We start from the raw sequence: 72,089 nt of genomic DNA, 5'->3' as shown, positions 1-72,089 counted from the left end.
TTCAGCTTACACCCACTACCTCAAGTTAAAAACTAATGCAAATCCACAATATCAACTGAAAAAGTAAAGGTTCAGCTAAATAAATCTTTACTCCTTGCCGAGGGTCTGTGTACCCCCGGGATTAGTCGGGACGCTGTTCTCAGACACCCGATGCCAATCAAAAAATAAAATAAATCTTTACTTTTGCTATTGGCTTAATTCCAGTGTACCTTCTTTGTCTGGTTGAAGTGACATATCTTCACATGGCACATATAAATAGGGTAAGGCCTACATAAAAATACGAATAGTTTAGCAGAGTAAACTAATATACTTTTATAGAAAGAAAACTTGCAACACCTTTTTCATATGAAAAGATAGTAACTTTTGCTAAATTTGCTTTACAAATAATGCATCATCTGTTCTTTCATAAATATCTTTTTACACATAAATTAGAAATATGTGCAAATATAAAAATTTCTTAATGCAAGTATAAAAAATTCTTAACACTATCTTTTAATCATGCTAAAGAACACAAAGGAAGAGGATTTCATATATCTATTGGTTTTTTCCAATGTGTAATTGGGAAGATAACAAAATGAAAGAGGTACATAGTTGGGCTTTACATTCAGACCCACCAAACTTTTCTCTTCAAATCAAGTGGGACTGGAACAGCAAGTTGAGTTTAAAGAAGAAAATCTATATCCTCATTTTCTCTCCACTTTCTCCACAGAACCAAAAAGAGCAAAAAAATCCTTCTAATTTGTCTGCTTTTCTCCACATAACGAAGTTACTAGTGCATGATATTCCAGGAATCTCTTCATAACTACACATAACCTTTGATATGCCAAATTTAAGTATTACATAGGAGCTGATCAGACAACCAATCCATGTTTTTTAGTACAATGACCATGAAACTGGAAAATTCACCATACAAATAAAATATAGCAACAATCTTACTCGATGAACATGCAAACATGTCTTCTGACCAGCAGGTGTAGATCCATATATTCTTATAATAGGAACCTCATTCACTTTCCCACCTTCAACAACTCAAGAATCCAATTAGAAAAGGGAATAATTTATAATGTAGACAGAAAGAAACAAACAAGTCTTACAAAAAAGTTAAAAATCATACAAAATCACATATCTTCACATTCTGCATTCCACGTCACTTATATAGATTCTTTAATATTCATTTTCTACGAATAGCATTTTTCCCTTACAGGATCACAAATCCAATATTTGATTTCCGGCAAATGAAAACTTACAAATTAACTAAATAATTGCTTCGTTTTCACCCAAGAAAACCACAAGCTCTACACAATGCAAGCATTTCGCTAAGTTGAATCAATCTTGAAACTCATCAAACTCAGCTACCACGACGTCCACAGTACATAAACAAACCCTCAACCACCGTTTGGTTGCCATGAAGTGAAGCGAACAAAACAATACTGATTTCAATATCATCTTCTACGCAGCCAAATTGTCATGTAAGTCAAAATTTTCCCCCGTCTGGTCCCAGATGATCATATAAGTGAGAATTCTATTCCAAAAATCCTTTATTTTTCCTCTTTCGCTTAACGGAAACCAAACGGATTTCAATACCATCTTCTACGTAGTTAAATTTTCATATAAGCCTCAATTTTCGCCCGTCTAGTCCCAGATGATCAAAAATTGAGAATTCGATTCCAAAAATCCTTTATTTTCCTCCACATTCTCGGAAACCAAACTGACAATAAGAAAAAAATGATCAAGACAGCTTCTTTTTGGGTTCAGTTAGTACCTTGGAAGCTACTGTAACATATATCGAGGCCTGGGATTGGCGGGGCCATGTAGTAGTCGATGGAGACGATCCTTACGCTGAAGACGTTCGGTTCCGACTGCGAATCCGCCATCGGTCTTCTTCGACTTTACATGAAATCTTTTCCAGGGAATGGAAATTAGGGGTTTTTGAGTGGCATGAGAGGGCGGTTAAGAAAACTTGGGTGCCACGCTATTGCAGTTTGGTTTGGTTAGCAAGACACTTTTTCATATCATTTTATTATTATAATTTTTTTACATAATATAATAAATAATTTATTTTTTAAATATTAAAAAAATAATAATAATTTTTTTTAATTTTAATTCATTTCATCTTAACTCATTATTCAAACTAAACTAACTTATACCCAATTTAGTTACACGATATAGATAAGATGTTTTCATTTCATCTATATCATACATTAATTTTTCCTATCCAAACACATTATATTTCATTTCTAAATTTTAAAAACATCAATTTCAATAAACAGTAATAAATAATGAATACTGATAGTGAACATTGCAAAACTAAATGAATAGTGAAAAACTGACATTGAACAGTATACTTTTTGACTCTCTAATCAATAGTGGGACCCACACATTTTTCAAATCTTAAAAATTAAAAACTATTTCATCTTATCTCACTATCCAAACGAGCTGTGTTACGGAGCAACTACTATTCACGACTGATCCGTAGCACACCTTACGTGTCCCTTACACGTTTAGTTGGATTTGGTTTTAGATGGGACCCACTTGCCTTCTTTTCCCGTTCTTTTTTTATTTCTTTGTTCTTTGTCCCTTAGGAGCATCCCTATTGGGTTCCCTAAAACCACTTTTTCCTTATAATTTAAGGAAAAATTTAGGAAATACTCTCAAAACCTCATTCTATCCGAATCCCTATTTTAAGAAAAATGTTTAGGGAATGAATAGTGGTTCCCCATATTCATTAAATCACTATTTGGGGAACCGTTATTCATTCTTTAAATCACTTTTATCAATATTTTATTCATTTCAATTAAATTAATTTTTCTTTCAATCATCTATATTTTCTTTCATATTCATATTTGTTATAGTTTTAAATAATACTTTTAAAATAATTTAAATAACTATGAAAATATAAAAAAATATTAAAAAAAATTTAAATTTTTATTTAAAATATTCACTAGAGTAATAGTTTAAAACATAAAAAAAAAATATTGAGTAGTTATATTTGTAAATGAAAGAGAAAAAAATAATAAAAAAAAATAGAGAAATATTATTTTAATAAAATAGGGAATGGATAGGAAATGAAATGTAGAAAGTTTTTAAAAAATGAGTAAAATTTAGGAAAGAATTTTAAGAAATGTATTTTTTAATTAAATTATAAGAAATTTTATGGAAAACCAATGTGAATGCTCTTGCGTTTACCAACAGAGAATCTCGTAAATTCGTAATTCAAATAAACATAAATGGAAAAAAAACCCATTTTAGTTCTCAAATTCATGGAAGCCGAAGCTCAGATATCTACCACAACCTAACTACCAAAAACTCGCACCTCAACCATCACCAAATAATAGCTAGTTGTGCCGCGCTAGCATCTAAAAATATTTTTCTCTATCTGCAACTTCGGTTTTTTGTGGGTGCAGAAAATATTGGCGTTGAAGAAGGCATACGTGGCTGCTGTCATTTTTTTTTTTTTAAACAAAACACACGTCCCTGAGCTTCGCAAACCAGAGAGAGAGACACGGAAGTATCAGAGCAGTAATTCATCTTCCTTCCAAAGCCAAAATAATGAAAAAACAAACACATTGAGTCAGAGAGAGAGTGTAGGCAGAGAACTAGACCCAAGTTGAAGAAGCTTCATCAAGGAGATTCAAGCATAGCTTGCTTTCCAAGCTAACAGCTCGAAAAGTTCTCTCTTTTTGATGTTGGTGTTCCGCCATTAATAAAAGTGTTAGAATGCACAGCGGAAAAGTACCTCAAGCTCAGCTTAAAGAATTGTTCCATAAATTTTTCCAGATTGATAAACTCCAAGCGTTTCTTTTTAGTGGCGAAAGTGTACTACGTAGTATGGAACTAGAGTAACACTTACAAATCCACAGCCTAAGTATTTTATCAAGAGAGAACAAAAAGAGAGAGAGTCTTTTTTCTATTTTTTTTTTAGATGGGTGCCAAAAAACACAATTGAGGAGGACTATATATATAGTCCTCCTATGCACGGCTGGCCTTATAGGCCAGCCTTCAATTGCCTTGTGTAACGGCAATAACGCATGGCTTTAAGCCATGCGTTACATACGTTACAAGTAACGCATGGCTTAAAGCCATGCATGACCAGCAGGAGGGGTCAGCCCCACGTGGGCGCCCCTCCATCTAACTTCAACTTCAAAGCCTCCCACATGCTTTGGGCAGTGTCATAGATCTCGAACTCACACATTAGATCATTGTGCATGCTGCTTAACATTATTATGCGCGCGCACCGACTAGGTTGCGTGGGTTAACCATGAGGTTTGACTCATATAAGATGCGCTCTGACCACACGATGAAGCAGCATCTTAGGGCTATGTCAACCATGATCCGCGAACTTAAGTCGGCAGGAAACAACCTGACTGATGAACAGCAAGTCCAGGCAGTGATAAGATCACTGCCGAATTCTTGGGAGAATATGAGCCAGAACCTGACGCATAACGAGAATATCAAAGACTTTGATAATGTCTCGCGTCACATGGAATTGGAGGCTGAGCACCTAGAGGCTGCCAAGCCCAATCACACGGCCTATGTGGCTGATTCTGGTTCGCGTAAGGCATCAAGGCCTAAGCGCAAGAAGTCTAAGAATGGAGTAGCTGCTGGACAAATTAAGAAGGTGTCAGAACTTCTCAGCGCAGCAAGAGGGGCAAGCGCGGGAAGAACAAGTCGAAATTAGAGTGCTTCAATTGTGAAAAGAATGGCCACTTCGCTCGTGACTGCACTGAGCCGAAGAAGGTACACTCTGACTTTTCTCGCATTGTTTTTGTAACTAGCCATGTGATGGTTGCTCACTCCTATCCTGTGTGGACTGTTGATTCAGGAGCGACCGAACACATAGCGCGAGATAGAATTTGATTTGTTGAGTATCGCCGGATTCCAGCTAGGAGTCGTGATATCAAGGTGGGGAATGGAGCTAGCGTTGAGGTACTGGGACTTGGTACCTACAAGCTGGACTTGCGGGGTGGCCGCACTCTTTTCCTTCACAATGTGCTATACGCTCCCGAGATCCGACGAAACTTACTTTCTGTAGTCACTCTATTAAGATTTGGTTTTTGTATTGTATTTGAAAACAATTATGTTTTCTTTTATTTGGGCCATGTGTTTTATGGCAATGCTTTTCTACAAGACGGTTTTATGATATTGAATTTAGATTATTCAAATATAAATGAGTCAATTGCTTTTCTTTCTACATCTGATAATTTGGATTCATATAAATGGCATGCTAGGCTTGGCCATATAGGGCAAGATAGAATGACTAGGTTAGCTAGAGAAGGTCTTATAGGCAATCTCGCTAAGGTCATCTTACCCACATGTGAACATTGTCTAATGGGAAAAGCTAAGAGAAAACCGTTTGGAAAAGCCACAAGGGCATCTTTTCCACTGCAATTAGTCCACTCAGACATCTGTGGTCTAATGAGTGTGAGGGCAAGATACGGAGTTGTCTACTTCATCACATTTATAGATGATTTCTCACGTTACGGTCATGTCTACTTAATCTCCCATAAGTCTGAAGCATTGGAATGCTTTAGGCGATATCTAAGAATGGTTGAGAATCAGTTAGACAAGAGTTTAAAAGCTCTAAGAACTGACCGAGAACGAGAATATCTCTCTGAGCAATTTAAAAGACTCTGTGATGAAAAAGGAATCAAAAGACAGTTGACGATGCCGAATACGCCCCAGCAAAATGGCGTGGCGGAAAGGAGAAATCGAACACTGCTTGAGATGGTTAGGTCAATGATGGCGCAAGCAAACCTACCAATTTCTTTTTGGGGGGATGCACTTTTGACTGCTGCCTACATTCTTAACCGAGTGCCCTCCAAATCAGTAACTTCCACCCCATATGAACTATGGACCGGCGAGAAACCCAATTTAAGTAACTTGCGGCCATGGGGTTCAACAGGTTTTGTTCACAATCTTTCTCATAAGTATAGGAAGTTAGGCCCTAGAGGGAAGAAGTGTATCTTTATAAGGTACTCAGAACACTCTAAAGGGTATGTATTAATAGGTGAACAATCTGATGGAAGTGTGACTGAGATTGAGTCACGAGATATGGATTTCATTGAAAATGAGTTTCCAAGTAGAGGTGAGGTTGATAGGAGTTTAGAACTTCATGAGATTGTAGAACAAGAAGAAAGTGCTCCAAGGAATTTAGTTGAGAATGAGGAAGAAATTCTTCAAGCTCCTACAAATTATTTGAATCCGAGTGGGAGCACATCACTTGTCAATCAATCACAACAACCTCAGCCGCATAGAAGCACACGTGAAAGTATTCCCGGTCGTCGTTTTGAGATTGAAGGGGAAGCTTTTATGGTAGCTCCGCATGATGATGACGAGCCTATGACAATTTATGAGGCTCTCTCATCTTCTACAAAAGATGAGTGGATGAAAACTCTTAATGATGAGATTGAGTCTATGAAGATTAACCAGGTCTGGGATCTGGTTGATCTACCAATAGGATGTAAGACTATTGGGAACAAATGGGTTCTTAAGGTCAAACGCAAGTCGGATGGATCAATAGATAAGTACAAAGCTCGCTTAGTGGCGAAAGGATATACCTAACAGGAAGGTATAGACTATGAGGAGACTTTTTCACCAGTGGTGAGGTTTGCCTCAATTCGCCTGATTCTAGCTATAGTAGCAAACATGGATTTGGAACTCTACCAGATGGACGTTAAGACAACATTTCTCAATGGAGAACTAGATGATGAGATCTATATGGATCAACCAACTGGTTTTGTGGTCAAAGGTCAAGAGCGCAAAGTGTGCAAGCTCAAACGATCTATATATGGCCTAAAGCAATCATCTAGACAATGGTACCTCAGATTCCATCGAGCCATTCTCTCGAATGGGTTTACGATGATCACAGATGATCATTGTGCTTATGTCAAAAGGTCTAAGAAGAGTTTCATTATGTTGTCATTGTATGTTGACGACATACTACTAGCTGGAAATAATAAATGGTTGATAGTCGCCACAAAAGAGTGGTTATCCTTCAATTTTGAGATGAAGGATATGGGAGAAGCAGAATACATTTTGGGAGTTAAGATCTACAGAGATCGCTCAAAGAGACTTTTGTGTTTGTCTCAACAGACTTACATAAAGAAAGTCCTTGAGCGCTTCTTAATGAATGGATGTAAACCCATTGACACCCCTGTTGGAAGGAGCGAGAACTTGTCTAAAGTGATGTGTCCTAAGACTCAAAAAGAAAAGGAAAAGATGGCTCGTGTCCCTTATGCTAATGCTGTGGGTAGTCTGATGTATGCAATGATGTGTACTCGACCTGACATATGCTATGCAGTTGGCTTAGTGAGTAGATTCCAATCAAACCCCGGACTAGCTCACTGGAAAGCGGTCAAAAAGATTATGCGATATCTCAAGGGAACTGCGGACTATGTGCTGTGCTATCAGGGTTCAGATTTGCAGCTAGGAGGTTACAGTGATGCCGATTGGGGCAGTGACCTAGATGAGGTCAAATCAACCACTGGGTATGTCTTTCTGCTCAACCAAGGCGCCATTACGTGGAGCAGCAAGAGACAACCCTGTATAGCTTTATCCACCATGGAGGCAGAATACATAGCTTGTTCTGCAGCAGTTCAAGAAGCTGTTTGGTTACGGAGGTTCCTCAAGCATTTAGACATTGACACGGATACTTCAGATCCGGTGACAATATTCTGCGACAGCATGGCAGCTCTCGCATATGCTAAGGACTCAAAGTATCATGGAAGAACCAAACACATAGATATCAAATATCACTACATCAGAGACATGATAGCGCAAAAGGAAGTGGTTCTGAAACATCTTTCTACGAGTCGCATGGTTGCTGATCCCTTAACGAAGCCTATAGCAAGAGATGTCTTCGACGCTCATGTTAGGAATCTAGGACTGCGTAGACTATAAATGTAATTTGTGTTTTAAATGACATAAAGATGTAACATTTCCTTTGAGATATTAATACAATATGATTCAGTTCTTGTCTTTATCGTATTGTTTTTAATACACATACACAAGATATGTCAACAGGCTTAGATCGGCTCACTCACACGAGCAATCGCCTCTAGCGCTTAAGTAGTGAGTAAAGATGAGACATTGTGTCCCTAGGTACTTGTCCAAAGGGATAAGTTGGTTGACACAAAGTTATGTCGCCTTAGTGGGAGCTAAGATGAGGTCCATTGATAGGACTATGCATGGGTTACCCCACCATCCATGTAACCTGTAGTAAGCCAGATGCGAGTTCCTCTTTGACGCCTTGGAGACGTGCAAATTGAGGAATTCGGGTTAGACGCTTAAGGAGCGGCTAGACTGAGATCTGTACGGTGTTGATATAGACATATGCTCTTTGAGAAAGAGAAATCCACCGTAGCATGTGTTTCATACTATATGTGCTTATACGACCATATGAGTAAGTGAGTAAAATGTTTCCCTCTTTCTCACTGTGTGAGTCTCATTTCTTAAAAAATGTCCTTTACTTTTGACTATGTCACGAGATGGAGGTTGTGATGTTTGCTACTTTGGCATGCTGTCTATGGCCATGATTGATACGGTCTAAAGAGGCATTGTTGGGAAAGCAGTTCGACCAAAATTGAGTGATATGAGTGTAAAGGGAAGACTCTTCGATATCGTATCTTCGATAGTGTTTGCTGACGTCATACAAATGACGCTACATCTTGGTAGTGGCTAAAGATTGTGAACACATTGAAATATTTGGAGGTAGTCAAGCATTGTTCTGAGTTTTTTTTTAACTCAAGAGGGTTCGAAAATGCTTGATCTTGATGCGATCGAATAAGTCTAGGACATGACCAGACACTTTAGGGATGTTACTATGCTGGTCTTCTCTGGGAGAGATTTGGTGTATGTACTCCCTCCTTTCTACAGATGTGCTTGGTGGTCGCACGGCCTATTTATTTGTATGAACAAGATTGAGAACATTAGAGAGATGCTGACCTGGGGTCATGCCCACTGTGTGCGAGTGAGAGATATTAGATGGAGGGGCGCCCACATGGGGCTGACCCCGCCTTCTAATAAAAAGCTTTTCACGCCCTTTCCCACAATAAATCGGTCGGTCCTCTCACAGAAAAGCATTCCCCATTCAACCATCTCTCACGGTCCTATAAAGCCCCCCCACATTCACTAGCTTAGTAGCCACTTCTTCCATGGCTGACTTAAAAGGGTTTGAGGGTTTTCATTGTGCTTACTTTGTGTTTGTTGCAGTGTAATAACTCTTGGGTGTTTGCGATTTTGGACTCGATTGATTTTCTGGCTCTACAATCGATCAGGAAACTGCTTGCGCTGGTCGCAGATCTCTTTAGTAGAAATAAGTGGTATTCAAACTGTGCAATCAGAAGATAGGCAGAGGGAGGGTTGATGGCAACCAACGGGGGTGGGGGGCGACGCGGTGGGGGGAGATGAACAAAAGAAGATGGATGGGTAACGGGGAGGGAGGAGAGCTGGGCGACGCGGGGGAGAGGAAGAAAATAATTTCATATGGAAAGTCTGTTGTGAACTGAGAGAGGGGAAAAAATGTGCTGCCGACACGTAAGGTGTGCGATGGATGCTCTAAACAGTGGCTGCTACTAAGATTTTTCTTTTTTATTATCCACACTTATTTCAAATTTAAAAAATTAAAAACTATCTCATTTCATATTACTATTTAAACACATATATTTTTTTTAAAATTATTTCATCTCATCTTAACTTAAAAATTTTATTACTATTTAAAATATTACATCTCATCTCATCTGAATTACGTAACCAAACGGAGTGTTAATACTTTGGTCACCATTGTTTTCGAAAATGCAGTTGTCTTGTGGTTGTAATTTACATATTTTTCCAATCCTATGTGCTCCCATTGGCAAGTTTGGGTTTTGAGCATTGCTATTCTGTCGTTGAGAGTGCACCTCTCTATTTTACCGCTAGTTTAAAGTTTTTTTTTTTCTTTTTTTAATTTTGTATTCATTTTTTTAATCATTTAAAATATTTTTAAAAATATAAAAAATATCAATACACTAATAGTTACTTCCTTAATAATTAAATAAAAAAATTAAAATACATGAGATGTCAAAATGAGGGGCAAATGAATGGGCAAAATAGCATTTTTCCTAGGTTTTATATTGTCCGTATAATAGTATTTATATAAATTATTAAAATAATAAGTATATATATATATAATATATTAAATTAGCTATATAATATATTAAATTAGCTAGATCAATACTTAACTATAATATCTGTGTAAAATTATTGATATGATAAAATATCAAAAGCAATTTGTTTTTTTATGATTGATCTGAGATACATATCAATATCTACAAAAAAAAAAAAAAAAAAAAAAAAGAAGTTTTAAGCACCGTTCATATTTAGAAAGTGTTTCATCTTATCTCATCTCTAATTACAATTTTTTTAAATTTTTACACAAAATATAATAAACAATTCAACTTTTTCAAATCTAAAAAAATAATAATATTAAAAATCTATATTCTAACAATATTTTTTTTTTAATTTTTAACAATTTTTTTTTTAATTTTTATCTTTTATTTAAAATTATCTTATCTCTTCTCTTAATCCAAACCAACCTGATACTTGGTTTTTATTAATTTCTTATATCTGACTTTTGATTATAAGAATATCATAAAATGCTAATAGTAGACAGGTGTTAAGAATTTTATAGGACTGGTTTGAATCTTTGGATATAAGTAGAGGAGGAAATAGTTTATTTGTACTTTAAATGGTATATCCTTATTTTATAATAATAGTGGGAGGGCATGGTTATGTATTTTGATTTTTACGAAAATGTCCTATTTTTGTAGTAAAAAAGAAAGATAGAAGTCATGAATATAATCAAAACAGATGACCCCTAAAGTGTTGGTTTGGAACTTTGAACTTGAGTAATTTAGTCTAATTTTAAGTTGAATCTAACATTTAAATACTCAAGTTTTAAATTATGAAACTCATATCAACTTAAAATCTCTTTACACGTAATACTTATAACGTTTTTTAACTCAATATCTCTTTACACGTGAGACCCATAATATTTTTTAACTTCTTATAAATATATTTAAACTTATTTTAATATTCAAACACATTTAAATTTATCTTAAGTAAGCTATACAAAAACTTACTCCATCATCTTAATTTATTACTATTCATAAAGAATTCAATTTTTTTAACTCAATTTAACAGAACTAAAATAATATGATAAGATGGAAGTAAAAGAAAATTTTATTTCACCGAGAATAGAGAAGGGATGGCATGGTTTTTCAATTTATCTATAATAATACTTCTGAGTTTCTAAAAATCTTACGTGTCAAGAGAGAGAATGGCGTGGATTTACAAAAATAAAACTCCATGCTTACCAAAAATTATAAGAAGTATTAGATAGCATTCAACGCTATCTAAAAAAAAAAAAAAAAAGCATTCAACGTGACAATGGACTTTTAATTGTCACATTTAATTGTTATAATTTTGTCAAATTCTTATATAAAATAAAATAAACAATTCAATTTTTTTAAATCCTAAAATAAAAATAATATTAAAAAAATATATTCTAACAATATTTTATTCAATTTTTATCTCATTTGTAAAACAAACGAAGCCTTACATTGGGGGAGAGAACCTCTGGCATAGATTATTCAAAGATTTTGGCAGCTAATTAATTTTTATTTTTTATTTTAAAAAAAATTCATATAAATCCAAACATCTTTCAATTTCGAAAAAAATTATATTTTTAATTTTCACAAATTTTATTTAATCATCTGCCTAAATTTAAGTAAAAAGTATAAAAAATAAAATAACTTTTCAACTCTCTACCTATCTATCTTCACAAGTTCCAACACAAAACTATTTCAAATAAATTTTTTATTCAAAATTTTTTATTTACTTTCACAAAATCTAAAAGGCAATACATAATAAGAAAAATTCACAAACATTATCAAGATTTATCTTAACCAAACATTAAAACATTCCCCTCTGCTAGGACAGTGTAGAAACTGTTGGTACTTGGTAACTCTTCAGATTGAGACGCTGTTGGGAATGCCCTTGCCAGTTAGTCCTTCTTGACTAGAAGGATAGAGCAAAGTGTATGGCATCTTGACAGGACCAGCACGGTTTTTCAATTTTTTATCCTTGTTCCTCCTTGTTATTCTATCCTCAATTTCTGCCAGCTTCTTTCCAAGTTTTTCAAAGGCTTCCAATGGTTTGTTGTCTGAGGTCCACTCTACAGTGTCTCTTTGCCCAAGATAAATCTCATCAGATGAATGCCTTGACAATACTTCTATAAGGGAAATGCCAAGAACAGTCAGTAGCTGGGAAGTAAATCTTTTCAAGAAAGCTCTATCAGGGTTTGTCTTAAGCTCTTCATAATCAGGAGTGCCTTCCTCAGGCATGAACTGAAGGCTCATTGCTGGGCGGTTTGGAGGGTAGCCTCCAAAAGGGTACTGTCCAAAGTTGATAGCAGCATGGAGGGCTGAAGCTATCCATATGATGGTAGTGCATGTTTCTATTAGCTCTTTGCGTGTCTGCATTTTTGGCCACCAGGGCTCATCTTTCTTGTCGCCGTGACCCTCCTCTCTGAGTTCCTTCCACCAGGACTGCAGTTCAGAGTCATTTTGGACCATTTCATCGGTCTGGTAATAGAAGGAGCAGTACTCTTCAACCCATGCTTCGATTGCTGACCAGATTTCCAACCCATCAACAGCATAAGGGTAATCCTCTATCAGTAGGCGGACACCATGTGGGGAATTCACATCCTTAACTGCCATTCCTCTGAGTATAGAAAAGAAGCATGTTGTTGTGATATGATCATGAGCATTTATAAGTTCAATTTTTCAGTTTAGTTTAGACCATTTCCACAATATTTACCCAGATCCTAGTCCCTTATTTGCTCAATCTTCACCAAAACATTCTTATGTAGTTTAGCTAGGTACCCGTTTTGTTAGTAGTTGTCTCAATGATTAATATGTTGACAATGCGTTTATATTTTTTTTGAGTTACTACTTCTCAAGCCATATGAACCATGAATTTTGCCACAACTTTCTGGACAATAAGATATACCTTTTGATGAGATCAGAAGGGAGAGCTTGCTCAGGAAAAACCCAGTCTTTATAAACTACTGATGACATCTCCATGGTATATTCAGCTGGAAATACCGTGTGCTCCAGGGCACCACCAGCATTGATGAGGACCTGCCGGGCTAATGCATTTACATTCATAGTGTCACGGAAATGTGGATGCAGCAGTTTATGAATTGGGTGAAGCACGCTCAACTGCCTATTGGTTGCTATTATGAATGGTTCCATTGCTGCATGGGTTTGCAACCTGTGATCAAAATGAAAGATATTCAAAACCCATATGAAAGTATGGATTGAAATTATTTAGTGTACTTTCTTTTACAAAATCATACCAGTGGCTGATGAGCTGATGATAGCCAGAGTCATTGACAGCAACATAAGCTTTAGCCAGTTGCCAAATGTAGCTTTGGACACCTTCTTCTGCTGGGGTGTATACTTTGCTAATGGCTCCAAATTGGTCTCCCTCAGGACGAGGCAAGCTTAATTCAATCGCCAATGGCTTCAAAGTCCCATCCTCTTTCAAGAAAAGGAGTGTCCTGCTGGCATAAATCTTTGTGGAAGTCTTGTTTATCCTCCTCAGATATGGCATCAGTGCATCATGGTGATCTAATATGAATAGCTTCTTGTTCTCGATTGCCTGTTTAACAGAATAGATTCTGTTAATATATTAAATGCGGAATAACTACAGACTCTGGTGAAAAAATAATCTAGTAACATTACCTCATATACGGTGAGCCCATTTAAGTACTTTTCTATGTGGTCGTTGGTTATTGTACTGGTTTGATCACCATATGTTTTACTATCCAACTTGCTTGATGGGGGAATTCCTGCAGGTAAATTATAATTGTTTATGCTCAAGGATAAAAAACCATGACCTTGGTTTAGCCATTGAGAAAATAGAGGAAAAGAAACCAAACATCGAAATTCAAAATATGGATTTCAAAACTTCTTCTGATTTTCATCAATTTTCCCTTATGTTGCGTGTTCAATGAGTCAAAGACAATTAATAATGAAAGCTTTAAGTATACTTGGAGAAGACGAATGATGACAGGGTTTACTCCAGCCAGCATTTCTCTAGCAAATTCTTCATCAGTCCTCCAAGCAAACCTATCCTCTGCTCCAATCATTAAAAGAACCAAATTGAAGTGAAAGCAAATAGGATTCAATAAGTCACTGCATTGAGGCAAAGGATACACCCCCCCAATAAAGAAGCAGGAAGCCATTAGTGTCCTTTTCAATCAAAATTTTGGGTGCCTTGCAATGTTACTGATGTATAAAGTACCTTTAATCACTTGAGGCACTGGGAATTTAAGGAGTCCTTCACCATCGGTTCGGAAGATTTCCTTGAGCATCTCTGCAGGGATCTTGTCCCTTATATTCTCAAGCAAACCGTTGGGGAGCTCAATCCCTCCATCATAGAGTTTGAGTATATCTTGTATGCTGTCAAACTCATTGGGGGTGCTGTCAACTAGATCTTCTAGCTCAGGTTTGAGGAACTGAGCTATTCCTTTCAGTGCGTAAGCAAGGAAGTCTGACATCTTCAAGTGACCAAATCTTTCATCTCTTGGGACGTAGATGTTTATGCTCATAAGAAGGTTCAGCCTGCTCTCGGTATTGGGATCTGTTGAGATAATAATAGAAACCTTATAAATAACAACATCAATACCTAACAAAATCTACATCATTCTCTATCAATGAATTGAAATGGCACAAATTCAAAATTTGATTCCTCTTAATAAATCGTTAACAGGATTGATTCCCAAACTATACATGAATGAAGATAACTCTTAAATGACAACATTCTATAGCCTTTTTTTTCCTGCATTGTCCCAACTGCAAAACCACCCTCCCGACACAATTATACTCACACAAAAGAAGAAAGAACAAAAAAAGTCGAGTATTTCCAAGATGTTTTGTGTGTGATTTCTTGCTGCTAAACAAGAAATGACTGAAAAAATTTTAATGTCTAACCTGTCTTTGTTGGTGGTCGGCCAGTTCTTCCCCTGCGAGGATAAGGGTACTCACTAGACCCTCCAAGAACTGGACGCACATATTTTGGACCCTTGTCGGGACTTCCCAAATCATTGTAGTAAGCATAGTCATAGACTCTGTCCCATTCTTGGAGCTCCCCCCTTCCATCTCCTCTCAAGTTCAATAGTTCTTCTTCTCTGTACTTGCGTAGTGGTGCTGGTGTTTCACTTGGAAGATATGTCTACACATATTTTTCATGAGCTTAAACATTAAAGCCGCAATCTCACCTATGCTAACTAAGCAAAAGAAAGCCAGCACAGACTGCTCTTGAATATATAAAACTAGTATCAGACAGATTTTAGTTTGGCTTTTAGGCTATGCATCTCAAGTTTCAACAACATGCTATCTGATTTTCTATTTTTGATGATTCCATACCAATTTAGTTTTTTTGTTTAGATCAGTAGAGTTGCACACATACTATTTAACTAACCACCATGTTTGTAGACATTTATGCTTCTTAATACAAACAATTACCTTGTTAACGAAGAAAATGCGATCTTTCTTGTATTTATCTGCAGGGTAAACCCATGAGTTGCACACAAAGTGGATCTGACCTTGTCCCGGAACATCTTCAAGCGTGACACTTCTAAGGTAGAACTCACTATGATGATTATTTCTTATCAGAAATGCCCCCGGAACCCCAATCTCATTGTCCCAATTAAAGGTAACCTTGAAGGCAGATTCGCCTGCAGTTAAGGGGGTGATTGTGGTAATCCAATCTTCCAAATATGCTGGCTTTCCAAGTTTGCCTTGTAACCTATTTTCTACACAATACATCAAAACTTAATTTAGTGGCATAATCATCAAGAAGCTGATAAATCATCAACTATTGAAATTCATCTAATTTGTTTCCTATTTATTATCTTTTAATTTATGTATTGCAAGAAAAAGAGAAAATCCCAAGGTCCTTTGCTAATGAATAAAATCCACCAAATTGGGCTAAATTTGGCTCCTGCCTGATCAGATGAGATGCAGAATATTCATAACTATCGATAGGATTAGCTTTAACATTTACCACACCATATTAGTCCAGCTCAAACTGGTTAGGTTGACGAAGCTTTCCTAACCAGTTTTCTGAACAGCCGTTTTGTACAACAACTTGCCTTTGACAATAAATATTTTAAGCACTGTCTTTGATGCATTAGAATCGAACCCTTAAATAAAAGTCACTTGCTGCATCTTTCAAGCCTTGGTAGGTCCATAATCACTGTCCTTAACATTCATTAATGATCTGCTCTAGACAAAAGGATATATCTCCTCTAATCCATTGAATGATTCAATTTTCTGACTTGGTCTTCATGTGTCTCATACAATGCTGGCTTACCATGAGAATTAGGTAAGCCTAACAAAAAACAAAAAAAAGCCCTAAACTCAATATAGTCCATATAAAAAAGTGTTATTCTACTTATGAGCTGGTCTAGAAGATATACTCTCTACACCATTAATATATCAAAATTTGATATGCAATAAATTAGATTTTTAAATTTTTCTCGCAAATCAAATCTCATCTTATTAGCATGGAAGACATGTCATCCACATCTGCTTATAAATTGAATTTTTTTATAATATATATATATATATATATATATATTTATAGAGGAAAACAAATAATAAAATCTATGAGAAAAAGCTAGTTGACTGGGAGTTTTGGTCGTTGACTCATGGTTGAGAGTAAAGCACTACAGCCCCTGGGCTTGAATGTCTCCTGTGAAACTCTTGAACATTTATTTCTGTCAATCCCATCCGAGGAAAATAGAAACAGATTATACTGGCTGTGACGATTTGCTCTCACAGCCTCCTTCCCTACAATGAATATTCATTTTTTATTTATTCTTAAGCTCATTTATTTGCTGAGCTCAGTTTTTTACTAATTAACATGCCATGTCTACCATTTCCAAGGCGAATAATTGAAGATAGAAAATACAGAAGAAAAAGAACCATTAAAGCTCGTAAACTAAGTATGAAGACAACGCAAACTCACCTGGGTCAACATTATCAGCACTGATTAGCTGCAGAGAGACCCCTTGGCCCAAAAACTCGTGCACACGATCAAGAACCGATGCATGAAAGTCGTTGAAGTCCAAAACGTTCTTCTTCATCAGCACCACAGTCCCTTTGATCTTTGTTTTCTTGTTCCACCTGTCGTTTTTCGCCACCTCCACGGTGTTGTGCGAGGATTTGGCTCCTTTGGGTGCCGAAACTCCTTGTGGGGTTTGGTCCATGTCGGCTGTTGAGGTGATTTTCAGGCCTCTCGATGGCAATAAATCAGTTCTCATGAATGAAAAACCAAGCTGGTTGCTGATGAAAGATATGGGTCGAACAGTACGACGAGTACTATGCACTAATGTAAAGCGATCCCCACCATTGATTACGGATTCAATGGTTGTGATCGGCCTTACCCCACATGACTTCATAGTTGACAGACTCAGATCTGTGAAGTGAAACATCTCTTGCTTGAATCAAGAGGTAAGCAAATTACAATAATATAGGCAAGACTTGAGGAATTTGCAGAGTTGGTACGAGGAAGGAGAGAGCTAAAGCTCATGATACTTATAGGGATGATTGAATATGCATGGTTTTGACTGATCAAGAACTATGCAGGTTCGCCTGTTCACATTTGCCGTTTCCACGGTGTTTCTTGTTATAAAAAAATATTATCAATTCGAGGAAATCTTGTGGTCCTTGGAATGAAAATTGAATGTGCAGGGTGGAATTGAATAATCAAGAAATAATCAGATTCAACTGTTCACATTTGCCATTTCCATGGTTTGTCTTCTGAAAAAGTGAGAAACTTGGTTGCAATGTTGCTGGTCTTTATTTCTTGGCCAGTAGGTCTTTCTACCATACCTTGCCTGAAATCTATTATACCATTACATGGTTGGATTCCTTAGATCTTGTACGGAATACAAGTATTTTCAAATATTTTAAGACTATTTAATTTATATTTACAAATTATTTCACTTATTTGAGATACTTTTAGCATTCAAACGGAGCTTAAGGCCACAAACTCGTAAGCAAATAAATCTACTTAAATTATTATACGTCTGAATTTGAGGATCTTAAGGGCCTTAAACTATTTTTAGATATTTTCGGACTACTTTGTTACAATTTCATTATATTAATAAATTATTTTATTACTATTTATAGATCAATTGAGATATTCTTAGTATTCAAACGAAGCCTAATTCTCTAGTGAGACGGATAGATATATGAAACGCGTTTTATAATATTTATTATTCTTCCTGTACATTATTTTAAAAAATATTAAATATTCAATAAATGCTGCAAAGTATCCTTCGTATGCATCTCTTCCGCTTACGAGTCTCATCAAATTCTGATAATTTAAATGCGTTACTACTTAGGCCATTCAAAGTTTGAGTGATACACTTTCCTATAACTTTCTTGAACATCTCAGTAGAAGCAGTCCACGATGTGCGCTCAACTTGCCATTAGTCTGAGTACTAGAAAAAGTCGCTGAAAATGCAGAATATATTCCAGAAAAAAGGATATCATGTGTTTGAAAGTTGTTGGCCCTTATCCACCTTTGCTAAAACGCGAATCAGATGAGATGTATGTAATGGGCTTTCTATTTTGGCGGCTAATTCCATTGCTCTCTATGTCAATGAAAGCCAAGCCATGCACTTATCAGTGTCTCATCTGTTTCAACAATTTTCTTGAATTTCAATCCAATCAATTCAATTTTCTAACAAGCAAGTAAAAGATAAAAGGAAAACTTCAATACCCAGTACGAATAATACTGTCTACTCGTATTTAGAATTCATAACAACTCAAGTCTCATGGAAAAAGAAGCAGAATTTTTGAGTGCCGTTTGGGTATATTTGTTAGTGATTTGATATGATGATGTATGCTCCACAACTATAAGTCAATGGAAATGACACAGATTGCATAGTGAACGAGAATGGTAGATATAAAACAGGAATGGACAGAAAGTGCTCAAAACTATGGGCAACTGTAATCCTTACTTTGTACCATATCTTTAGACAGGACATCGTGGTGGGAAACTTTCCTAGAAAGGAGCAAAGAAAGGGCAGAAATTTCTTTTTCAGTAGTGATTGGGGAATGTGATTCACCAACAATTTGACCGTGAGATGTCCCACACTTTCTAGGAGACATGTCAGAGGCTTTATTGTTAAAAGGGTGAGCATATAATTATTCCCTCTTCAAATTATCACTCAATTTGAAATTATTCTCTCAAATTAGCAACTTTTTTGATAATTATTCCCACAAAACTACTACAAATTCGCAATGTCTCCCAAAAAAAATCTCAAATATATAAAATGAAAATACCTCTGGTTAACGTCGTGTTTCGTATGCCTTTGAATCAAGTTTCAGAAACTTGGATCTTCATGTTGTCACTTGCACACTCTAAACAAACACAGAGAATGAGGGCTTTGGTGGTGCTCATACTAAAATTAGTATATCTTCTTAGTAGTTTGTGTATAAGCTTAAGGAATCACAGAAAGCTCTTCATACCTAAAATCGACTTTTGTACTAGGTTTCAGGTGAGAACAACCCTTCCTTGACTTTGAGGGACTTATGTCATTTCTATTGTTCATTTATCAGAATCCTTTAATGCGGCATGGCTTTTGGGGTGGCGTCATTAATGCGGCGTGACTCTCTGACTCACTTTATTTAAAAATATTCTCTATTAAGCCTCTCCATACCTACTGTCAGGAGATTTCGGGTTCTCCATATTTCTCTCCTTCCTACCAGTGTAGATCCCAGAGGGTAGCTTGCCATCTGGGTGGTGTCAGGACGGCGAGTTGCCTATATCCTGACTGTCCACTTTCTCCTCTAGGGAGTTGATTCATGGGCGGGTTATGCCCGTCGACTGAATACCCTTTAGCATAGGGCCGTAGGGCTCGGTTGGGTCCTCATACTAACCTCCCTAGTAGTTCTTTGTGGGTTTACTTCTAGGGCCTATGGGAAAAAAAAAATCCCCTTACACCCCTATTAAAAAATTAAAAAAAAAAAAAAAAAAAGGCATCCAGGAGAGGGGTGGCCCATCACATGTTTCACTGCAGTGCTTGTAACTTGAAATGACTTCCATTGGGCCTTTAAAGTTTGAGACTTCCAATTGTGGGTCAAGCCCTTTGCTTCCGTTTTGGTTGTTCGACTGTTTGTTGTTGGTATTAAGCTTGTATAGAAATGGAAAATGGTCGCATTACAGTTAGGTCTTCAAAGAGTTTCGGTCGATTATTGAAGCGTCACCGTTTTTCCATTTTGTCCATTATACTAGTTATACTGATCTGCTACCCCTAGCTAAAACTACTACTCCCAAACTCTCAAGTTCTTTGCATGGATAATGTTGCGATCACACGATGCTTTTTACATTTCGTAGTGATCATTTTGACAGTCCTTTGGCAACCAAACAAAGGGAGAGAGAGAGAAGAAAAAATAGATATTTAAGCATCGAGCATTAATATTTAGTGTATATATATATATATATACATACATATATTAGAAATACAGATAGTACTGTTAGATATAATATCAACGAGGAAAAAAAAAAGAAAAAAAAAGAAAGAAGAAGAAGAAGCACTCCTGTGAAAACTGTAGTAAACAACCCCGATGCAGAAGCTTTAGATCGAGACACTATTGGGGATTCCCTTGCCGCTAAGTCCACTTTGATCACTAGTGGGATAGAGTAAAGTATATGGCACGTTGACTGCTCCAACCCTGTTTTTCAATTTCTTGTCATTGTTCATCCTTATAATTCTGTCCTCAATATCAGCCAGCTTCTTTCCAAATCTATCAAAGGCTTCCAATGGCTGGGCATCCAATGTCCATTCAGGAGTATCTCTTTGCCCAAGATAGACCTCATCAGTAGAATGCCTTGACAGAAGTTCTATGAGGGCAACACCAATAAGGGTCGGGAGCTGGGCAGTAATTGTTTTCAAGAAAGCCTTGTCGGGGTCTGACTTGAGTTCCTCATACTCAGGAGTGCCTTCTTCAGGCATAAAACGACGGCTTATTGTTGGCCGGTTTGGTAGGTAGCCTGCATAAGGGTACTGTCCAAAGTTGAGTGCTGCATGGAGCGCAGATGCGATCCATATAATGATAGTGCATGTTTCTACAAGCTCTTCACGTGTCTGCATTTTAGGCCACCAGGTCTCATCTTTCTTGTCGCCATGACCCTCCTCTCTCAGTTCCTTCCACCAGGACTGCAGCTCAGAGTCCTTTTGGACCATTTCATCATTCTTGTAATAGAAGGAGCAGTAGTCTTCAACCCATGTTCTGATAGCTGACCAGATTTCCAGCCCATCAACAGCATATGGATAGTCCTCAATCAGAAGGCGCAGACCATGTGGGGAACTTGAATCCTTAATTGCCATTCCTCTGAATGCAACAAAAGGGGAACATGTCATTTGAGATATATAACATCATTACGATAGTTTTCTTTAGGGATTTAGCCCAATTACACAACCAAAACTTGAAGTCCTGAAATTTGGCTAAACCTTTCTTTAAAGGTTTTGCCTTTTGAAGTAAGTTTACCGGTTCTGAAGTATCTTTGAAGTGTTATCCAGTTTCCTTAATTAATAAAGTCACAACATATTTCTGAGTTCTAAGTTAATTCTAATGGCAAATACCTTACGCAGCATGAATGTGTCACTATGTTCTGGAGTGTAACATTTACCTCTTGATGAGATCTGCCGGAAGCGCTTGCTCAGGAAAAATCCAGTTCTTATAAACTACTGATGACACCTCCATGGAATACTTTGCTGGAAAAACAGTTACTTCCAGAATTCCGCCACCATTAATGAGGATCTGCCGGGCAAAAGCATTTATATTCATGGTGTCGCGGAAGTGAGGATGAAGAAGCTTCTGTATTGGGTGAAGCACACTCAGCTGCCTGTTTGTCGCTATCACAAATGGTTCAATTGCAGCATGGGTATTTAACCTGTCATCAATACAAAACGTATTCAAGATGAGTTTGTCATAAGGAATGGATTTATTTGCTATGCTTCTTTGAAGAGGTGTACCAGTGGCTAATGAGCTGATGATATCCAGAGTCATTTACGGCTGCATAAGCTTTTGCCAGTTGCCAAATGGTACTTTCAACACCTTGTTCAGCTGGTGTGTAAACTTTGCTAATGGCACCAAACTGATCTCCCTCAGGATGGGGCAGGCTTAATTCAATTGCTAATGGCCTCAAAGTCCCATCGCTTTTCAAGAAAAGGATTGTCCTGCTGGCATAAGTCTTTGTGGAAGTTGAGTTTATTCGCCTCAGATACGGCATTAAAGCATCATGGTGGTCTAATATGAACAGCTTGTTCTTCTTGATTGCCTATGACGAAGTACATTTCAACCATTATGGTTCACAGTTATAAGAATAGAGCAATGTCATTTAATTGCAACTGTAGTCTACTTTGTCCATAATCATTCTGTGGAATAACTGAATCCAGGAATATACCTCATCTATGCTGAGCCCATCTATGTTATTTTCTATGTGTTCTTTGGTAATTTTACTGGTCTGATCACCATATACTTCACGATCAAGCTTGCTTGTGGGAGGGAATTCCTGCATTAGCTTAGAATTAATATCAGAGTAAAAAGAAAAGAAAAGCAAATTTGTCTCTACATGAATCCCTTGGGAACATTTGCAATGCAATTAATCATAGAAGCTGGAGATTACTTGAAGACTACGAATGATGACAGGGTTTACTCCGGCCAGCATCTCTCTCGCAAATTCTTCATCAGTTCTCCATGCAGACCTATCCTCTGCTCCAAATCATTGAAACACAACTATTAATTCGAAGAAAACGGTATTTGGAGGGACATGTATCCTAAAGTACTTGAATTTGTCATTAGACTATCCTGTCACGTGAAAATGGCTATTCCTTGGAAAAAGATAGGATACCTTTAATCACTTGGGGCATTGGATATTTGAGGAGTCCTTCACCATCAGTTGGGAAAATTTCCTTTAGCATCTCCGCGGGGATGTTGTCCCTAATATTCTTAAGTACATTGTCAGGCAGCTTAATTCCTCCTTCATACAGGTTCAGCACGTCTTGGAAGCTGTCAAACTCTTTTGGAGTGCTGTCAAATAGAGATTCCAGCTCAGGTTTAAGGACTTGAGCTACGGATTTCAGTGCATAAGCAAGGAAGTCTGACATCTTCAAGTGACCAAAACGTTCATCTCTTGGAACATATATATTTAAGCTCATAAGAAGCTTCAGTCTGCTCTCGGTTTTAGGATCTGTTAAGATTGTTACATAAAAATCTTAAACATAAAAATGATAATAGAAATAGACACCCAAATTATTCCAAGATCTTCAGTTAAAAAAAATGGGATTTGCTTATATTGTTGCATTAGATTCTTCAAAAACAAAAATGATACGGTAATAGACACCCAAATTGTTCCTAGTTTTTTAAATAAAAAAAATAGAGTATGATTTACAGCTAAAAATCCTTTATGAGTCTAATTCATAATTATTTTCACCATCATTTAATGATGCTTCAAAAGGCAATAGCATTGTTTGTTGTATGAATCATGCCCTTCCCCTGCCTAAAATGAAAGATATTAGATTCATTCTTTTTCAACGCTAATAACTTAACTAATTCTAAGTAGAAGAAATGCCTGTGAGTTGAATTGAAATGCCTAACCTGTCTTGGTTGGTGGTCGCCCAGTTCTCCCCCTACGAGGGTAAGGGTACTCGGCAGACCCTCCCAGAACTGGACGGGCATATTCAGGGTCCTCATCTGGATTCCCCAGATCATTGTAGTAAGCATAGTCATAGACCCTGTCCCACTCCTGAAGCTCTCCTGTTCCATCTCCTCTCAAGTTCACTAGTTCTTCCTCTCTGTACTTTAGCAGTGGCCCTGGTGTTTCACTTGGAAGATATGTCTGCAGAAAGGAATTGCACCGAGATACAGTTCATAACTAAACAAGGTTACATGTCTTATATTATTTCATCTTCTGTGGTTTTAATTGAACTTTGGAAAGTTTTGAACCGAAGACTGCATAATAATTCATTACCTTGTTGGAGAAGAAAACACGGTCTTTTTTGTATTGTTCTTCAGGGTAAACCCAGGAGTTGCAGACAAAGTGGATCCGACCTTGGCCTGGAACATCTTCAAGTGTAAGGCTTTTCAGGTAGAACTCACTGTGATGATTGTTTCTTATTAAGAATGCTCCTAGAGTTCCTATGTCCTCGTCCCAGTCAAAGGTAACTTTGAATGCAGACTCGCCCGCTACTAAGGGTGTGAATGTGCTTATCCAGTGCTTCAAGTATGCTGGCTTTCCAAGTTTCCCTCGCAACCCATTCTCTATAATAACACATCAAATTCAATAAGTGGATCCACAGAGATTAAGAAGCCAATAAATCTCCAATTAATTAGTTTTGCCATTTGCAAAGATTTCATTTTTCCAGCAGAGGACTTTTTATGCAGGCCACATAATGGTTATTGTCTCTTGGAATTACTTTTAGCTGAGTTCAAGCTTGATAAGTCCGAGAAGCTTTTCCATATATAGTTAGAAAGGTAATCTCATGAATGAAATTGGAGTGTATTAGAATAATGGTTGAGCAGTCAAATATATCTTTTCTTATACAGAAACTTTAAGAAGAAATGATATTGCAGATTTTTTTGTACTTCAATTAAATTTCTAGACACTGATATTAGTTGCTTTCAGAAAAGGACGGTCATAAGAGCTAAAGAGGCCATGATGTCGATTAACCATATTAAGAATTTTTCTCCCATATGGTAGCTACCTTAAATCACTCAGAAGTGATTGTGGCATCAAAATTAGTGCCATTTATAATGAACCATTAAACTCTGATCTTCTTGTGATAACTTCTTCAGCATCTTAGAGATCAAAATATGTGTGAAATGAAATCACAGCTTACCCCAAAAGTTTAAGCTGATGAGAGGTAAATTTAATCATTTATATTTATTTTAACTATATGGTTTTTTGGTAAATTTCACTGTGTTGTTCTCAAAATCTCAAAGATTATTTGCTAATTAAATGGTACATATTTCACCACTCAATAAATACCATGAGTGATGTAAGGGGTGAAATAATAATAATAATAATAATAAGTGAAATTCTAATAACTAAGAACTCAAGCATACAGTTGTCATGGTATTTCTATATGATCTACCCTGCATTTCTATAATAATAATATTATTTTTCAAAATAATGATAATAATAATAATAATAATAATGTAATTTCTGTCGTACATGCTCAAATTTGAGGATTTGGTCCACATATATTAAATATTGATATGAGGCAACGCATCACAGTCATGGGCTTCCATCAATAATCATAAAGAAAGTGCATTAGGTAGGTTTAAACAGCCATACGGTCGTCGACCCTTGGTCGTTTCGTTTGACTCATTGTTGAGTCCTGTGACCAACTTGGTCTATAAAAAAAAAGTCTTCGTCTCGATCCTTCAGGCCAATTCAAAAATTGCTCAACTCAAAAACAATGTAAAAATTTAAAACAATGATAATTGCTTTACCGACTTTGGATTAAGTAAAGAAGGCCATTATTGTGAGGAGAATATTCAATTCCCATTTTTTCTTGCGAAAGAAGGAATTAAAGAAAAGAAGAGCAAAAAAGACATAGAAAAGGACATGATTCATGATAATTATATATAGTGATGAAGAAAGAGAGGAAGAAAAAGGGATGTAACCCAGAACCAAATCAACCATATATGCCTCTAATATTATTAAGGTCGTAGCATTAAATAGCATCATTAGTACTGATGGAGGTATGGCTGTTAAAGAGAGTAGTTGGATCTTTGATTAATTTCTTGGATCTTTCGTGCGGAAAAAGAAAGAATTTTATGCAAGAAAAAAAAAAAAAAGAAAACAAGAACAAGAACAAGCAAAACCAAAAACAAAAAAAGAATATCCATAACAAAAATTGCAAACCCAGCATAAAGTTTGTGATTAGACCCTTAACTATCACTCAATCTTGGCCTGAACTCTTATGGCTTCGCTAAAGTCAGTAATGGCATGTTTTTGGGGGTTTTTTCCTACATCGTTGAAGTTTAGCCATATGGTCATAAGTAGTACTATTGGGAGTACAGAAAAACAAATAATGCAGAAAAGAAGAGCTTAGGAATAATGGCTTGTAAACGTAAACAAGGGAAAATAAAAGAACAAACCAGATGGGTCGCCATTAACAGCGCTAATAAGCTGCAGAGAAACCCTGTGGCCTAAAAGCTCATGAACACCATCAAGAATAGATGCATTAAAGTCGTTGAAGTCCAAAACGTTCTTCTTCATCAACACTACCTTGCCTTCAATCTTCTTCTTGTCCCCATCACAAGAGGTGATCGTTTTGATAATGTTATGAATCATCTAGAAGTAGTAAGCAGAAGAATATGAAGAGGGAGGGAAAAGCTGGTTAAGTTTGGTTTTGAGAGATAATGCAAGAGAAAAGGTGTTTGGTATTTATAGGACAGGATTTATCAGCGTGGCATTTCCCACCATATGCACCCAAGCCTCTCTTACGCTCATGGATACGTTCCTTTCATATTATTATTATTATTATTATGGAAAATATAATTGGCCCCTTTTTCCTCTAGAAATTACGACTGCGTTGATTTATCTACAATTTCTTGTTCATGACGTGTAGATATATCCTCTCAAGGACGTGTGATATACGCTCACAATCCCGAAATATCTCTGTAAAAAATTGTAAAAAATTATACTGTTATATATATTAAAAATAATGTTAACATATCCTCTCATTTTATCTCTATATTTTAACTATTTATATATTTAATTTTTTTATTTAATAATTAAGAAAGTGACTATTAGTATATTACTTTTTTTTTTTAATTTTTTAAAAAATATTAAAAATATAAAAAAATAAAAACAAATAAATTTCGCTTAGACGGCAGCGGGACAGTAGCTTAGCATCACTCGTATTATAATGCTATTGAGTCTTGGCATTGTATTAAAATTAAAAAATTGTATGAATTATTTAAAAAAAAAAGAGTTTTAAATGTGATAACTATATTTTTGTAGAAATTAAGTGATAACTATATTTGAAAAATAAGAGAGAAAATCACATCCTTTTACTACTAAACTACCATATTTACAATTTACGTACGCTTTTGTTAAGATAGCTGTAATTTATGTTTTGGAATTTATCATACAGTTATAATTTAAATGATTTGGCAATCAGTTTACGAAAGAAAAATTCTACCCAACTTTTTGAAAGTCAACATTAATATAGCGTCGGTGAGGGGAGTAATCCGCTAAACACGACATCAATAATACTATAAAAAATGTACACACATCCCATATTCTCACATGAAAAATATTACTATGCTCATCTATTTTGATATCTCTATTTAAAAAAAAAAAAAAAAATCTTTACCGTCCAGTGGTCAAGATGAGACGGCATAATAACTGCATCCGAAAAGAAAAAAGTTACTATACTCAATAAACTTAACCGCTATGTTGGAAAAAAATTTAATAATTAAGGAAGTGGTTTTAAATATATTATTATATTTTTTTATTTTTAAAAAATATTTAAATATAATAAAAAAATATAATAAAAAAATAAAAAAAAAAAAGTTACAAAAACAACTAACGGGACGAATGGACGGAGTAGCACCGTTCCAAAGGAAATGCGTCGAACTCAAAACCACAACTGTTGTTTATTAACGTTTGGTTTTTTTTTTTTTTTTCCTATTACAATACTCGTCTTCCAGTATGTAATTAACTTCATTTCACGTTTACATGATCGCGCTATATATATGTGATTATATTGGTGATTTCTGGAAATCATCATGTTCTTAATTGAGTGACAATTCTTTAATATTTTTCTCTTGAAGCTTTGGATATGAGATCAATTCAGATTATCTCATTACTAATCATAAATTATTTAATATTTTTTTATTACTATTTATTACTTTTTCAATATCATTTATAGATAATTTGAGATCACCTCAACATCTAAGCGTAATCGAACCTCTTTCTCTTTAACTTCCTTTCTCTTTCAAAGTCTACATCTGCATGCGTGTTGTTTGTTATATATATATATATATATATATATATAATATGAGGATCTGATTCATTGATCTTCTTATGGTATTATAATTAATTCCCTACTTTTCCTTGATCGATATATTTTATAAGAGAAAAGATATTTATAATTGTAAATTGTATAATTACCGTGTAATTATTTTAAAAAAAATGAATAAAATATGATATTTACATGAAAAAAATAATTTTTTAATAGTAAACTCCACTCATTTTTAAAACGATTACGTGATATTTATGCACTTTACAATTATACATAAAATTACTCATTTTGTAAAGCTCGTCTCTAGCTAGTTTTTTCAGTAATTGGGATTAAGAATGAGTTGCCACAGGAGATTCTCGAGAACTGGTCTTCATTGGTGGCATTGAATCAATGTCAACATACGTTTATAGTATATATATATATGCAGTGCATGAACATGCGGCTTGCACGGTCAGTTTTGGAGGGTTTATGCATGCATGAGCAAATGGGTCGATCGTCGTTGAAATTAACAGATAAGAAGGAAATATCTCAATCTTCTGTTTAATTTAAGAGTTATTATCTTATATATCACTCTTTATCTTAAATTTTATTATTTTCAGTCAAATATATTGATGCAATATATATATATATATATATATTTTAAATAACTTTCTGTATCAACTACTTATAATTAAATCCCCTAAAAATATGTTATAATATGTGATTTTATATTGATCTCCACTTAAATCCAATTAATTAATTAGGCAGTACTACTCATCCCGTGTGGATCAGTAGTACTACTGCATGCATGCCTAATTAAAGTTACTTGAAGTGTTGGGAAACCACTGTACTATATAAGCTTAATTGGTTCATTTAAATTAGAACAGCCAGAAAATTAATGGATCTGCTAGCTTGTTTATTAATGGGGATGGTTTCAGTGGATGAGATATAGAGATGTGGCTGGCTAGCCTTAATCAATGAATGATGATCGTAGTGCAAGAAAAAATAAATGCAGATTGAAGAGGTAGCTAGGTGGGTAGGTGGCGAGTATGGAAAAACTTTATATTTGAAGTTAATGAATGAAAATTACTTGCAGTAAAAAAAATGATAATTCCATGACATGATTAATGGAAAGAGGCCGTGTGCTTTAAGGCATCTCGATCTTGAGATAAGTACACTAATGGGTGATCTTTTTTATGCCTTTCGAGTCTAAATAATCAACTACCATGTATCATAATACGCAGCAGCTAGCACTCGAAACAAATCATATATATATATATATATATGTATATATCCCACTAGTTTAATTAATATTTAACTTGGATACGTAATCCCATATATTAATATGTTAGAGATCTAACTAGTGATCCAAGAAATTTAAAATTATTGATTTGATCGAATGATCGTAACGTTTTATAAAAATTCTAATTTAATTCACATCCACGACAACTTACTGATGATCAGTTGACATTGATCCGATCATAATTCGTTCTTCTCATCGCTCTGTTCGCCTAGAAACGTTTAAGGACCTAATAGTACTATAACTGTACATAAGGTCGATCCATTTTCAATTGTACATTAATTCAAAATCCCAAGTATTATTGAATAATTATTTGTATTTGAATGATCAATTGCGTGCGTTATACTTCCATGGGTTTACGTTTTGAGAAACAACACTTCATGAGCTGTTAGAGCAATGGTACAGTACAAGGGTAGGCACAATTATAATCTCCTTGGGATATAATATATATTTCTGTATATATGTAACAAAATCTCTCTAAATTTACAGCAAGGGTGACTTGATCTCTTAGAACTCATCTTTCCCAAGATAAGAATACGTACATAATCAATAATCTGGTCTTGATTTGCTAACTTTGGACCAAATTAATTTCAGGCCACCTGACTTTTCAACGTTTCTTGTAATCTCATTCAAACAGCCACACTTTCACTGCATGTCCTTTACAACCAATAAGAATGGGTAGCTTTCAATTTGGAAATGGACCTTATTCAATCATATATATAGTGCCTCATTTTTATTGGGTGTTTTTCTAAAAAAAAATAAAAATTAATTGACAGAAGGATATTGATGAATCCCAACAACGGATTCGTTTGATTACGCATATCACATTAGATGAAATCAAAATGAAAAGGTGAATAAAATATTATTAAAATATAATTTTTTTTTAAAATTTGAAAAATTATATTATTTTTTATATTTTATAAAAGAGTTTAAAAAAATTATAATAATTAGATGAGATGAATTGAGGTAATTTGTGTAACCAAACAAAATAATACTATATATTGAAAATGACACACGAGAATAACAACCAGTTCTTGATCAAGAATCAAGATGATCCGAAAGTCAAGGAAACTGGAAGACCGTCATATGGCCATTAGTTGTATCTGTAAGTAATGCGTTTGGAGTAAGTAAACCCAAGATAAAGATAAAGATAAGATACACGATGGCAATTGGAAATATGCATGGATAAAAAGAAACAAAAATGATTTCGATTTCCGATATAATTATTTATTCATGTGTTGTTTGAAAGATCAAAGTCCTCGTGATCGATCATGATCAGCCATCAGGTAGACTTCAAGAGATCATTGGCTTTTGATTTTTCTTAAATATATTAAAGTTGTACGTGGAGGTGGCGCTAGCTCTAACTGGGCTATCCAATCAAGAGCAAGTCAAATTAGCCCCTTTTTTTTTGCATCCTTTGATAGGCGATGGCATCTTGGGAAATTGGCATATCCCCTTGTCCTCGGAGACCATGGGCTCATAGAAAGAATTGGCGGCAGCCCAGGTCCATTGATATCCATGTCTGAATTTAATGATTGTTTTGATCACTGTAGCTTATTTGATCTTTTCAGTGGTAGTAGAATTATGTCATGGTGTGACGGGCAGGATGGGGTGACGAGATGCTGAGAGAAATTGGATAGAGTGGTCATCAACAATGCCTTCTCTAATCAGTTTGTGTAGTCACATTTAGCTTATTTGGGCCGCAAGTCTTCGGATCATTATCCCATGGTAGTTCTTTGGATAGGCATTTTTATAAATATGGGCCGGTTCCTTTTCGGTTTCTTAATATGTGATGTTCGTATGATAATTTCTTATCTTGTGTGAAGGAGGCTTGGCATAGGCAAGATTCGGCTTCGGGCCTATTGAAACTTGCTATTAGATTGAAAAGGATTAAACTAGCCTTACAAGGTTGGAATAAAGATGTTTTTGGGTGTGTTGGAGGTAATATTAGAGCCCTTGAGGGAAGGCTGGATTTTCTGGATAATCAATTATAGTTGGGATACTCGGAAGAGGTTGAAACTGATTATTTGGTGACTAAAATAGAGATTGATGCTTGAGAAAAAAGAGAAGCTACTTGGTTGGGGCAAATAGCCAAGAAAAAATGGATTACAGAAGGTGATCAGAATACGAAGTTTTTTCACTCAATCATTAATCAGAGACGGAAACAAAGGTATATTTCTCGTATGGGTCTTTCAGATGGTACGATCTTGGACAATGCTGAAGATGTTCATTCTGAAGCCTCTCAATATTTCCAGGAGTTTTTGACGTCGCCTACGAAAGTGGAGCATGTGGATCTATATGTTCTCATTGATAAATCCATTTCTGATGAGGATAATAATATGCTTTGTTTAGAGCCATTCCAGGAAGAAGTTAAAGATGCTATTTTTTCCATTCCTAAACAAAGTAACTCGGGGTGGGTTTGATGGATTTGGGTCTGGTTTTTTTATGTCCTACTGGGATATTATAAAAGAGGATGTTATTGAGGCAGCTAGAGAATTCTTTATGGGCTCACCACTACTCAGGTTTTATTCGTCTTCTTTTATTGTATTAATTCTGAAAATCCCTGATCCTTCAAGCTTTGATAAATTCAGACCTATTAGTCTGTGTTCTGTAGCTTATAAGACTTTCTCCAAAATTATCGTCTCTCGTTTGACAAGGGTTATTTATAAGCTGGTCTTTCATGAATAAGGCGCTTTTGTTCCAGGGAGGAGCATTTTTGAAAATATTACTCTTGCTAAGGAAATGGTTCACTCTTTGCATAAGTTTTTTTGGCGGTAATTTGATGATAAAGATTGATATGTCCAAGTTGTATGATAGGGTTGATTGAGGATTTCTTCTGAATGTGCTTCATGCTTTTGGCTTTTTGAATAAATTTTGCAATTTAATTGGGGAATGTGTAAAATCTCCTTTTTTTTCTGTGATGATGAATGAGATTTTTAAAGGTTTTTTCCAGTCTTCTCGGGGCCTACGGCAAAGGATCCATTATTGCCCTATTTGTTTATTATAATGGAGGAAGTATTGACCAGATTGCTGAAGAAAATTTTTTAGGATGGTTGGATTGGAAATTTTCATCACCCTGTTGGGGCTCTCATGATCTTGCATTTGTTGTATGCCGATGAGATATTGATGTTTGCTAACGGTGGGAACAAATCTATTAGAAACCTTGTTGATATGCTTGCTACTTACGAAAAATGGTCCGGTCAGTGAGTAAGCACAGAAAAATCGGCGTCATTTCCTTCTAAGCTTATATCTCAAACTTGTAAGCGTGGTTGTTGCGGCTTACGGATTTTAAGGAAGGAAGATTCCAAGTGACTTATTTAGGTGCCCCTTTAGTTCCGGGAAGATTGACTTTTCGAGTTTTTGAGCATTTAGTTGGTAAAATTAAAAACAAGGTGGCTAGGTGGAAATTGAAACTTTTGTCTCAAGGAGGTCGATTGATTTTACTTCGACATGTATTTTCCAGTATGCCTATTCATCTTACTTCGGTGCTTAATATTCCGATGGCTATTCTCTCCCGTATGAATTCCATTTTGGCTAATTTTTTTATGGGGGGAAGTGGATGGTAAAAGAAAAGTGCATTGACGAGACTGGTCGAAAGTTTTAAACCAACCCAAGAAGGGGGTTTGGGAGTGCGAGATGTTAAGGAAGTTCAGTGTTCTCTTCACATGAAATTTGCTTTCCGTCTTCTGACTTCTAAGAGTTTGTGGGTGGATTTTTTCAGAGCTAAATACTTAAAAGATGGTCACATTATGCAATATGTTCGGCGGCCCTCGAATTCTTGGTTTTGGAGGTCAGTTTTATCTATTGTGCCAGAGGTGATGGATAATGTTCAAGTTATTATGAGGGGTGGCAATTCCTCTCTTTGGTATGACCGTTGGTTGGCTTCGGGGCCTCTATCGGTAGGGGTGACGGAAATTCAGAATAAAAATCTTTGTATTCAAGATTGTTGGGTTGATCAGACTTGGGATGTTGAACCATTGAAGGAGTTAGTAGGTGATACTTCTACTGATGAAATTATTCAGACCAGGTTTATTGATCGTGATGGGCCAAATGTGTGTGTTTGGAAGCCATCTCTAGATGGGAATTTTTCCATTGCATTGGCATTAGAGGCGACTCAGAAGAAAGGAGATTTATTACTTTGGAATGAGTGGTTTTGGCACCATATTTTACCAAAGAGGATATCTATGTGCATTTGGAAGGCATGGTTTAATGGGCTACCTGTGAATCATATGGTGCAGAACAAATGTGTTTTACTTGCTTCGGCGTGTGATTGCTGCAATTTATGCCATGTGGAAACCACTGACCATGTTTTAGCCACGGGCCAATTTGCTAAAGAGGTTTGGGATTGTGCTAGTAGTTTTCTGGGCAATGATTTTGGAAGGCTAGAATTATTGCTTGGTTAACTTGTACTAGAAAAACGTCAATTACTGGTGTTCTCACAAGTATTATGCCTTGCCTAATTACATGGAGTTTGTGGAATCGAAGATGTAAGGCGCGTGTGGAGGGTGTGAAGGAAAGCACTGATCAAGTTTGGAGGTCATTAAAGGTGTGGCTGAGGATTCTTGCGGGAGAAATCAACAATACTCGTCCGTTATCTATGCATGACTCTCATATCTTAGAAGAATTTCAATTACCAGTCCTAATGTTGTCAAGAGAAATCATAAGATCGTAACAATCTAGGCAGCTCGGGTGGAAGGGGTATTCTTAGGGATGCAGGGGGTAATATGAAGGGAGCTTTCTCTAATTATTTTGGCAATGGTACTAAAAATGGGGTAAATGCTATTATAGAGAGGGTTCGGCTATGTAAAAGACTATCGTGTTTTGAAGTGGTCATAAAAAGTGATTCTAAAATTATTATGGATTGGATTCGGGTTAGGAAATGTTCGTTGTGGTATTTATGAGATTATTGGGAAGTGCTCATGTCTGAACTTCAAGGGGTTACGTTCAGGGTGATCCATCAATTATGTGAGGCAAATCAAGCTACAGATTTTCTTGCTAGACAAGGTGAGCTGGGCTCTAATTCTATTTATTATAACTATGACCAACTGCCAAGGAGTTTAAAGGGCATTGTCAGGATTGATAAAGTGAGCCTCTGGGCCATTCGTATGTAAGTGGTTGTGTGGTTCACCTTTTTGTTTTTCTTTCTTCCTAGGCCTGTTTAGTTTTTTTGTTGTGTTTTTTTCTTATAGGCCTGTTTAGTAGTTGTGTTGGTTTGGTCGTTTTATTTTGGTTGGATACTAGGGATGGTTTTAGTGCTTTATCTGTAAATCCCTAGTGTCGGTCTTGTTACCATGGTATTTCTATGTCATAAGTAAGGGCTATTAATAAAATTGGGACGAGATCATTATTGGACATGTGGCCTCTGGCTCTTCTGAAAAAAAAAAAAAAAAAGAATCCTCCCTTCACCGAGGCTTTTATTAAGTTTTGGATACGAATAATGTTAAATACAGTTATATATTGTGTAAACACTGTGTATTATTTTTGAAAAAGAGTGAAATCTACTATTAATTGTTTTCCTGTAAATCTTATATTTATTTATTTATTTCAAAAAAGTATGTGGCGCTTGTATTGTGAAAATTATTTCTCTTACATTGTGGATGCACTAATCCAATTAGAGAAGACAAATTTTCCTATACATGAAAATAATATCCATAAATTTTATTTTTGTGCTACTGCTACCTGTTCGTTTATGGTCCACCCGGAATGTACTCTTTCACCATTGGTTGTACGACCACTCATCATAAAGGCCGAGATTCATGATGAAGACCATCCATTGACCCTTGCAAAAAAATTGAATTCATTCTCTTGTTATGCTTGTGGGAAGGAAGGCAGGAGCATGTTTTACTTTTGTGCCATCTGTGCATTTGTGGTCCACTTAGATTGTGCTTCCTTACCATCGGTTCTCAAAGTTATACGGCACGACCACCCTCTCAAACTCATTTACTCTCTTCCAGCCATCAATCCATCAAGCTTGCATAGTGTTTGTCAACTATGTGTTAACATGGTGGACAGACTACATGGACTATCATTGCTCAACTTGTGATTTTGTTGCCCACATTTACTGTGCTTCAAGCAAGGAAGAGAAAGATGAAACGTTTATGCGGAAGTCTAAAGATGAAGAATCTATTGAGTCAGCGACAAGTATGTTGGAACATGGGATTGATGAATCCATTGACATGTTGCCATACGTTGTTAAAAAGTTCAAACTAGGAGTAGATGGGATTGAAATAGCTACACAAATCAAACATTTTAGTCATGAGAATGACTTAAAACTCATTAACAAGTTTGGGATCAACGAAAAGTGAGATGCCTGTATGCGGTACATCTTTACTCCATATTATGCTTGTGCTCAGTGTAGATTCTTTCTTCATCACAAACCTTGTGCTGAATTAAGACGAAGAATGAGACATCCACTCCATGAACACTCTCTTATGCTCCTCCCTAGGTCAACTTATGCTAGTGGTTCCTTTGGATGTGATGCTTGTGACCGTTCTTGTAATGGCTTCACTTATAATTGTAAAGAATGCAAATTTGACCTTGATGTACAATGCAGTTTACTCCCATATAATAAATTCACACATGATAGTCACGAACACGGACTTATTCTTTCTAGGTCACAAGAAGTTGACAGAAAGTGTAATAATTGTGATTCAGATAAAGGAATCAAGTTTTGTTGTGCTGATAATTGTGGATTTGCATTGGACTTCAAGTGTTTAACATTGCCGCATACAGTATGGTATGAACAACATGAACATCCATTCACTCTTTGTTATGCTCCAGAAGATGATTCTAATGAATATTATTGTGATATTTGTGAAGAAGAACAAGACCCAAGATGTTGGTTCTACTATTGTGCAGATTGCATTTATCCTGCTCATCCAGAATGTATTCTTGAAGAATTCCCAAATAAGAAGTTTGGGAAAACTTGAACATTTGATAACCATCAACATCCTCTTACTTTTGTTCAGTTCAAGACTTCCGATGATGGCCGTGATTTGTGCAAGGTTTGTGTTCGTCGTATATATGAAAGTTTAGTTTATGAATGTGCCGAGTGTAATTTTATTGTTCACGAACGGTGCTTATAATAAAAAATATGAACAAGTAAGGGATAGTTAGTTTTTTCTTTACTTAGGCTTTTATTTAAACTGATCAATAGCCCCGCAAGTTACCTATTTCTACGGTCTACCATATTGTAATAATAGGAACAAGAAGTACTGTTTTAATTAAGACTACTCGTGTATACACTTTCTTGTTTAACATAGAGATTGGTTTTGATAGTTACTTTTTAGTTGGTTTATATAATTATTTAATGGTTAATTTTTCCTTCTTTTTCTTAAAAAAAAAATGTGGTAATTGTATTTAAGTAATTACTTTATATTTATGAATGAAGATGTAACGTAAACAGGATCAGGAGATCAAGGTGATTAACGTTGGAAAGTCCTCCATTTAGGGCTTTAATTTGAGATCAGTTACAATATATCTTGCTGAAACTCAATATTTATGGGGCATTAATTGTTCAAGTATTTCCACATGAAGTCCTCAAAGGAATAGCTTAATCAACGTTACATTAATTAAACTAATTAAAGAAAAATCACAGGAGTTTTGTCTTGCATGACTTACCTTCAAATAACAAACACAAGTGCTTAAAACATCACTTATTATTATCGTGGAATCTATTTCAATGGTGTGTAAAAAAAAGACTTGCAAGTAAATTTTTTCGTTTGGAAATGTAGAAATCTAATGGTATAATTTAAAAAATTAGAATCGAAAGGTTATCTAAATAAAATTACATTATTTGAATGATTATTATTAAATTACTTGAGAAAATAACTAAAGCGGTTTTGATATAAACAAAGAAAATGTTATGGAAAATATATCATCAATGGTGGGGGTCTCCGCAAAGTCGTAAGATCATGTATGGGGATTGAAGCCTGCCTAGTGCCGGAAGGTCAAGGAAGTTGGTGACCTCATGTTCAAGCAAGTTTCAACAATACCATTGGGACTGTTACAGATGTACGGGGTCGGGTAATTTCTTGGTCCTCCGCTGGTACTTGGATGTTATTTAATTAGTTTTAATTATAATCCACATAAGGGAAGTTCGCATCTTCCCTTACTTGCAGTTTTATTGAAGAGTTTTACTACACAACCTCCACCACACTCCACACTCCATATTGTTTTAAATTTTTAAATTTTTTAATATTTTTTTAAATTTTTTTTAAGTTTATTTTTTTTAAAATTATTTTAAATTTTCTATTCATTATTTATATAATAAATATTTGATAAAAGAAAAAAATTAAAAAAAATGTGGAGTGTGGAGTGTGAGGAGGTTGTGAAGATTTTTTGTTTATTTAAATTGAATAGCCTCACGAGTTTAATTCTTTATTCGTTTTCTAACTAGCACACACTTTATTAATCTAAAGAATGTGTTATATATATATATACAAAAAATTCTACTAATCATTCCTACACCACACATTACAAATATTTTTTTTTATATAATTTAATTTATTTTTCTATTAACATGTATGTGGTATAAGGATGATGAGTAGAAGAACTCAATTAGCTTAATATGAATAAAATCAAATAAAAAAATAAAAATAGGTATGGTGTGTGGCGTGTGGGATGATGACTAGCAAATCTCTATATATACGAGGGGTTGGACCTCCAACAAAATCTCATTATTGAAGATTTATTACCCATGGTTGTTGCAGTATAAAACCGATCACAATGTTGCAGTACAAGGCTCTGTTCCATTTGTTGGGTTGTGTGTAAAGCTTGGTATGAGAGCTGAAAATAGGGGTGTAACAGGTTTGATTTTTAGTGTATTTTAGAATCGAACTAGTATACACCGGTTTTGAAAAATCAAGAACAGTGCCCACCCGAGTACTGTGCACATGCGGTGCAGTGCTTGTGTGTCATTGTGCACTTAAGTGCACAGTATTCGCCTTGTAGTGTCCGGGTAGCATGACTTTTACGTTGTCGGTCCTTACTAGGCGCTTAATCTTTTCATAGTTCATTAGAATGAACTGAGTACAATGGTGAGGAGCTCGGTTCTCCACCTGGGCGAGGAAAAATTTACTCGCCCATTTTCTGCAGCAACCTTTTTTTGTGAATGTAAAAATTTTAAAAAGCTAATAATACTTATCTGGAGAAAGCTTTATTCATCATCCAGAATTTATTTAGTACACCAGAAAATCGTCTTTCTCTCACCTTCAATGCGTTTTTCTTCTGTATTGTCGCAGCCTGTTCATCAGCTCTTGCTTCCATTACTTTAAATTGTTCTTCTTCACGTCGCGAGGGTTGAGATCGTGTTATTTCCGGCATACGAAGGACGTGATATTTATGGGATAACAGAGATCCCACAAATGGCGCTATTGTTGATGTCGTGTTTCGTGAACCTGGGCAACAACAATTAACTGGGCCTCAATAGGTGTTATTTGGAGCCCCCGACACTCTTCCGGTACAACTATATGGTGGCAATGAGTACATCCATGGCAGTAGATAGAAAATAAGTACAAAGAAAGTAAAGAGAGATGAACACCAAGATTTATGTGGTTCGGCAATAGGCATACGTCCACGAGGGTTTGAGGAGGGGAGTCTCCACTATATAATATATTTGTTTACAGTCACTCATTGTTCCTCATATCTCACTGTACAAAGAAAGTTGGAGCTCTTCCTGTTGGAGACGTTGTCTTCCTCGAGAGGTTGTTGAAGAAGAAGATGATCTGATTGAGGGAGAGTGTGTGTCGATCTTAGAAGTCCTCTAGCTGAAGGCTTTTTTATACATTTTCTTGTTGCGTGCGTTAGTTTGCAATGATGGAACCTGACCCCTTTACGTGTGCTAGCTTTTCTTCTCTTCCTACCTTTTCTCCGTCTTGCTAGCCCCTGCCTGTTCCATGTCCCTTCCTGTCCCCCACTTTTATCCCTTTATTTTAATTGTCTTTTTGCCCTAGTGATGGGCTGGGTTCAAATATGAGTTATAGTATTTTATCTCTCTACAAATATTGTATTTATGACTAATTAAATCCCAACCACTTTCTCAAAAGAAAAAAAAAAAGGCTTAAAGACACTGAAAAATTCATTCTTCCAAGAAGCAATATTCCCTTCTAGCAAGTCAATTATCACGGTTAATTTGGGTCAGTGGGTTTAAAATCAATCGGTAAGTTGGATTTGCCATCGCTTTTGGGTTTTTTTTTTTCGTCCTTTTTCTCTTTTGGGTTTTGTTTTGTTTTTTGTCTGTTTTCTCTTTTGATGTTGGATTGTTTGGGAAGAAATTTAATAGTCATAGTTAAAGTATATGCAAAGCAATGGAGGAACACTCTTCAAATAAATTGTAATGACAAATGCTTTATCTATAAAACAATCTGACAAAAATAAATTTACAAACTGATGTAATTTAATATAATGTATTATATCAATTTTATAGTAAAAGAAATTTACAATATAACGTATCATATCAAATTACGCTACTTTTGAGTTTGCTTATATGAGATCGTTTTGTGGATGTAACACTTCTCAATAGGAATAACATTTCTACATTATAACCTCATCAGACATTTCAACTTCAAAATCAAAGCCAATCCTCGCTAGTTCAAATTAGGGTTTTAAATGAATAACACTTCCTTCATGAGCACTTAGTAAAACGCCTCCATGACATGATTTGATTTAAAAGAGAAATTTTAAAATTTCAGTCTTATAAATAAACTCTGGCAATATAAATAATGTTAATGATGTATTAAATGCACCGACTTTCAAATAGAAGAACTTTTTTCTTTTCAACTCTATTTGTTTTAATAAAAATCAAAACCTTATTTTCAAATGTAGGTGAAGAAATTAACAAAAAGGAGCAAAAAGTGTAAAAACCACATCCACGAAAAATTCATAAAAGGCAAATTCTTGATCTAATAGGTAGATAAAAGGATAAGACGCGTAGAATAATTATATAGCACTAGTAACAGCTATACATGTGAGTTTCATGCCCATGCATCTTACCAAGCTTTCTCCCATGCAAAACGAGGGGCAAATTAAACTTGGAAGCTAGCTTTGGTAACTTTGGAAGCCAAAATCAGAAATTATTTTTCTCTTCATTGAGGTGAGTCTAATTAATTGCCCCTTTATATCTTATTTGTATATGATCTTCTTCTTCTTCTTTTTCCTGTGAAATAGATCATGCAGGCTATATATCTACCCGCTTATACATACACACACACACACACACACACACACACACACATATATATATATATGTCGAAAACATGATCATGCATGCATGTGTTTGAATTTGAGAAGTCAAATTGAGTAATTTAATTTGATAATAATATACCCACATCTTGTGCATCATGATCACTTGTTAAATTACAGATCTAGGAAGCCATGGAGCTTCAATATTCACCTTCACGACCACCTATTGACCCTTGCACACAAGTTGATCATCTCATTCATTTGTGATGCTTGTGGGAAGGAAGGGAAGGGCATGTTTTACTATTAAGCCAAATGTTCCTTCTTAGTTCACCTACATTGTATTTTCTTACCATTGATTCGACCACCACTTATTATAGAAGCTGAAATTCACAACCATCCATTAACTCTGGTTTTGAAATCCATCTCATTCGTTTGTGATGCTTGTGGGAAGGAAGGTGGGGGCACGTTTTACTTTTGTGCTACTTGTTTTTTTGTTTCCCACTTAGATTGTGCTTGCTTACCTTCTATTGTCAAAGTTATACGGCACAACCACCCTCTCGACCTCACCTACTATCTTTCTACTAATCGATCCAGCCGCAAAGTTTGCAAGCTATGTGTTAGCAGAGTGGACAAGGACTATGGGGTCTATTATTGCTCAAGTTGTGATTTTGTTTCTCACCTTCATTGTGCTACAAGTAAGGAAGATAAAGATGCAACATTTGTGCAGATTTCTAAAGATAAGGAATCAATTGAGTCATCTACACGTGTGTTAGAACATGAAGATCACCCTTGTTCTAATGAATCCGTTAGCCCATCAACATTTGTTGTAAAGGAGATCAAACTGGAATTGATGGAATTGAAATAGTTGCAAAAATCAGACATTTTAGTCATGAGGAGGCGCATGTCTTAAATATTGATGCCAAGCTTGAAAACAATGAAAAGTGTGATGGGTGTATGCAACCTATCTTTCCTCCATTTTATGCTTGCAAACAGTGTGGATTCTTTCTTCACAAAGCTTGTGTTGAATTACCAAGAACAATTCGACACCCACTTCATGGACACCACCTCCTTATCCGCCGCCCAATAACACCTTATAAAAATAACATGTTCACTTTCAAAACTTGTTGTCGTGATTGTAATAGCTTCACTTATAATTGTGACCAATGCCAATTTGGCCTTGATGTCCAACGCAGTTTGATCTCAAATGCCATTACACATGCTAGTCATGAACATCAACTTATTCTTTCTAGTTTGTCTTATGGTAAAGAGTGTAGTTATTGTGATTCGAGGGTAGGATACAAATTTCGTTGTGCTGATTGTATAGGATTCACTCTAGACCTTAAATGTTTAACACTACCACATACGATAAGATACAGAAATCATGAACATCCCTTCATTCTTTGATGTAATCCTGAAGATGACTCTGGTGAATACTATTGTGATATTTGTGAAAAGGATCGGGATCCGAAGCGTTGGTTCTACTATTATGCGAATTGTAATTATCTTGCTCATCCTGAATGTATTCTCGAAATATTTCCAAATCTCAAGTTTGGAAAAATTTACACATTTGATTTCCACCAACATCGGCTTACTTTGGTTCAGAAGACTGAGGACCATCCTCCGTGCGAGAAATGTGGCAATCCCTGTTCAGATGTGGCTTATGAATGCGGCAAATGTAATTTCAATTTTCACAAATGGCACTTACGAAAATGAGAGAAAGCTAGAGATGGCGGCTGACATGCATCTACCAATAAAAAAGAATAGGAATAATCTTAAGATCACGTCTGTATCCATTTTCTTGTTGAACATAAATTTATAGCAACTTCCTTCTTAGAATTTTAGTTTTCTTTCTTATGAAAAGATGTTGTCGGATTTAAGTTAATTTGATACTTAGACACGTAACAGACATATGTTTGTGAATATATATACACTTCATGCTAACATCTGATTGTGAATATACTCTTAATTTGTACTAAATGCACTTCTCTACCATCCACCAGGAAAAAATCATCCCAATTCAGTGCTTGTGATTGTTGTGAGAAAGAAGGCTAGAAAGGGCAATTTTTACTTTACTTTAATTTGTGCCATCTTTTCACACATGATCCGCCAACAATTTTCCTTTAATTTTACCACTGTTTGTACGGCCACTCATGTATAGAGGGCAAATTTCATGACCATCCATATTCACCCTTGCAAGAAAATTAATCTCAATTCACCTTTGACGATGTTTGTGGGAAGAAGGCATGTGCATGTTTTACGTTAATTGTGTTACTCGTTCATTTTGTATTCCACCTAGATTGTGTTACCATTGATTGTCAAAATAGCTGTAGAAATCAAACAATATTTCATTCATGAGCATGATGACTTAAGGCCGATAAAGAATATATGTCGACAAAACTACAAATTGAAAATTGCTAGTATTGTATTCAAAATATTTAGACCAAATCTGTTATCTTTGTTGTTAAATATTTAGTTTTTTTTTTTTTTTCTAAGCTTAAAAACGAGGGGTGCAACATGAGGACTTCCCAGGAGGTCACCCATCCTAGTACTATTCTCGCCCAAGCACGCTTAACTATGGAGTTCTAATGGGATCCGATACATTAGTGCTGGTATGATCTCACCCAGTTGTTAAATATTTAGTTGAATGTATAGTCCGAGTAAAATATTTCCATATAGTAAAATGATATATTTTCTCACTTATTTTGAAGATCATATCAGAAATTTATTAACACGTCAGTGATGATAGAGGGCTGCAAACTAAACATGTTTTTATCCAACTATTGATAATCTGAGAAAGTGTGGAATAATTATTATGGAGTGGTGCTTCATGTGCACGAAAGCTGCAGAATCAGTGAATCATTTATTTTTACATTGTGATGTGGCTAAAGTATTATGAGATGGTGTGTTTACAAGATCCGGACTGACTTGGGTTATGCCAAAATCAGTGGTAGATTTACTTGCATGTTAGACTAGACTTCATACTTGCTCTCAAGTGGCAGCTGCGTCGAAGATGATTCATTTGTGCATTATGCGGTTCATTTTGTTAGAAAGGAATGAGAGGCGTTTTAATAATAGGGAACACAATGTAGAAGAACTCTAGAAATTTTTTATGTATTCCTTGTTTAGTTGGTTTTTAGCTATTATATTGTACTTAATGGAGGGGCAAACAATGAGTTTTTGTCCTTGTTTTTCTAGTATTAGAATGTAATTAGGTATTTTTTTTGTATACTTCATATGTACATGGGTTTCATCTATTGCATTTGATGAATAAAATTTTTACTTATAAAAAAAAATTGGCAGACTATTTATTATTCTTTACGTATATTTTAATGATTTGGTACCACATATAAAGGAATAATAATTAAAAGATTGATAAATAACGTTTTTCGCCTAAAAATAATGTCAGGAAGACGTTTAAGTTGGGTTTAGTTAGACAGTTTAGATGAGATAAGATGAAATGTTTTATTAAAAGTTGAATATATAAAATATTTTTAAAATATAATTTTTTAGTATTATTTTTATTTTAAAATTTAAAAAAATTAAATTATTTATTAAATTTTTATATAAAAATTTAAAAAAATTATAATGATGAGATGAGATATTTTATATATCCAAACCCACCATTTTAATCGTAGATGCACTAATCCAATTAGATAAGACATAAATTCATTATATTTATTTTCTCACTTCTTTTGAAGGTCATATCAGAAATTGATTAACACATGGGTGATGACAAAACATGATGTTTTTATCCTAGCTATTGGGAAAAATACAAAATTATCTTATAATTTAAAATTTATATATAGGGCATTAGTCAAAAGTAGCGTACTAGCTATTGTCAGATATAAGTAAATATATTAATTAATTATTAAAAAGAGAAAAAATTGAGAACCATTATCCGCAAGAAATCCAAAAAAATCTAATCTATGATAAAGTCGACAACACTACCGGCTCTCAACTCTCGGCCATGAACCTCTGATGATGCTCAAATGACCCAGGCGAAACTAATTGGAAGCTAGCAAGCTTTGTTAACTTCTGAAGCCGCCCAAAATCAGAATTTTGAGGTGAGTATTATTATTTAATTGGTATATATATGATTTTTTTTCTTATTTTTCTCCCTCCATCTATATTTTCTTCTTCGATTGATCTGTGAAGTAGTAGTAGTACTAGTAAAAACGTACATGTGTTTGAGATCGATCTGGTAAAATTCATGTTCGTGTAAGGTAGATTAATTGGCCGGGGTGATAATTGTTTATTTTATTCTTTAATTTTCATTTGATAAATATATATATTATATGATCTGGACCCATTCGAATTTGGAGATCATGAAAATTTCAAATTAATTAATACATCCATGCTCTGGATTAATTAATTCACCCTATTTTTCAGGCCCTATATATATATATAGATATGACGAACACGAACGGTATAATTAAATATAGTGAGGGAGCGATGGAGCTTCAACATATCAGCCACCCACATCCTTCTTGTTGAGGCATTAGAGAGGTGGGGCTCAAACGTTGCCAAATGTTGATGTGGAAACTACAGATGTTACCTGGCAATCCCTTGACGGAATAAAAAGATAAGAATTCTTTGGCGGTCAAGTCTGGGTATGTCTCCCCCAAGGGCTCCAAGGTCATGCAGCTACACACAAGCATAGCAGAACATGCCACATGTGCGAATGAAGTTGAGTATAAGCCAATCCCATAAAGTACAAGACATCATGGACTAGGCGAATGGAGGGGAATCACAACCCGTGCTCTAGGTCACAAACTGGGAAGGCAACAGATCCCATGTACCCTTCCTTATCAACACATCCTCCCTCTGAAATGGAGAGCTCTACAGAATGAGGGATATGATATGTGGACCTCAACTTCGAAAGGTCCTGCTTAGTTAGAGTGGAACGCAAAGTGAATCCTTAGAAGAATGGAGGGGCTCGGATGTCGGAAGACTCCGCGACAGTGTGGGAAGAGGCTGTCGTCGGAGTCTAGGTTGAAGGTTTGTTAGGGGTATGTGAGGAGCCGCGGTTAGCCATGAGAGAGGATGCGAGAAGGAAAATGAGAGAGAATGCGAGGAGGAAAATGAGAGAGTATGTGTGAGAAGGAAAATGAGAGAGAATACGAAAAGGAAAGAAGAGATACGACACAAATAGGGGATGAAATGAATAAAATAATGAAAGAAAGGGTAATGATGGGGAGGTTCTTAGGAAGCCAAACAAGTGACAACGCTGATGGTTACCAGTCTTTTCAATGGGAAAGAATAAAAGCGTGCGAACAATTACGTGACCCCATTTTTAGGGCATGACGACAGGTTTAGACCCACACTTTAGTTAATGTGGGTCCTTAGCGTGGTAGAAGGAAAGGAAGTGATGGGTTGCCTCCCTAACCCAAGCCAGTGGGGTAAGGTGCCTTTACAATCCAAGACCAGCGAGGTAAGGTGCCTTCACGTCAATTAAAAGGATATGAAATAAATTAATTCCCTTTGTGCCGGCACATAGGAAATTAGCAAGTTAACTGGAAGGGATATTTAGGTCCCTCGGTTATAAGCCCACGACTAGTGGACAGGTTTAGCCTATGGGCCCGAGTTTGGGGACGCACTGTCCATGAGCCCATGTGACCCACGGGCTTAACCATGTGATATGATAATGCCGATAGATCAGGATGGTTATCTCGTCTGCTTATTACGGGATAACCAGTGTTTATCTATATCCTCAGCCCCTCTATAAATAACACCTAAAGGTAACACTAAACTCAAACTTTTGATGATATACGCATATTGAGATCATGTTTCTTTAACTTAGGCATCGGAGCTCCCTAGGCGACCAACGTCTCCCTCTAATTTGTTGCAGGTCATCCGAGCAGTTGGTGATGTGAATCACGTCATTTACAACCCACATAATCGTGTGCGTCATGGTTATGATCTAGTCATGATCACTTGTTAAATTACAGATCTAGGGAGCCATGGAGCTTCAATATTCCTATTCCCTACACGATGATGATCCCTTGTTGTTCATCAATGAATTGGGTGGAGAATGGTACAACATTTGGTCTCAGTTACGGTTGTCAAGATTGAAGTTTCTACATGCATAAATCATATGCCGAATTATCCCAAGAGTTGTATTAAGAGATATGATGTAACCCACACATGATAGATTGACAATATATCAAAGACACTATTCATAAAAGGTCCTATATATGTTGTTGTAATACACCAATTAAGGGATCAATCCTTGATGGAATATGCGGACACTATATACTTGGGTAGGATGACCATATCTATTAATTAACTTTGTTGTACATTATTTAGTTGTCTAGTTAAAGACTCAAGGCAACTAGTCAACGAAGGAAGACTGCAAAAAAATCTTTGTTTTAAACTTCATTGTCATCAGACACTTTTATTTATCGAGAAGCATTTGCAAAATCTTGACGAGAAAATTTATGAATATCATATAGAAATTTAACATGATATCGGTGATGAAGAAGGGCTTAAAAAACATATTTTTATCCTATTGGGAAAAATACAAAATTTTAATTAAGGGCTACCTACATTAATGTAGGGCATTACTTCAAAATCGTATTTTCAAATATAAATAACGATATTAATTAAAAGGAAAAAAAATGAGAATCATAAAAAATTTATCCGCATAAAATCCAAAAAAAAAAAGGTAATTAATAGTCCTCCCAAGTTCCATGTAGCAGCTATGTATGCTCCTGATTGGAGGAGGATTGAACTTAAAATCTTTTTTTTTTTTTTTCGTGTGGAGATATTCATTTTCTAGAAAATATTTATACCACTTAGAATATCAGTCTAATGATTATGTTTAAGATCTTACTCATGCACAACCCGGATAATTTGACCCAAGATAAATTCATCTAAATAGAAAAAAAAAATAATTACTGTTTTTTATTCTGAATTTTGTCATTCTAATGTGATATTTTAAGTTTTTTTTTTTTTTTTTAATTTAAGCCACTTAATTAAAATGTACTGCATTAATTAATAAGAATAAGGACGATAAACTGAATGATCAAGAGTATAGATAATTGTCTAAGAACGAAAATATCAACTGAATAAATAAAGTAGTTGGGTTTATAAATATGGTAGATAGAAGCTGCTAGCTAGGATAAGAACTCGTGCGGTTGTGAATTTTTTTAAAAAATATTTATGGAAATCAAAAAAAGAAATAGCCTTATCGTTGGGCATGTTGTGGCGCCCCAGTACTCTATACATTATTGCAATTAATTTGCATGGTATTACTAATTAAATTTCCAACAACAGCTCTTGATAAAGTCGTCAACACCTCTCATTAACTCTTCATGAACTACTACTTATGAATATATACCTCTGATATTCAAGTCTTTTCTCTTTCCTTTCACATGGTACCTGCAAGTGGTCGTGAGTTTTCAAGCGATCTTAGCAGCTTTCTCTGAAGCAAATGATCAAGAGGCAGGAAGGAATACTTGGAAGCTAGCTAGCTTTGTTAACTTGTGATCAGCCAACCAAAATCAGAATTATTATTTTTTCCCCTTTAGAGGTGAGTATTATTAATTAATTAATTAATTGCTGCTCATTATTTTACTGGTATGTATATGATTTTTATTTTTCTCCCTCGATCTATTTTTCTTCTTCGATCTATCTGTGAAGTAGTAGTAGAGGCCAAGCTGCTGCCTTATTATATTATATGTTGATGATCAAAACGTACATGTGTTTGAGATCGATCAGGTAAAATTCATGTATGTGTAAGATAGATTGATTGGCCGGGGTGGTAATTGTTTATTTTCTATTTTTCAGGCCCTATATATATATATATATATATATATATATGGATATGACGGACACGAACGGTATAATTAAATATAGTGAGGGAGCGATGGAGCTTCAACATTTCAGCCACCCACATCCCTTGTTGTTGAGCCTCTATGGATCAGTCGTTGAGGATGGACATCGACATTATTGTAAATTGTGCGGGGGAAGATTAGTATCATCAGGTACTCCTTGTTACCGATGTAAAGACGATGGGTGCAATGATAATTTCTACTTACATAAATCATGTGCGGAATTACCCATACAGTTGCAGCACCCATGCCACCCAAAACATCCTCTTACTCTCAAGTACAAGAGTTTTGAATCAATACTTAAAGATCCAATATCATGTGACAGTTGTGGAAGAAAGCAGGGGTTGTTCATATACTTGTACACTTGTTCTCCTTGTAAGTTCCATCTTTGTACTAAATGCGCTTCGCTTTCACTAGCCACAAAAGTTGATATTCACGATCATCCATTGATCCTCATGCGAAAATTATCCCAATTCACTTGTGATCGCTGTGAGAAAGAAGGAAAGGGAATGTTTTATTTTTGTGCTACATGTTCGTTTATGGTCCACCCGCAATGTACTCAGCTTTCACCATTGGTTGTACGACCACTCATCATAGAGGCCAAGATTCATCAAGACCATCCATTGACTCTTGCAAGAAAATTGAATTCATTCACTTGTGATGCTTGTGGGAAGGAAGGCAGGGGCATGTTTTACTTTTGTGTCGAATGTTCATTTGTGGTCCACCTACGATGTGCTTCCTTACCATTGCATGTCAAAGTTATACGGCATGAACACCCTCTTAGCCTCAATATTTACTCTGATCCTTCAGCGCCAGCCATTAATCCATCGAGCCTGCGTACTGTTTGTCGCATATGTGTTAGCATGGTGGACACAGACGACATGTTCTATTATTGCTCAACTTGTCATGATTTTGTTGCCCACCTTCATTGTGCTACATGCAAGGAAGAGAGAGATGAAGGATCTGTTGAGTCATCGACAAGTCTGTTGGAACATGAAGAACATGGGACTGATGAATCCACAGACATGTCGCCATACGTTGTTATAAAGCGCAAACTGGGAGTAGATGGGATTGAAATAGATGCAGAAATCAAACATTTTAGTCATGAGCATGACTTAAAACTCACTGACAAATTTGAGACCAAAGAAAAGTGTGATGCTTGTACGCGGTACATCTTTACTAATCCATATTATGCTTGTGCTCAGTGTAGATTCTTCCTTCACAAATATTGTGCTGAATTAGAACGAACAATGAGGCATCCACTCCATGAACACCGTCTTAAGCTCATCCCAAGGACAACTTCTGAATTGGGTTATTTTCGATGTTGGGCTTGTAGCCGTTTTGAATGTAATGGCTTCACTTATTATTGTGAAAAATGTGACTTTAACCTTGATGTTCAGTGCAGTTTACTCTCATATAAGTACTACACACATGATAGTCACGAACACCGACTTATTCTTTCTAGGTTGACAGAAGAAGGCAAAAAGTGTAATCATTGTGATTCAAATGATAGAAAAGCTTTATTCTGTTGTGCTGATTGTGAATTCGCATTGGACTTCAAGTGTTTAACACTGCCGCATAAAGCATGGTATGGACAACATGAACATCCCTTCACTCTTTGTTATGCTCCAGAAGATGATTCGGGTGAATATTATTGTGATATTTGTGAAGAAGAACGAGACCCGAGGCATTGGTTCTACTATTGTGCAGATTGCATTTATCCTATTCATCCAGAATGTATTCTTGGAAAATCCCCAAATATCAAGCCAGGGAAAACTTACACAATTGATAACCATCAACATCCTCTTACTTTTCATGTTAAGAAGACTTACGATGATGGCCGTGATTTCATGTGCAAGGTTTGTGTTTATCCTATAGAACATTTTGGTTACCAATGTGCCGAGTGTAATTTCATTGTTCATCCAGTGTGCTTCTACAAAATAGGAAAAAGTGAGGGATAGTTACTTTTCTCTTTACTTGGGCTTTTATTTAAACTGCAAGTTACTTTTTTCTATGGTCTGCCATATTGTAATAATATATAGGAACAAGAACTATTTTCATTAAGACTAGTACTCGTGTAGGCACTTAATTTCTTGTTTAACAGATTGGCTTTGATAGTTACTTTTATGTTGGTTTAATTACTTAATGGTTATTTTTTCTAAAAATGTGGCAATTGTATTTAAGTAATTACTTTATATTTATGAATGAAGATGTAACGTCAACAGGATCAGGAGATCAAGGTGATTAACGTTGGAATTAAAGTCCTCCATTTAGGGCTTTAATTTTAGATCAGTTACAATATATAATAATGCTGAAACTCAATATTTATGGGGCATTAATTAATTGTTCAAGGAATAGCTTAATCAACGTTACATTAATTAAACTAATTAAAGAAAAATCACGAGAGTTTTGTCTTGCGCCATGACTTACCTTCAAATAACAAACACATCACTTCTTATTATCGTGGAATCTATTTCAGTGGTGTGTTATTTAGATGTGTCGAAAACAAACTTGCAAATAAATTTTTTTGTTTCGAAAAGCAGAAATGTAATGGTCTAATTTTGAAAATTAGAATCAAAAGGTTATCTAAATAAAATTAAATTATTTGAATGATTATTATTAAATTAGTTGAGAAGACAAACTTGCAAATTAAATTGTTGTGTTAATTTGTTATAGTTTTGGTACTCTATCGGTAGTCCTGCAAAATATTATTGGATGCTATTCTACCTGAGTTGCTGCATATTCTTGGATACTGGTAATTGTTTTTGGACTTGTGTTTGATGTTTTCTCTTAGTGGATCAATATTTTAGGTATTTGTGTTTTGTCTCTCAATACTTCATCCCTGGCCAAGTCAAAATGATGTAAAAATTAAATTATTAATTAATATATAGAGTGCACGCATTTGCAAATATAAAAAAAATATAATATAATATTATTATTTTGATTTTAAGATGAATAGTCTAATGTAAATTAATATCTTTACTAATTTTAGTTTTAGCTAAAACCTCAAATTTTAATCAAATTTTAGACTTGATAATGGCCAACCATTGCGAATGCTCCGAGCCCCACGTCCAAACTTAGGCCTGTAAGTTTCAAGTGGCTTTCACTGATATTGGCTCGTGGGAAAAAAATGAGGCATGCAAAAAGATAAGAGCAGTGCTACTCTGTCAACTCTTGTTTTTCACTTAGTGTACCGTCTAGTGTAAGTTATATTTTTTTTTTTGCTTTTTATTTTAAATATTTTTAAAAAATAAAAAAAATATATCAATACATTAATAGTCTCTTTCTTAAACATTAAAGACAAATTTTCAAAAAAATTAAATATATGAACCTAAAAGTTCCCTCAAACCTCCAAGCCGCCTCATTCTTTAGTTGTAGGTAATCGTGAGGTAGTGGCGGTGAAACACGTCCAAAACATATTATTACTGTTTTGGAATTTGAAAAAGTTGAATTTTTTATTATATTTTGTGTGAAAATTTAAAAAAACTGTAATGATCAGATGAGATAAGATGATATAAAATGAGTTGAGATCACTTCTCAATCTAAACGAGACCTAACAGATAAAAAAAAAGAGACAAGATAATAATAGATTTGAAAGGGTTTGACAATTATTTAACAATCAAGCAATGGGTTAATGTCACTCATTAAACATAAATTTAAATTGTATAAAATTATAATTCATTTTTACACAATTTTATTGGTTATCCTCTTGCTGAAAATTTGATTATTTTTCATTTTTACTTATTTAATTACGGGGTCCTTGTAATTATTATCATTCTTTTTTATGAGTTTAGGAGAATAAGAATCCTATTTTGATCTTTAAAATTTGTAACTGAAATATAATCAATTAGTCTTAAAACATTTTACAATTTAATCTAACCAAACTTTATTATTAATTTGGGTTATTGATTATTTAACTTAGGTCTATGCTTAAATCTGAACAATTGTTTTGATGGCTTCTTATACTATATTTTCCATAACATTAAAGCAACGATATTTTTTAATTAGGTCTATGCTTAAATCTGAACAATTGTTATGATGGCCTTTTTTTTTTTTTTTTTGGAAATAAACCTCAATACTTCATTGATCAAACTTTAAGTAATACAAAGTTTATCTTTTTCCAAGCAGTTTACAATAAACGCTGGAATTTCTTCAATCTATATCTTAGCTTCTACTAACTTCAAAGCTTCCTTAGCTAGTGTATGAGCCACTGTTTTTTTTTTTTTTCTCTATAAGCAAAATGTAAAGACCAATTTGGTCTATTTTTGAACACTGAACGTATATCTTCAACAAAAAAACCAACATTGGACAAATCTTCCTCCTCATTGTTAATAGTTGTAACAATAGCCTTGGCATCTCCTTCAAACATAACCTTTTAAATGTTCAACTCATTACACAACTCCAATGCCTTCTAGAGTGCATGACATTCTGCCACTGATGGATCCTGATCATGCTTCCTCTGATCACAAACAGACACCATTGCCTCTCTCTTTTCGTCTCTAATCATAATTCTCACTCCCATTCTCTTCCTTTTTCAATCTAATGATGCATCTCAGTTAACCTTCACGAAATTAGCCTCTGGTTTCTACCATTTGTATCTGTTCCCGTCTGCATTTGATGGATGATCATCCTGCCTCTGTGCCCTTTGTGAATTCTTGTACCTTCAAGCCCTGCTTCAGCTGAAGTGAGGATTTTCCTAGGACAAGAGAGTCTTTCCTCGAAAACACTTTCATTCCTCCTAAACCACACTCTTCTGAATAGGACTGCCATCTCTTTAAGCTGTGACATATTCAATCTTGCCATCAATTTCTCTCACAGTTGCATAAAATCAACCTTCTTACAGCTCCATTTTTATACTATGCTTCTCTCATCAGCCCATATATCATTTGCGGCTGTGCACTCTCAAAAAGCATGCATAACTGATTATTCTTCTGCAAAACAGATAGTGCAACTTGGGTCCTGTACTACCTTCCTTTTAAATAAGCTCTTCTAGGGGGAAGCAAATTATTTCCTGCTTTCCATAAAAACATCTTGACCACTCCTGGAACTTATAGATCTCAAATATTCCTCCATCTCTTATCTTCCATTCATGCATCTGAACTTGAACCTCTACTATTTTTCAGTCTTTCAAGTTGTAAATAATATGCACTGCTGACAGTAAAAGCCTATTTCTTTGATGGAGCCCATATTATCTTATCTTGTACATTTTCTCTGCCCAAGGGAATATTGAGAATTTGCTCAGCCTCTTCACTTGAAAAAATAGCTCCCACTCTACCTTCATCCCATACCCTATTCTGTTTGTCAATCAAATCTTCCACCTTTGCATCTTCCCTCAACACAGACACTGGTGATTGAACTGAAAAAGATGATGGTGTTGACAACCATTTAGAGCCCCATATCTGAATCTTACTTCCCTCTTCCACTCTCCACCTTAAGCCCTCATGTTTTATAACATTAAAGAAAACGATATTTTTTAATTAATATGATTTAATGTGATCTATTAAATTATAAAATTATTTTTATTATAAAATAAATTTAACTTATTATATAAAATTATGTTAATTTTTTTAGTTTATTTTGATTAAAAAAAGACGATAGCTTTAAACCGTAAGGGAAGGCAGTTAAGAGCACTAGTAGACGCAACAAAGTTATATTTTGACCAAAGTTTAACTAGATTGCATAAAAATTTACTGTAGTGGACTCAAAAAAGTTACAGTACTTTTAACTTTGATCATTTTCACTAGCCAATTCTATTGAGTCCAAGTTGTTGGCCAAATATTATTTTGACATAAAAAGTTTTCTCTCATGCGTGCTATTCGTTTCTTGCGAGCTCATAACTCCAAAAAAATTCTCTTCGTCTCAAAAGCACGAAACACTCAAATCCCAAGCACAACTCCAAAATATTCTTTTTCATCTTAAAAGAATCATTTTGTTAGAGTGTTTCAAGTTCTAATTTTGTAATATTATGAATAGTTAGTTGATGCCAATTTTTTTTCTTTTAAAATCTAATATCAACGTTATAGAATTAATGTATACTTTTTAATAACGAATAAATATTTAAATTATAATTAGAATTAAAATAAATAAATGTTTCAAAATCAATATTTTAATAGTATAATAATGAATTTAGAGTCTATTATTTTGTATTGTTAAATAATAATTACTATTAGTTAAATTTATAAAAGTAAATTCTATAATCAAATTTTAGACAAACAAAAACACTACTAATGCTCCCAGCATAAGAAATCGCCAAAAATTATATTAATCAAAACTTCAAATTCTAATCAAAATTCTACTTACAATAGCCAGACCCCATGGAATAAGTCAGCCGGAGCTGGAAGTGGACCCCATCTTCGACAAACATGATACCAAATATACCCCTACACTCGATCTCTTTTTTCTCACCGACATTTGCGAATGGCTGACCGACCTTAGCTCTCAGTTCTGAGAGGGAGTTCAACTCGGTCTAGGGTTCTTAGCAACGGCGGAGATGGGGAAGACTCGGCTTGACTCCGGTTGGCTTGCTGCGAGGTCCACGGATGTTCAACTTAGTGGGACCCAGCTCACCACCACTCACCCTCCCTCCGGACCCACCTCCCCTTGGATGAACACCGTCGTCCCGGGAACGTAAACGCTTATAATCTCACATTTTGCTCTCTTCCTCAATTCCCTGCTTATTTAATTGTGAGACTTCTCTAGCTAGAAACTTAACTGGAAAATTTCTCTAGCTAGAAACTTAACTGGAAAATGTGCAATCCATTGGATAAACAAGCACATCGATTTAGCTGTTAGTTTATTTTATTTGACTTTGATTTTTTTGGGGGTTCTGTTTTACTTTATTTGAGTTCAATTTAAATTCCGTCGATCCTAGTGGTGATTGTAGTTGGTTAAAGGAATAAAATATAATTACCATAATACGAATGAGATGAAAATGAAAAAATGGTTCTGATATTTTATATATTTCATTGAAAGCACACTGTTGTGTAAAACTTGCCAATTGAAGCCAAGAAGTAAGTCAGTTGGACTGGCTCGACTTATTGGTCTTATAAAAAATGTCGAGGATTGGTTAGGAACCAAAATGTATTGTGGGAACCTCTGAATGTTGTGCATTGTCTATTTGTATTTTCTGGTGTATTTGGAGAGAAAGAAATGATAGATTTTTTGAGGATCATGAACGATCCTCGGAGGATTTTAGGAGTTTGTTTTGGAAGACTTTATTTATTTGGGTCATTGCTTTGGAGTTAAATAGTCTCAGCTTCCATGATTTTCTTGTAACAACTTCTAGTTGGTGTGCTCTTATGTATGCCTCCGGTGTACTTGGACTATGCCTATCTTTATTAATACAATTACTTCTTACTTATCAAAAAAAATAAAATGTTGTGCATTGTGTAGGAACCAAAATGCATTGAACTTTTGAAATGTGAAGCTGTGAACATCATCTTAATTTTTTTATTATTACTGGAAATAGGAATAGATGGACTTTCTGTAGGAATATTTTTTTCCTAACAATTTTTTTCCCCACTTTATAAGCTTATTGCCTTTGTGGTATTGGTGAGTATATAGAGTTGTCCTAGTTATATCTTAGCTTATCAAAAAAAAAAAAAAGAAGTTATATCTTAGCGTTTGTTTTGAGTTCATATCTTAATAAGGCTCCATGGTGGTTTAACGCTTATTTGTGATCGTACCGGAAGAATTTAGCATACATTATGATTCCTAGAAAGCAAAGCTGGGCAAGAAGTGCTGCATCTGTATATACCAATTTTTATATTAAAAGCTTTAGGGAGACTTATAGAAGGGGAAAAAAAAGGCAGCATGGTTGCATTTTTGAAGGGGCCATGGTTGACACTGATTTGGTTGACAGCGTTTTGGCAACCTTGGTGAAGAACAAAGTTGTTCCTGATCCTTTCTACGGCCTGGAAAACTAGACAATTATAGATATTGCTGATTCTGGAAGACAGAACTACACATTCTGGTTTCTTACAACTTTTCAGAGTAAGCTGGCATGCAACTCATCTACTTGCAATATAATCTTTGAGGTTAAAACTTACTTTTGGTTTGCATTCCCTACAGATTTAACCTGACCCCTTGATCGAGAAAAGAGTGCTATGGTTCACCATTGATCGATATTGAGTAAAAAGTGTTGTGTAAATGGAAGCATTTCACATCTTGAGAGCCTTTTTGTAATTTTGAAGCTGGTTTCTAATCACTGAGATTCCATCCTCACCTTTAGGCTCCTTACTCCATGCCTCCCTGATTACATTCGAGTAGTCCTCTCGCATTGCCTAGCAGCTTCATACCTAAATACATAGCACTTCCTCCTCTTGCTACTGTTGTTCCTGGAAAGCATTTCCTTGGTGAACCCCATAGCTCTTCTAATTATTAGACCATTTGAATTTTTGTCCTTTAGTAAGAATGTCATTAAGCGAACAGAACTCAAGTGCTTCTTTGAAGGCAGCTTCCATTAGTCTATACTTTATAGTGTCTAAATGCTGCCCAACCTTTTCACTCACTTGTGACCCTTGCGCCACAATTTTTTGTCTCACTCTCTTGTGATGCTTGTGGGAGTGAAATCAATGCTGGGTTTTACTTCTGTAGAATTTGTTCCTTTGTGCTTCAGCTACTTGTGGGTTGGATTCTTACGAGAAAACATAATTGCCAGTGATTCTTACTAAGAAAAAAAATAAGTGATACAGCAACAATTTATTCTTACAAACATACTTGTGGGTTGAATGATAGTTTCTCTCATTTATTTGAGGAGAAGTGATACAGCAACAATTTATTCACAACCACTCAAAACTTCATAGTAAAATATAGTTATTTTTAAATCATGTAAACGCATAAATGTAAAACAGAAATCAGAAGAAATTTTAAAAAATCTATTGTTTTATTAGTGTTGTCAATTGATTGTTAAATAATTGTTATTTTATCATTTCTGTTTAGCTGGAATCAAACAGATGGAGTGATAATGAAGAAATATTGTATGGAGATTTAATTTTTATCCTTTGGGAAAAATTAAAAAATAAAAATCTGAAAGGGTTACAATACATGCAGCAGGGCATGCATTCCATTAAAACTGCATGTTCAGATATCGGTGGCGCAACTCGATTCTCATCCACAAAAAATTAATATAAAGCAAACTCGATTCTCTAATTGGTAGGTAGAAGAATAAGAACACATACACCCACCAACTGATCAAAGTGCTCGATAGAGCTTCAACATTTCAGTCACCAATAACATCCCTCGTTTCAATATTGTAAATTGTGATCAGAAAGGGTATATATTGGGTCCATGCCACGGATGCAAAAATCGCAGTTTCTACTTACATAAATCATGTGCCCTATTACCCCATGAAATGCAGCATCCATTGCACCCCAAACATCCTCTTACTCTCATCAAACTACCATCGATGAAAAAATGTGATAGTTGCATAGCGAAGAGTTTGAGCTTCAAATACAATTGTTCTAATTGTGAATTTGATCTTTGTATTAAATGCGCTTCTCTACCACTCACCAAAGAAGTTGATATTCATGACCATCCATTGACCCTTATGAGAAAATCATTCCCATTCACTCGCGATCATTGTGCAAAGCCAGGCAAGGGCATGTTTTACTTATGTTTCACCTGTTCATTCATGGTCTACTCGCAATATACTCTTTCACCACGGATTGAACGGTCACAACTCGTCGTCAAGGCCGGAATCCACCACCATCCATTGACCCTTGTAAGAAAATTGATCTCGTTCACTTGTGATGCTTGTGGGAAGGAAGGCAAGGGCATGTTTTACAAAATTTGTACCACTTGTTCATTTGTGTCCCACCTAGATTTTGTTTCCTTACCATCGATTGTCAAAGTTATATGCCACAACCACCCGCTCAACCTTGCCTGTAATTCTCTTCTTGGCAATCAATTTGATGGTAGAGTTTGCCAACTATTTGTTAAGGCAGTGAATGTGGACTATGGGGTCTATTATTGCTCAAGTTGTGATTTTGTTTCTCACCTTCATTGTGCTACAAGTAAGGAAGATAAAGATGCAACATTTGTGCAGATTTCTAAAGATGAGGAATCAATTGAGTCATCTACAAGTGTGTTAGAACATGAAGATCACCCTTGTTCTAATGAATCCATTAGCCCATCAACATTTGTTGTAAAGGAGATCAAACTGGGATTGGATAGAATTGAAATAGTTGCAAAAATCAGACATTTTAGTCATGAGGAGCATGACTTAAATCTTGATGACAAGCTTGAAAACAATGAAAAGTGTGATGGGTGTATGCAACCTATCTTTCCTCCATTTTATGCTTGCAATCGTGTGGATTCTTTCTTCACAAAGCTTGTGTTGAATTACCAAGAACAATTCGACACCCACTTCATGGCCAACACCCCCTTATCCTCCGCCCAATAGCACCTTATAAAAATAACATGTTCACTTGCAAAACTTGTCGTCGTGATTGTAATGCTTCACTTATAATTGTGACCAATGCCAAATCGGCCATGATGTCCAATGCAATTTGATCTCAGATACCATTACATTTGCAAGTCATGAACATTAACTTATTCTTTCTAGTTTGTCTGAGGGTAAAGAGTGTAGTTATTGTGATTCGAGGGAAGGATACAAATTTCTTGTGCTGATTGTATAGGATTCACTCTAGACTTTAAATGTTTAACACTACCACATACGATAAGATACGAAAATCATGAACATCCCTTCATTCTTTGTTGTAATCCGGAAGATGACTCTTGTGAATACTAATGTGATATTTGTGAAAATGAATGGGACTCGAAGCGTTGGTTCTACTATTGTGCTGATTGTAATTATTCTGCTCATCCTTAATGTATTCTCGAAATATTTCCAAATCTTAAGTTTGGGAAAAATTACACATTTGATTTCCTCCAACATCCGCTTACTTTGGTTCAGAAGCCTAAGGACCATCCTCCGTGCGAGAAATGTGGCAATCCCTGTACAGATATGGCTTATGAATGCTGCAAAAGTAATTTCAATTTTCACAAATAGTGCTTACGAAAATGAGAGAAAGCTAGAGATGGCAGCTGGCATGCATCTACCAATAAAAAGAATAGGAATAATCTTAAGATCACTTCTGTATCTTTTCTTGTCGAACATAAATTTATAGCAACTTCCTTCTTAGAATTTTAGTTTTCTTTCTTATGAAAAGATGTTGTCAGATTTAAGTTAATTTGACACTTGGACATGTAACAGACGTTTGTGAATATACACTTCATGCTAACATTTGATTGTGAATATACTCTTAATTTGTGCTAAATGCACTTCTCTACCATCCACCAATAAAAAATCATCTCAATTCAGTGCTTGTGATTGTTGTGAGAAAGAAGGCTGGAAAGGGCAATTTTTACTTTAATTTGTGCCATCTGTTCATATATGATCCACCAACAATTTTCCTTTAATTTTCCCACTGTTTGTACTGCCGGGCCACTCATTATATATAGAGGGCAAATTTCATGACCATCCATTCACCCTTGCAAGAAAATTGATCTCATTCACCTTTGACGATGTTTGTGGGAAGAAGGCATGTGCATGTTTTACATTAATTGTGTTACTCGTTCATTTTGTATTCCTTGATTACCATTGATTGTCAAAATAGCTGTAGAAATCAAACAATATTCCAGTCATGAGCATGATGACTTAAGGCCGATAAAGAATATATGTCGACAAAACTACAAATTGAAAATGGCTAGTATTGTATTCAAAATATTTAGACCAAATCTGTTATCTTTGTTGTTAAATATTTAGTTGAATGGAGGGCTGCAAACTAAACATGTTCTTATCCTACTATTGATAATCTAAGAAAGTGTTGAATGATTGTTATGGAGTGGTGCTTCATGTACAAGAAAGCTGCAGAACCAATAAATCATTTATTTTTACACTGTGATGTCGCTAAAGTGTTATGCGATGGTGTGTTTAGAAGATTTAGATTGACTTGGGTTATGCCAAAATCAGTAGTAGATTTACTCGCATGTTGGACTAGACTTCATACTTGCTCTCAAGTCGCAGCTGCGTGGAAGATGATTCCTTTATATATTATGTGGTTCATTTGGTTAGAAATGAATGAGATGTGTTTTAATAATAGGAAATACAATGTAGAAGAACTTTCGAAATTTTTTATGTGTTTTTTGTTTAGTTGGTTTTCAGCTATTATATTATACTTAATAGAGGGTTGACAATAAGTTTTTGTCCTTGTTTTTCTAGTATTAGAATGTAATTAGGTATTTCTGTTGTATACTTCTTGTATACACCGATTTTGCCCATCGCATTTGATGAATAAAATTTTTTCTTATAAAAAAAAATAATTGGCAAACTATTTATTATTCTTTACGTATATTTTAATCATTTGGTACCACATATAAATGAATGATAGTTAAAAGATTGATAAATAGCGTTTTTCTTCTAAAAATAATGACAGGAAGACATTTAGAGTGAGTTTGAATAGACAATTAAGATGAAATAAGATGAGATATTTTGTTAAAAGTTAAATAAAATATTGTTACAATATAATTTTTTAGTATTATTTTTACTTTAGAATTTGAAAAAGTTGAGTTGTTTATTATATTTTTATATGTGAATTTGAAAAAATTATAATGATAAAATGAGATGAAATATTTTATGTATCCAAATCCATCATTTTAATCGTGGATGCACTAATCCAATTAGATAAGACATAAATTCATTATATTTATTTTCTTACTTCTTTTGAAGATCATATCAGAAATTGATTAACACATGGGTGATGATGGAGGGCTACAAAACATGATGTTTTTATCCTAGCTATTGGGAAAAATACAAAATTATCTTATAATTTATAATTTATATATAAGGCATTCGTCCAAAAAGTACCGTATTATTGTCAGATATAAGTAAATATATTAATTAATTATGAAAAGGAGAAAAAATTGAGAACCACAAAAGACTTATCCGCAAGAAATCCAAAAAAATCTAATCTATCTCCTCATCATAAAGTCGACAACAGTACTACTAACGAGTATATAATATACCTCTGATGATGATCAAATGGTCCAGGCGAAACTAATTGGAAGCTAGCTAGCTTTGTTAACTTCTGAAGCAACCCAAAATCAGAATTTTGAGGTGAGTATTATTATTTAATTGGTATATATATGATTTTTTTTCTTATTTTTCTCCCTCCATCTATATTTTCTTCTTCAATCGATCTGTGAAGTAGTAGTACTAGTAGAAACGTACATGTGTTTGAGATCGATCTGGTAAAATTCATGTACATGTAAGATAGATGAATTGGCCGGGGTGGTAATTGTTTATTTTATTCTTTAATTTCATTTTGATAAATATATATTATATGATCTGGACCCATTCGAATTTGGAGATCATGAAATGTTCAAATTAATTAATACATCCATGCTCTGGATTAATTAATTGACCCTATTTTTCAGGCCCTATATATGACGAACACGAATGGTATAATTAAATATGGTGAGGGAGCGATGGAGCTAATTCAACATTTCAGCCACCCACATCCCTTGTTGTTGAGCCTCGATGGATCAGTACTAGATCATGATCATCGGTATGATTTATGTGGATTGTGTAAGGAAAGAATATCATCAGGTACTCCTTGTTACGGATGTAAAGATGGGTGCAAGTATTTCTACATACATAAATCATGTGCCGAATTACCCCACCAGTTGAAGCACCCACTCCACCCCAAACATGATCCTCTTACTCTCATAAATCCCGTGGAAACTACGAAATCAATAGAAGATCAATCATGTAACAGTTGCGGAAGATTTGAATGGTGGTATCCGTCCGCATACACTTGTTCTGGTTGTACGTTCAATCTTTGCATTAAATGCGCTTCGCTTTCACTAACCACAAAAGTTGATATTCACGATCATCCATTGACCCTTATGCAGAAATCCACCCAATTCATTTGTGATCATTGTGAGAAAGAAGGGAAGGGAATGTTTTATTTTTGTGCTGCTTGTTCGTTTATGGTCCACCCGGAATGTACTCTTTCACCATTGGTTGTACGACCACCCATCATAAAGGCCGACATTCATGATGAAGACCATCCATTGACACTTGTGCAAAGATTTCTGATCTCCCTCACTTGCAATGCTTGTGGGAATGACATTAAGGGCAGGTTTTACTTTTGTGACAAATGTTCATTTGTGGTCCACCTAGAATGTGCTTCCTTACCATCGGTTGTCAAAGTTATACGGCACGACCACCCTCTCAACCTCATTTACTCTCTTCCAGCCATTAATCCATTGAGCCTGCATAGTGTTTGCCAACTATGTGTTAAAATGGTAGACATAGACTACGGTGTTTATTATTGCTCAACTTGTGATTTTGTTGCCCACCTTCATTGTGCTACAAGCAAGGAAGAGAAAGATGAAACGTTTATGCAGAATTCTAAAGATGAAGAATCTATTGAGTCATCGACAAGTATGTTGGAACATGGGATTGATGAATCCACAGACATGTTCCCATACGTTGTTAAAAAGTTCAAACCAGGTGTAGATGGGATTGAAATAGCTGCAGAAATCAAACATTTTAGTCATGAGCATGACTTAAAACTCACTGCCAAGTTTGGGATCAACGAAAAGTGTGATGCCTGTACACGCTACATCTTTACTCCATATTATGCTTGTGCTCAGTGTAGATTCTTTCTTCACAAACATTGTGCTGAATTAAGTCGAAGAATGAGACATCCACTTCATCGACACCCTCTTATGCTCCTCCCAAGGGCAACTTATGATAGTGATGGTTCTTTTGGATGTGATGCTTGTCGTCGTCATCCATGTAATGGCTTCACTTATAATTGTGAAGAATGTCTATTTAACCTTGATGTTCAGTGCAGTTTACTCCCATATAATAAATTCACACATGATAGTCACGAGCACGGACTTATTTTTTCTAGGTTACCAAAAGGTAGAAAGTGTAATAATTGTGATTCAGATGAAGAAATTCATTTCTGTTGTGCTGATAATTGTGGATTCGCATTGGACTTCAAGTGTTTAACAATGCCGCATACAATGTGGTATGAACAACATGAACACCCATTCACTCTTTGTTATGCTCCAGAAGATGATTCGGGGGAATATTATTGTGATATTTGCGAAAAAGAACGAGACCCGAGGTGTTGGTTCTACTATTGTACAGATTGTATTTATCCTGCTCATCCGGAATGTATTCTTGGAAGATTTCCAAATATCAAGTTTGGGAAAACTCACACAATTGATAACCATCAACATCCTCTTGCTTTTGTCCATAAGACTTCCGGCCATGGCCGTGAGTTTTGCAAGGTTTGTGTTGGTCGTATGTATTTAGACGTAGTTTATGAATGTGCCAAGTGTAATTTCATTGTTCACAAATGGTGCTTAGACGAAATAGGAACAAGTAAGGGATAGTTACTTTTTTCTTTACTTGGGCTTTTATTTAAACTGAATAGCCTCGCAAGTTACTTATTTCTACGGTCTACCATATTGTAATAATAGGAAGAAGTACTGTTTTAACAGAGAGAATGGCTTTGATAGTTACTTTTTAGTTGGTTTATATAATTATTTAATGGTTAATTTTTCCTTCTTTTTCTTAAAAAAAAAATGTGGTAATTGTATTTAAGTAATTACTTTATATTTATGAATGAAGATGTAACGTAAACAGGATCAGGAGATCAAGGTGATTAACGTTGGAAAGTCCTCCATTTAGGGCTTTAATTTGAGATCAGTTACAATATATCTTGCTGAAACTCAATATTTATGGGGCATTAATTGTTCAAGTATTTCCACATGAAGTCCTCAAAGGAATAGCTTAATCAACGTTACATTAATTAAACTAATTAAAGAAAAATCACAAGCGTTTTGTCTTACCTTCAAATAACAAACACAAGTGCTTAAAACATCAGTTATTATTATCGTGGAATCTATTTCAATGGTGTGTTATTTAGATGTGTCAAAAAAAGACTTGCAAATAAATTTATTCCTTTCAAAAGTAGAAATCTAATGGTCTAATTTTGAAAATTAGAATCGAAAGGTTATCTAAATAAAATTAAATTTTTTGAATGATTATTATCACTACAACACAATTTGTCTTTTGTAACAGAAAAAACCGTCACAAAAAATTATCAAAACGTCACTAAAGATATTTGGTGACGGTTTGATACCGTCACCACGATTGTCACCTAATGTGCGTCACAGAAAACAATTGGTGATGATTTACTATTGAACCGTCACTAAAAATATAGAAAACAATTGGTGACGATTTACTATTGAACCGTTACTAAAAATATTTTTAGTGACGGTTGGAGGTGCTCCGTTTGGTTTAACATTCAAACGTTCCTTTTTTGTGACGGTTGAGATGTGTTACCAAAAGTAATGTTCGGACGTCCAATTAAACGTTCGAACAGCAACCCGACCGATTGGCGTTCGAATGACAGAAGTTGACGTTCGTTAATTGTAGTTCGAACGTGTCATATTTACGTTCAAACGTTAATTACAATCAACGTTTGAACGTTAATGGACCAATGTTCAAACGTAACGGGTTTAACGTTCGGATGTTATTTCGAATGTTAACGAAGAAGCGTTCGAATGCAAGTGGTACGTTTGGAGGTTTGTTCGAATGTTAATCGTTTAATCATTCGAACGTTTTGTTTGTTTGAGGGTGAGTACGTTCGAACGTAGAGGCCTACGTTCAAATGTTACTATACAGTTTTATGTATTCACGTTCGAACGTTGGTTCGAATGTAAACCAATGTTCAAACATTTTTAATTTACATTCGAACGTACAGATCAGAAATACTAATTTCATAAAATTTAAAAACATACCAATTGTATCATATTACATACCATCAATTAACAACGAACAATGTCATATAAAATTTTAAAATTAGATATTAAAACCAGTTATATACCCTGATAAAATTTATTTCTTCTTTTTTACTCACCCACTGCGATTCTATTGCAAAGACATAACACGCTCAATTTCCACCATCATCTTCCGTTGCACTTGCTCTTGGACTTCACTGCGTATTCTTTCCTCCTGGTCTCTCTGTTAGTTCTGCAAACGCATCTCTAAATGAGACTGTCGTTCTAAGAGAGACTCTAACTTTTACTGTCTCGACCTCATATACTCATTCTCGCGCCGTGCAGCTTCTAAATCTTTTGTAAGATTATTAATTTGTAAAGTCGATGAGGTTGAGGAGGATGAACATCTATGCTTGATAGATAGTCCCAAACCTCTTGCCATACTAGACTGCGGCCCGAGTACTTGCGTGAATATGTCTATGTCACTAGGAGAGGATTCCCAAGAAGCCAACTGTATCTCCATCATTTTTTCCTGCAATTTGAAAGGTAATGATCGTTAATAAATAACATATTAAAAGAAATAGAAATAAAAAATAAATTATTCACATGTTGCATAATTTATTTAACAAAAGTAACACTGCTTACATAATTATCTGCAGCAACAGGATCTATCTACTCACTAAGCTCATTAGTGTGAGCAGCAGTATAGATATGAATGAGGGAAAAGTTTTCAAGATCATCACGTTTCTAATTACAAAGCGACATTAGCAATTTTAAAAAGATAATCTTAGTACTTAAATAAAAGAATATAAAAAAAAAAATGAATTCTATAATTTTTAATTTACCATTTTTTCAGTAAGACGGTAGAATGATCTTGAACCGGCACGATGGTGGACAATCAAAGCGGATCTATTCTGTGCATTTGTAGAACTCAAGTGTTACAAAATATATTAAGAATGTTAATTGTAATATTTATACATATAATATATAGAATGAATATGAATGTAAATAATTAAAAGATATAAATGTAAAATACCTGATAATCTGGAGATACGAAAAGATCACAACACTTTATCTAATAATCTAAGTTCATCTCCTGGAAAGGAGACTGTGCAGCCTCTTCTAATGTCTCAAACTTTTTGAAGTGGTCATGACATCGTCCCTTGTAACGTCAGAATAGTGTAGCCATCAACTCATTCACAGTTCTCAAATCCTCTCTACGGCCAAAGTCGAAGTCGAATTCATCCTAACAAGTGAATCAGGTCAAAAATATGATATACTAATCTAGGTGAAAAAAATGCACTCTCAAAGTAAACTCACCAGCACAAGATTTCGAATGTGCTCCTTAATTTCATTCAGAACATCTCGCCATGAGCGCACATAAAATGGAGCATAAGTTTGAACTACTGTGCCAATATAGGAGGAAAGCGCTGCTGCACTATCATCCACTCCTTTAGTGGAATTATCAAGAAAATTGATCTTGAGTTTTTTGTGCCTTCTATTTTTCTCAAGAGAGATGCCACGTGTATAGCCACGACCGCGACGTGCAGATGCATCAACTACATGATAATAGTATAATTATAGTTATATAGTTATTGAGACAAAAGTATTAACTATATAATTAATTATCAACAACAATATTTTCTTACTGGTAGGTGTCGACTGGTTGTTGTTCTCTTGCATGTTAACTTGATTTTCAGGAGCAGATTCCACTAGTAGGGAGTCCTCAATGGGTTCGGGACTTAGCGGAGGCACATTTCTTCGTTGTTGTTTTGGCGGCATTCTTGAAAATAATTAATTATATCAAAGAAAATTAATTAGAAGAAATTATGAAAATTCAAGATATTTTATAGTCACATATATGAATAAACTATTTAGTACTTTTATTCTTCATCTTCGAATGTATTTTCCATGCTTGTTTCAGAATCTCTCTCAATAACATCTTCATCATCATCATGCACCTCTTCTTCATCCTCCTTATCCACCCCCCGCCCGGATTCTAATTCGTCTTCATCTTCTGACTCTTCTTCTTCTTCTTCCTCATCACTTACTTAAATTGAATGATCATTTAATACAGACGGATCGAGATGGATGGGTGGGACATCATCTCTACACAAGGGGAGCAACTCGAGTGCACCGAGGTCAACAAACAAGTTAATACCCTCTCCATCTTCCTGGTATGCCTCTATAATTGGAGTGTCATCTTCAGCTCCACTATTCTCGTAATCTGCACTCGTTCTTGCTTCATATATATTTCGAGGGACAAATTTTTGTACGACTCGTCAAGTTGTCTCTCCACTATCTTCATCAGCACTTTTCATTGGATCAATCAAGTAATAAACTTGGGTAGCTTGACAAGCCAATACGAATGGATCATCTTCGTACTATTTAGCTATAATATTGACACTCGTAAAGTAATTATCCCTATATATCGAAACCCGTCCACCGCCTAGATTCCACCAATCACATTTAAAGACATATGTTATAGACCTACCCAGATATTTCAATCCGATAATATCACATATGACACCATTGTTATTTTCAGCCGCTCACAAACAAATACTTAAAAAACCAAATTAACGTAACTGGTTGTAATATGCAATTTAATATTGAATATCAGACAACCAAATCTCAAGAAATTATATGATTAACGTGATCGGTTTAGTTTTCTATTTAAACTAGTTAGAAAACCTGAAATCACAGTATATACTTATGGAAAATCAAAATAAAAGCAAAAATAATAAAAGAAATGTGAAATCAACACAAGAAATTACGTGGTTCTACCCTAATGATCTACATCTACGGTAGGAACAGTCTAGGAGTCTTTATTATTGAAGAATGCATCAAAGAACTTGAGTTTTCAATCACTTACAACTATTGATCACCACACAAAACATAGATTGACTTCCTCGTATTATCCACTAACGAAACCATACCATAAAATACACTTGATCATTATTTTTCTTATTTTTCTCCCTCCATCTATATTTTCTTCTTCAATCGATTTGTGAAGTAGTAGTACTAGTAGAAACGCACATTTGTTTGAGATCGATCTGGTAAAATTCATGTACATGTAAGATAGATGAATTGGCCGGGGTGGTAATTGGTTATTTTATTTTATTTTATTCTTTAATTTTCATTTTGATAAATATATATTATATGATCTGGACCCATTCGAATTTGGAGATCATGAAATGTTCAAATTAATTAATACATCCATGCTCTGGATTAATTAATTGACCCTATTTTTCAGGCCCTATATATGACGAACACGAATGGTATAATTAAATATGGTGAGGGAGCGATGGAGCTAATTCAACATTTCAGCCACCCACATCCCTTGTTGTTGAGCCTCGATGGATCAGTACTAGATCATAATCATCGATATGATTTATGTGGATTGTGTAAGGAAAGAATATCATCAGGTACTCCTTGTTACAGATGTAAAGATGGGTGCAAGTATTTCTACATACATAAATCATGTGCCGAATTACCCCACCAGTTGAAACACCCATTCCACCCCAAACATGATCCTCTTACTCTCAGGGAAATGGAATCGAAAGAAGATCAATACTGTGGTAGTTGCGGAAGAGATCAAGATTTGTGGGTTTTCGTATACACTTGTTCTGGTTGTAAGTTCAATCTTTGCATTAAATGCGCTTCGCTTTCACTAACCACAAAAGTTGATATTCACGATCACCCTTTGACCCTTATGCGGAAATCCACCCAATTCATTTGTGATCATTGTGAGAAAGAAGGGAAGGGAATGATTTATTTTTGTGCTACCTGTTCGTTTACGGTCCACACATGTACTCTTTCACCAGTGGTTGAACGATCACCCATCATAAAGGCCGAGATTCATGATGAAGACCATCCATTGACCCTTGCAAGAAAATTGAATTCATTCACTTGTGATGCTTGTGGGAAGGAAGGCAGGAGCATGTTTTAATTTACTTTTGTGACAAATGTTCATTTGTGGTCCACCTAGATTGTGCTTCCTTACCATCGGTTGTCAAAGTTATACGGCATGCAGCCCACCCTCTCAACCTTATTCTTCCAGCCATTAATACGTCCTATCATAGTGTTTGCAAACTATGTGCTAACGTGGTGGACATAGACTACGGGGTTTATTATTGCTCAAGTTGTGATTTTGTTGCCCAACTTCATTGTGCTACAAGCAAGGAAGAGAGAGATGAAACGTTTATGTGGAAGTCTAAAGATGAAGAATCTATTGAGTCATCGACAAGTATGTTGGAACATGGGATTGATGAATCCACAGACATGTTGCCATACGTTGCTAAAAAGTTCAAACCAGGAGTAGATGGGATTGAAATAGCTGCAGAAATCATACATTTTAGTCATGAGCATGACTTAAAACTCACTGACAAGTTTGGGATCAACGAAAAGTGTGATGCTGTACGCGCTACATCTTTACTCCATATTATGCTTGTGCTCAGTGTAGATTCTTTCTTCACAAATCTTGTGCTGAATTAAGACAAAAAATGAGACATCCACTCCATCAACACCCTCTTATGCTCCTCCCAAGGCCACCTTATAATGGTAGTGGTGGTTCTTTTGGATGTGATGCTTGTTTCCGTATTTCATGTAATGGCTTCACTTATAATTGTAAAGAATGTCAATTTGACCTTGACGTTCAATGCAGTTTGCACCCATATAATAAATTCACACATGATAGTCACGAACACGGACTTATTCTTTCTAGGTCACCAGAAGGCAGAAAATGTACTAATTGTGATGATTCAAATCAAGAAATCAAATTCTACTCATGTGCTGAAAATTATGGATTTGCATTGGATTTCAAGTGTTTGACATTGCCGCATACAGTTTGGTATGAACAACATGAACATCCAGTCATTCTTTGTTATGTTGCAGAAGATGATTCGGGGGAATATTATTGTGATATTTGTGAAAAAGAACGAGACCCGAGGTGTTGGTTCTACTATTGTGCAGATTGCATTTATCTTGTTCATCTGGAATGTATTCTTGGAAAATTCCCAAATATCAAGTTTAGGAAAACTCACACAATTGATAGTTATTTTTTTGTTGGTTTAATTATTTAATGGTTAATTTTCCTTCTTTTTCTTTAAAAAATTGTGGTAATTGTATTTAAGTAATTACTTTAGATTTTTTAATGAATATGTAACGTCAACCGGATCAGGAGATCAAGGTGATTAACGTTGGAAAGTCCTCCATGTAGATGGGCCTATTAATTTGAGATCTGTTACAATGAATATATGCTGAAACTCAATATTTATGGGGCATTAATTGTTCAAGTATTTCCGCAAGTCCTCAGATGAATAGCTTAATCAACATTACATTAATTAAACTAATTAAAGAAAAATCACAAGCGTTTTGTCTTGCATGGCTTACGTACCTACAAATAGCCTCGCGAGCTTACTTATTTTATTATTTTTCTAATAAGCACATACTTTATTAATCTAAAGAATATATATATATATATATATGTATGTATGTATGTATACCAGAAACTTTACTCATCATTCTTACACCACACACCACACACAATTTTTTTTTTAATCTTTTTATTTGTTTTTTCTTTAACACGTATGTGGTGTAGATAAACTCAATTAGCTTAACAAGAATAAAATTAAAAAAAAAATAAAAAAAATAAAAATAAAAATAGGTGTGATGTGTGACGAGTGGGATGATGTCTAGCAAAACTCTATATGTACGAGGCGTTTGGCTCAATGTTTTGAATACTGTACCGGATGTCGTACCGGTCAAGATACTGGAACGAAATATTTCGGTACCAGTACCGTTTCGTGTATAGTTTCAAGATAGTCGATATATGAATAAATTATATATATAAATATATTTAAAAATTATATTCTAAAATAATTGTCTATATATGAATAAGTTATATATAAATACATATATATAAATTATAAATAGCCTAATCTGAATTGGGAGTAAAAAAATAAGTTTGTAGTTTGAAAAAATTAAAAAAAAAAAACTAAAGGCTGAAATATCGGCCGATACAAGCCGAAATAGAGGCCGGTACCGGCTGGTACGAAACGTATGTGGTACCTGTATCGGCCCAGCGGCTAGTACGGTACGAAATTGAAAACAGTGATTTGGCCTCCAACAAGCATCCCATTATTGAAGATTTATTCCCCATGGTTGTTGCAGTATAAAACCGATCATAATGTTGTAGTACAAGGCTCTGTTCCATTTGTTGGGTTGTGTATGAAGCCTGGTTTGAGAGCTGGAAATAGGGGTGTAACGGGTCTAATTTTTGTCGTATTTTAAAACCTAACTAGTATACACCAGTTTTTAGAAATGAAGAATCGATACCAGACAGATTCACCCCTGAAACCGATACTTTCGATTTTACCTGTTTCGATCTAGTTCGGTCCGATTTTACCAGTTTTCCCGATGAACTAGCAAGGTTGATCGCTTAGGAAGTCGAGCTTGGAACAACAAACCAAAAAATTAAAAAAATTGTCTAAATATAGAAAGAGATATGCAACAAAAAATAAGAATTATAGTAAAACTATTATAGTATACGTACATTATTTATAAGAATCATATTATCATATATGTTAGTGATAATATGCATATATGATAATATGATGGTTACATAAAATTAAAATTAAAATATTTTATGCTATATTAATTTTATGATATTTATAAGATTTTATGTCATATTAATTTTATGTTATAAAATTAAAATTTATATATTATATCAAATGTTATAATAAGATTTATAAGATTAATTTTTATTTATATTATATCAAATGTTATATAAATTTTATGTTATTAGATTATAATACATGAATTTTAAGATTTTAAAATTTCATGTTATGTTAATTAGAAATTTAGCAGATAATATATATAATATAAA

At 35.1% G+C, this 72,089-nt stretch overlaps 7 protein-coding genes, 1 long non-coding RNA gene and 1 other non-coding gene across 14 annotated transcripts in view; 5 read left to right on the top strand and 4 right to left on the bottom strand.

Moving 5' to 3' along the window:
• LOC121261670 (DNA polymerase zeta catalytic subunit) overlaps window positions 1–1,988 on the bottom strand; it is a 14,161-nt gene extending 12,173 nt beyond the window's left edge. For 4 of the 5 annotated variants that reach the window (XM_041164138.1, XM_041164140.1, XM_041164139.1 and 1 more), the window contains exons 1-3: window positions 1,763–1,988; window positions 937–1,019; window positions 210–267 (exon numbers count right to left, since the gene is read on the bottom strand). In XM_041164138.1, the coding sequence (XP_041020072.1) occupies window positions 210–267; window positions 937–1,019; window positions 1,763–1,874 (253 nt within the window). In that variant the 5' untranslated portion in view covers window positions 1,875–1,988. The remainder of the gene's footprint in view (window positions 1–209; window positions 268–936; window positions 1,020–1,762) is intronic. The other variant, XM_041164142.1, reaches the window with a different exon arrangement.
• A 9,850-nt stretch (window positions 1,989–11,838) lies between these two features.
• LOC121261668 (probable linoleate 9S-lipoxygenase 5) lies at window positions 11,839–17,862 on the bottom strand. The gene is made up of 9 exons (XM_041164137.1): window positions 17,077–17,862; window positions 15,570–15,859; window positions 15,036–15,276; window positions 14,347–14,685; window positions 14,089–14,178; window positions 13,785–13,894; window positions 13,397–13,701; window positions 13,048–13,311; window positions 11,839–12,759 (listed from the first exon to the last, which is right to left on the bottom strand). Exons 1-9 carry the CDS (start codon window positions 17,540–17,542, stop codon window positions 12,006–12,008), a joined length of 2,859 nt encoding a protein of 952 aa, XP_041020071.1. The 5' UTR covers window positions 17,543–17,862; the 3' UTR covers window positions 11,839–12,005.
• A 2,714-nt stretch (window positions 17,863–20,576) lies between these two features.
• On the bottom strand, window positions 20,577–26,536 carry LOC121261666 (probable linoleate 9S-lipoxygenase 5). The gene is made up of 9 exons (XM_041164135.1): window positions 26,232–26,536; window positions 24,097–24,386; window positions 23,724–23,964; window positions 22,978–23,316; window positions 22,753–22,838; window positions 22,531–22,638; window positions 22,100–22,404; window positions 21,754–22,017; window positions 20,577–21,455 (listed from the first exon to the last, which is right to left on the bottom strand). The coding sequence occupies exons 1-9, from the start codon at window positions 26,425–26,427 to the stop codon at window positions 20,699–20,701; spliced, it is 2,586 nt and encodes an 861-aa protein (XP_041020069.1). The 5' UTR covers window positions 26,428–26,536; the 3' UTR covers window positions 20,577–20,698.
• On the top strand, window positions 24,436–24,680 carry LOC121261669. Its single transcript, XR_005939942.1, has 2 exons — window positions 24,436–24,599; window positions 24,645–24,680. It is a non-coding gene; the product is annotated as an uncharacterized LOC121261669 (long non-coding RNA).
• A 9,034-nt stretch (window positions 26,537–35,570) lies between the features above and the next one.
• Window positions 35,571–36,665, top strand: LOC121261667. The gene has a single exon (XM_041164136.1). The coding sequence runs from the start codon at window positions 35,699–35,701 to the stop codon at window positions 36,311–36,313; it is 615 nt and encodes a 204-aa protein (XP_041020070.1). The 5' UTR covers window positions 35,571–35,698; the 3' UTR covers window positions 36,314–36,665.
• A 6,404-nt stretch (window positions 36,666–43,069) lies between these two features.
• LOC121261723 lies at window positions 43,070–43,188 on the bottom strand. The gene has a single exon (XR_005939951.1). It is a non-coding gene; the product is annotated as a 5S ribosomal RNA (ribosomal RNA).
• A 1,314-nt stretch (window positions 43,189–44,502) lies between these two features.
• On the top strand, window positions 44,503–63,916 carry LOC121261663. 2 transcript variants are annotated; one of them, XM_041164131.1, is made up of 4 exons: window positions 44,503–44,627; window positions 61,549–61,555; window positions 61,823–61,995; window positions 62,068–63,916. In XM_041164131.1, exons 3-4 carry the CDS (start codon window positions 61,844–61,846, stop codon window positions 63,809–63,811), a joined length of 1,896 nt encoding a protein of 631 aa, XP_041020065.1. In that variant the 5' UTR covers window positions 44,503–44,627; window positions 61,549–61,555; window positions 61,823–61,843; the 3' UTR covers window positions 63,812–63,916. The 2 variants fall into 2 exon arrangements, with proteins under 2 accessions (XP_041020065.1, XP_041020064.1); XM_041164130.1 differs by having other exon boundaries at window positions 44,504–44,627; window positions 61,823–63,916.
• On the top strand, window positions 48,937–50,390 carry LOC121259573. Its single transcript, XM_041161206.1, has one exon. The coding sequence runs from the start codon at window positions 48,937–48,939 to the stop codon at window positions 50,356–50,358; it is 1,422 nt and encodes a 473-aa protein (XP_041017140.1). The 3' UTR covers window positions 50,359–50,390.
• LOC121261665 lies at window positions 57,747–58,802 on the top strand. The gene is made up of 2 exons (XM_041164134.1): window positions 57,747–58,468; window positions 58,595–58,802. The coding sequence occupies exons 1-2, from the start codon at window positions 58,029–58,031 to the stop codon at window positions 58,797–58,799; spliced, it is 645 nt and encodes a 214-aa protein (XP_041020068.1). The 5' UTR covers window positions 57,747–58,028; the 3' UTR covers window positions 58,800–58,802.
• Window positions 63,917–72,089: the final 8,173 nt, after the last annotated feature.

This window comes from Juglans microcarpa x Juglans regia, chromosome 4D (genome assembly GCF_004785595.1).
Source record: "Juglans microcarpa x Juglans regia isolate MS1-56 chromosome 4D, Jm3101_v1.0, whole genome shotgun sequence".
Lineage (NCBI taxonomy): Eukaryota > Viridiplantae > Streptophyta > Magnoliopsida > Fagales > Juglandaceae > Juglans > Juglans microcarpa x Juglans regia.
The sequence above is the reverse complement of the archived record's forward strand: the minus strand, read 5'-3'. Positions and strand labels throughout refer to the sequence as shown.

Coding starts and splice junctions, on each gene's coding strand:
- LOC121261666 (XM_041164135.1), bottom strand. CDS start 26,427: ATGATTCATAACATTATCAAAACGATCACCTCTTGTGATGGGGACAAG. Junction 24,387..26,231: donor TGTTAATGGCGACCCATCTG/GTTTGTTCTTTT, acceptor GTGTTATTATAG/AGAATGGGTTGCGAGGGAAA. Junction 22,839..22,977: donor AATGCCCCAAGTGATTAAAG/GTATCCTATCTT, acceptor GATTTGGAGCAG/AGGATAGGTCTGCATGGAGA.
- LOC121261665 (XM_041164134.1), top strand. CDS start 58,029: ATGGTCTACTCGCAATATACTCTTTCACCACGGATTGAACGGTCACAA. Junction 58,469..58,594: donor AAAGATGAGGAATCAATTGA/GTCATCTACAAG, acceptor TGCAAAAATCAG/ACATTTTAGTCATGAGGAGC.
- LOC121259573 (XM_041161206.1), top strand. CDS start 48,937: ATGGTCCACCCGCAATGTACTCAGCTTTCACCATTGGTTGTACGACCA.
- LOC121261668 (XM_041164137.1), bottom strand. CDS start 17,542: ATGTTTCACTTCACAGATCTGAGTCTGTCAACTATGAAGTCATGTGGG. Junction 15,860..17,076: donor TGCTGATAATGTTGACCCAG/GTGAGTTTGCGT, acceptor TGTATTGTGTAG/AAAATAGGTTACAAGGCAAA. Junction 12,760..13,047: donor CCTTCTGATCTCATCAAAAG/GTATATCTTATT, acceptor TTCTATACTCAG/AGGAATGGCAGTTAAGGATG.
- LOC121261663 (XM_041164130.1), top strand. CDS start 61,844: ATGACGAACACGAATGGTATAATTAAATATGGTGAGGGAGCGATGGAG.
- LOC121261667 (XM_041164136.1), top strand. CDS start 35,699: ATGCGGTACATCTTTACTCCATATTATGCTTGTGCTCAGTGTAGATTC.